This window comes from Nicotiana tabacum, chromosome 12 (genome assembly GCF_000715075.1).
Source record: "Nicotiana tabacum cultivar K326 chromosome 12, ASM71507v2, whole genome shotgun sequence".
Lineage (NCBI taxonomy): Eukaryota > Viridiplantae > Streptophyta > Magnoliopsida > Solanales > Solanaceae > Nicotiana > Nicotiana tabacum.
In genome coordinates, this window is record NC_134091.1 from 98042572 (window position 1) to 98114660 (window position 72089).

Below are 72089 nucleotides of genomic sequence, written 5' to 3' on the forward strand. Positions count from 1 at the left end.
GAACAACCAGCACCAAATCTATGAAAAGAACCTCCGCATTAGAATCGCGGACATAAGCCAAATAAGCTAGACACCCCTTCTCGACCATATGTCGAGCCTTCACATAAGAGATAACCCTTCTAGCAGAATGGCCAAGATTCCCTCTCCACTCTATTCAAGGAAAACCTTGCAAGGCTAAGGTCACCATCTTAGCGCGAGAATCTAATATAGCATGATAAGGTGACAGCCAATCCATACCCAGTATGACATCAAAATCAACCATGTTGAGAAGTAGAAGATCTACACGAGTCTCAAGACTCCCAATGGTGACCACACATAAACGATAAACACGATCTATAACAATAGCATCTCTCACTGGTGTGGATATATACATAGGAGCACTCAAAGAATCACGGGGCACAACCAAATAGGAAGCAAAATAGGATGACACATAGGAGTAAGTAGATCCCGGATCAAATAGAACTGAAACATCTCTACTGCAAACTGAAACAGTACTTGTGATAACAACGTCAGATGACTCAACCTCAGGTCTGGCTGGGAAAGCATAACACCGGGGCTAGGCCCCACCACCCTGAACTACGTCCCCGGGACGGCCTCTAGCTGATTGGTCTCCACCTCTAACTGCCTAACCTCCACCTCTAACTGTCTAGCCCCTACCTCTGGCTGCCTGACCCCTGCCTCTGGCTGGCTGAGCAGGTGGTGCAGCAATTGGTGCCGGAACCATGGTACGAGAACTCTGATGCTGTGAGCTGCCCGTTGCCCGAGGGCAAAATCTAGCAATGTGCCTCGGATCACCACAAGTATAACATAACCTCGGCTGTTGTGACTGCTGACCTTGAAACTGACCCTGTCGACCTGAATAACCACCCTGATAACTCTGGAGTGGAGATGCACTAATAGGAGCTGGTGGTACACTGTAGGCTAGCTAGTCGGAATAATGCATCTGAGGGCCACGACCACCTGAGGCACCGTGGGATGCCTGGAGCGCTGAATGAAATGGCCTGGGAGGATGGCCTCTACCAAAAGTACTCCTGCCTCGAGATGAGGCACCGCTGAACTCACCAGAATGACGAGGCCTCTTGTCAGACCCCTGACATCCTTGAGTAAGAACCGTCTCGACTCGTCTGGCGACATTAGCAGCCACCTGAAAAGAAATCTCACTCCCAGTATCCTTAGCCATCTGCAATCTGATAGGCTGAGCAAGTCCATCAATAAACCTCCTCACCCTCTCTCTCTCTCTCTCTCGGTGGGAAGCAGAAGAATGGCATGACGGGCCAAATCCACGAAACGGGTCTCATACTGAGTAACAGTCATACTGCCCTGCTGGAGACGCTTAAACTGACGGCGACACTCCCCTCTCAATGTGATAGGCAGAAACTTCTCTATGAAGAGCTGAGAGAACTGGTCCCAAGTAAGAGCAGGCGACCCAACTGGTCTGATCAACAAGTAATCTTTCCACCATTTCTTGGCGGAACCAGTCATCTGAAATGCAGCAAAATCGACCCTATTGGTCTCCACTATACCTATGTTCCGTAGAACCTCGTGATAGCTGTCAAGATACTCCTGGGGATCCTCTGAAGGAGCACCACTGAAGTGAACAGGAAAAAACTTGGTAAACTTGTCCAATCTCCATAAAGCCTCAGAAGACATAGCTGGCCCATCTCCGACATGTGCCGCAATAACTGGCTGAACTAATCCGATTGGCTAAGCTGCTGGAGCCTGATACTGGGGAACTATATGCTCCGTAGCGGGAGTGGTAAGAGTCTGGGCTCCTCCTCCAGCCTGAGAGACTGCTGGTGCCATGGGAAATGCGCCAGTCTGGAGCACACTCTCCATAAGGCCCACCAAACAGACCAAAGCGTCCTAAAGTACTGGGTAGCAATGAACCCCTCCGGAACCTGAGCTGGTCCGACAGGAACAGTCTAGGCTAGAACCTCCTCGTCAATCTCTATCTGAGGCTCCACTGCTGGGGCTGCTGCTCGGCCCCTAGGCTGAGCCCTACCCATGCCTCGGCCCCTGCCACGGCCTCGGCCTCAACCTCTTCCCCGCGTAGGAGCTATCACTAGAGGCTCTGGCTGTTGCTCAGCTGAGGAAGCGGTACGTGTTCTCGCCATATGCGAGAGAATAAGAATAGAAGAGTTCAGTCAGTATTGAGGAAGCAAAATCGCACGACAAAGAAGAAAATAAGTGAAACTTGTTCCAAAACTTCATAGCCTCTGAAAGATAAGTACAGACGTCTCTGAACCGATCCTCCAGACTCTACTAAGCTTTCTCGTGAATTGTGAGACCTAGGAAACCTAGTGCTCTGATACCAACTATCACGACCCGAAATTTTCCACCGACGGGACCGTGATGACGCCTAACATTTCACTTGCCAGGCAAGCCAACGTTAGAGAATCATTAAACCAATTCCTTATTTCCATTCAGTAAATAACAATAATTAACTAAAATAAAATATAATAAGTGCAGAATATCATAAAACTGTATTAATTACTTCCACCGGGATCTGGAGTCACAATTCACGAGCATTATAGGATTTACTACAAGTAATAGTCTGAAAGAAATACAACTATCTGAATGAAAGAAAATAGTAGGACATAAAAGATAGACAGGGACTTCAAGGTTTGTGAACGCCGACATATCTACCTTGAGTCTCCGGACAGTGGACCAGTAACAAATCTCGATCAACCTGAGTCGGTATCAAAATCTGCACAGAAAGTGCAGAGTGCAGCATCAGTACAACCGACCCCATGTACTGGTAAGTGTCGAGCCTAACCTCGACGAAGTAGTGACGAGGCTAAGGCAAGGCACCTACAAATTAACCTGTACAATTTAACAGTGTATACGCAATAACAGAAACGAAGAACTAAACAGGAAATGTCGGAAGGGAAAACATACTAAGGGGAATATAAAATAAATAACTATAACAGAATGATCACCGGAGCAGTCAATATACCATGAATCAACAGAAATAGTGAATACAGTAAGAAAAAATGCACGGTATCACCCTTCATGCTTTTACTCTCAATCTCACCATAAAATTAATAGAAACGACACGGCATCACCCTTCGTGCATTAGCTCTCATATCATGGTACCACATCACCCTTCGTGCATTAACACTCACAATATGGCACGGCATTACCCTTCGTGCATTAACACTCACAATATGGCACGGCATCACCCTTCGTGCATTAACACTCACAATATGGCACGACATTACCCTTCGTGCATTAACACTCTCCCTTACCATAATGCAACGCATAAATAACAACATAGAGATAGAATAACAAGTACAAACCTTACTTCAATATTTGGTTCCATAATATCAATCTCAACTTTGAAATAAAAACTCAATTATCACCAGAAAATCCATAAACATGATAAGAACGATAAATTGAATAACACTAGTATAACACATAGCAATTTGGCATAGGAAAAAGACAATATAAGAAAAACAGAGAAACATGAAAAACAAGTAAATTGGCGGCGCATAAGTACTCGTCACCTCACATATATGCCGCTCACATGGATTTCACTTAATAAGTAATCTAAGGTTCATAATTCCCTCAAGTCAGGGTTAGACACAACACTTACCTCACTCCGAAGGCCACTTAATTTTCAATCACAGCTTTTCCTTTGGAATTCACCTCCAAACTACTCGTATCTATTCAAAAATGACTCAATAATATCAAATATTGCTAAAGGAATCAATTATATTACATAAATTAAATTTCTCATATTTTCCTCCAAAAAGTCGAAAATTCGACCCCGGGCCCACTTGGTCAAAACCCGAGGTTCGGACCAAAATTCTTTTACCCATTCACCCCCGAGCCCGAATATGTAATTAGTTTTGGAATCCGACCTCAAATCGAGGTCTAAATCTCCAAAATTCCAAAATTCCTAGTTTCTGCCCTAACCCCTAATTCTACCATGAAAACTCTAGATTTTCGGTTGAAAATTCAAGAAATGTAGTGGGTAATTGAAAGAAAATGGTTTAGAATCACTTACCAACAATTGGGGGAATAAATGGCTCTTGAAAAATCGCCTCTCACCGTTTTGTTTTTGAGAAAAATGAATTTTGGCTAAAATCCCGTTTCTCAAGAAAACTTTAAAATTTTCTATTTTCTCAATTGGACGTCCGAATCACGTCAAATCAACTCTGTTTCTCACCAAATTTTACAGACATGTCTTAAATATCATAACAAACCTGTACCGGGCTCCGAAACTAAAATACGATCCCGGCACTAATAATGCCAAACATCAATCAATTCTTAAAAATAATTAATTTTCAGACTTTTAATTTTCATCAAAAATTCATAACTTGAGCTAGGGACCTCCGAATTCGATTCCAGGCATACGCCCAGGTCCCATAATTCGATACGGACCTACCGGGCCTGTCAAAATACAGATCGGGCTCGTTTACTAAAAATGTTAGCCGAAGTCAACTAAAATCAACTTTTAAGGTAAAAATTCTTATTTTTATTAGTTTTCAACATAAAAACTTTCCGAAAATATGCCCGGACTGCGCACGCAAATTGAAGATGGTAAAAATAAGATTTTCAAGGCTTAAGAGAGCAGATTCGAATTCTAAATTATAAAATGACCTTTTGGGTCATCACACGTTAGCAATGTTGTCTATTCTCTCCTCCCACTACCACCCCCATTCCATCTCAGTTTGCACCACCACTAGACGTACTTCCACCCACTCAATCGGTTCACCATGGGAACTCAGGACCCTAATTCAACTCCCATAGTATTAGGACTTCCAATTCCAACCACCAAGCAGATTGATCCTCCCTCCTCACCAACTGACACTACTCAAGCATCATTCTTTGAAAAGTTAGTCACCAACACACAATTATCCCCAAACATCAGTAATCCAAATCTCCAACTAACTAAAGTAGACCTCACTGATGAAACCCACCCTACCATAGACTCAGACAATTTTATACCATTAACAGCTGAAGATAAATCGCGTCTCTACTCACCATGGCAATTCTCGGTCATCGTCAAGGTTGTGGGGCAAAAAGTTGGCCATCAAATCCTTCGCCAAAAAATCTATGCCCTATGGAAACCTACTGAAGAACTCCCACTAGTTGACCTTGGTTCTGATTTTTTCCTGTTAAAGTTCCAACAGAAAAAAAAATATACTTCATGCACTGTACGATGGGCCTTGGTTCATCCTAAATCACTTCCTCTCCGTTCGACAATGGGAACCCAAATTCCTCGCCTCCAATACCAAACTCACTTATTCTGCGCTTTGGGTTTGCCTCCCTGAGCTAGCCACTGAATTCTATGACCTTGATATTCTCCACAAAATGGGAAGCAAAATAGGCAAACTGTTAAAAATTGATACATATACCTCTGGGACCACACGAGGCCAATATGCCCGAATTTGTGTGGAGGTGCCGCTAGAAAAACCCCTAAGAACACATATCTATATAGGAACCCACAAACAAGTCATACTTTATGAAGGCATACACCTTTGTACTGCCTGTGACAAAATAGGACATTTATTAAGAAACTGCTCCACTACCATCACCTTACCAAACACTCTGTCCACCCTTACTACCAATCAGAATTCCACAGTAGCACCCACAGAATCACAAGAATGAAAAAGGGTCCACTTTCCGAGGAAATCCGCTGCCAAAGTAAAGGGACCCCACCAACATTCTCTGCAGAAGGCATATAACCGCCTCCCTCTACATGTGTTCCCCACGCGCCTCGAGCAGGTAAGTATACCACTCTTCCAAAACAAACTAATAAATCCACTAATCTCTCTCGTACCCCTATTATTAGTGTTAAGAGTGATTATACACACACAAATCAATTTGCAAAACTCCAATTAGAGGAGACCATTACACCACCTGACCACTCCACTCAAGCCCAAAATAACGGCAGCCCAGTAACTATAACAATAGCCCAATCAAAGCCTAGCCCATCCCACCCAAATCCTAACAAGGTTAGTCTCCCAATCACTGACACATTAGGACACCATGCTTTCACTTCTAATGTCTACGTAGACTTTCAGGGATTAAAATCCACTGCTCATACCCCACATAAAGCCACATCATCCAACCTAACTACTGCACCTAGGGCCACAATTACCCACCAAATCTCTGAATATTTTCAAAAATCCCAAGCCCATCATCACTCTGATAATACAATCCCACACGAAATTAACCCCATCAATTATACAAATCTAATTCCTGATACTACCACTTCTGCTTCAATAAAAAACTCCACCTCAAAATCAACTTCACCCCAGCAGCCACACTCTATTTCACCGCCCATATTCACCATCCCTCACTCCACATATAATACTCCCCCCTCACCTCAATCATTAGTGCCTATAACTGCAAATTCACATACTCCTACTCTTCCCAATATTAACCATGCACATGTTTCGTCTATCACTCCCAGAAACACAAACGACTCCATCTCGCCTAAACACTCCTCATCCTCATTACCATCACCTCCAGTTTCAAACCTCAACCATGAATCCCAACACTCACATTTTCACTACCCAAACAATCCATGCAATGGAGGATCCGACGTCCAGGTTGGAAGTGGGTCTCCAGAATCATGCTCTCATTTTCACAATGGTAGTGAACAATCAGGAAGTCACGATCCTTCTCACAAACCCCACAGATTTAGCGCAAATAGTAACGGAGGAGATCCGCCTAGCGACGGACATTTATGGCCGGTACCACTGGTCTATGATACAAGCTCCATTCCTAGCACCATATCAACCACTACCAAACTCAGCCCCTTATTGGGATCCCACCCACCTCTATCCTCATTATCTCTAACTCCCCTTTTATCTAACATCGACACCGTCTCCATCAACCTCATGGATACAACCATACACACTCCCACCACTGAACACCCCACCACCTACACCACCACAATCACCACCCCCTCCCAATCCAGTAGAACCAAACATCGAATTCCAACAGAAAATTGCAAGGGCAATGGAGCACTATAGGAACACACGCCCAGAGCCTCTCTAGCTTGCAGAAATCAAAGTATTTGTGATCCAGGAGCAATACTCAAAAAAGTTTCATCTAAACTGTCCTCCAAATCTCCACACCTGCTCCCTACGAATCCGGCCAGCCACAAATTGAGCTGCGAGAAAATATGCAGTAGTAGTGATTCCCTCACTCCATCCTCAGAGTGAGGATAACACTGGCCCAAGTCAAGCTACACAAAGAACACCCATGACAGCAACAAATACTAGCCAAATGAACTTCATTGTGTGGATTTGTCGGGGTGCCCAATCCCAAAATTTCGTAGGAATTTTCGCTCTCTCCTAGACTATCATAGTCCCGCCTTAGTTACCCTATTGGAAACCCACCTCCATGATCATAACTCTCTTGAGGAAGACTTTTTATTTACTAACATGGCACAGGTACCCGCTGAAGGACAATCTGGTGGTATTGTCCTCCTCTGGCATTGTGAGGCACTAACAGTGGATGTTATTACAACAACCTAGCAAGAAATCCACTGCATGATAAAGGTAATTCTATCCACCCAACAATGGTTATTTTCGGCAATATATGCTAGCACTAGTCATCATGCTAGGAATATTTTATGGCAAAATATTAAATTTTTGAGATCTTTTTACGGGCCCTTGGATATTGGGTGGGGACTTTAATGAAATCATCTCTGTGAGTGATAAATTTGGCGGGAGAGCTATCAACTTAAATAGATCCCAATATTTTCTGATTTCATTAATTACTGCCGATTTTCCGACTTAGGCTTCAAAGGAAACCGATACACGTGGATACATAACCGTAGGCTAGGTAGTAATATTATAGAATGGTTAGACAGATTAATGGCAAATTATGATTGGATCAATTTATTCCCTAACTGTTTAGTCACACATCTCCCTCGCACTCACTCCGACCACTTCCCTTTATTACTCCAACTTAATTGTCATCTATCTCCACAACAGAAGGTCTTTCGGTTTGAAATCATCTGGGCTTCTCACCCTGACTTTCGTCCCCTTATCCAATCCATTTGGACAAACCATTCTCATCTATTACCCGTCATTCAAAATTTCACTGACATTGTTCAAGTGTGGAATAGAACGCACTTTGGCAATATATTTAAAACGAAAAACATTCTCTTAAAAAGACTAACAGGCATACAAGCGTCAGATAAATACCCCACTAATTCCTTTTTACAAAAACTAGAACATGATTTAATATCCGATTACAATGTTGTACTACAACAGGAAGAAAACTTTTGAAAATTAAAATCCCGCATCACCTGGCTTAACCACGGTGATGCTAACACCAAGTTCTTTCACTTGTCCACTATTCAACGACGTCGTCGAAATAAAATAATTGCCCTCCAAGATTCAGGAGGGAATTGGATTTGCAACTCCTCCCAACTCCAACTCTACATAATAGAGTACTATCAACATCTCTTCACCACAAATTCAACTTGTTCCAGTAACACCACCTCCTTAGCCCCACACAACACCCTATCCCAAGATGCCCAAAATCTACTCTTGCTCCCCCTTCAGGACTCTGAAATCCTTGAAGCTCTACACTCCTTTCAACCATTAAAGGCCCCAGGCCCTAATGGACTTCACCCTTATTTTTATCAGCGTTACTGGACTGACATCAAACACTCGGTCATCTCCTTGTGTCACCAAATCTTTAAGGACCACGTCATCCCCCAAGAAATCAATACCACGTATCTTTGCCTAATTCCAAAAAATAAGAATGCAACTTCCATCACTCAATATCGTCCTATTAGCTAATGTAATACTATCTATAAAATTATCATCAAAATTATCGTTAATCGAATGAAGCCACTCTTACATACCATTATCTACCCTACCCAAACTAGTTTTCAAAAAAATAGATGTGCGGCGGATAACACAATTATTGTTCAAGAAATCCTCCTCAAACTCGACTTGCACCCCTCCGGACAAACATTTTGTACTCCACAATTTCTCCATGACAGAAGGTCATCAGTTCGGGCGATACCTGGGTTTTCCCTTATTTTTACGTCGACCTACTAAAACTGATTTTCAATTCCTTCTTGACAACTTCAAAGCACGATTGGCTGGGTGGAAATCTAGTCACCTCACCATGGCTGGACGAACAACTCTCATTCGTTCCACACTCAACGCGCTTCCAAATCACGTCATGCAATATATTTCCATACCTCAGAACATTTGCGCCCAGTTAAATAGGTACCAACGTAATTTCTTATGGGGTACAACCCACCAAAAAAGGAAACTTCATCTCCTAAAATAGGATAAGGTCTCCTAAAATGGGATAAGGTCACTCTCCCAAAATCCGAAGGAGGACTTGGCATTCAGCGATTAAAAACTAAGAATAAGGCTTTCCTTGCAAGCCTGGCATGGAGACTCTTCCATAATCCTAACCAACTTTGGGCCAAACTACTTCTTTTCAAATACAAGTCCCTGAATCAAGCACAAGGATCTCCTATTTGGAGGAACATTCAGACTGGTTGGTCCACCTACCAACTGGGCTACAAGTGGCGAATTGCCAATCGGCGACACATAAAATTTTGGTAAGACCCCTGGATCCGAGCAAATACCACACTTCGCTCCTTAATCTATGGGTCGTTACTACCTCACGAAGAATCCTCCTCGGTAAGCCATTACACATCCAACGCCTCATGGAAACTCAATAACATATCCTTTCAATTACTTGATCATATTATCCAACAAATCAGTACTATCTACTTACCCCGAACGACCCAGCGATTTGATCAAATCGTTTGGACCCTCACAAACAATGTCACCTTTTCAGTGAAATCAAGCTACCACTCTCTCCTTCCCTCTAACACTGCACCACTCTTTAAATGGCTCTGGCGACTACACCTACCACCAAAATTACTACACTTTCTTTGGCTATGCTGCCATGATCGACTATTTAGCCTTCCTTTCTATCACCAGCACTCCCATCTGCCCAAAATGCCACCTCGCCCCTGAAACAGCTCAACACATATTCTTCGAATGCCCAAAAGCAAAACTATTGTGGATCAAATTAAACCTCGCAATACTCATCCATGATTTCAACACTCAGTTTCACACCCACCCCCAATGGGTCTATCACTTCTTACAGCTCCATTTTAGTACATGCCCCAATAATATACCTCTGCATATTTTTGCCTCATTTAGCCTCTAGCAAATTTGGCTAAATCGTAATCAAAGCATTTTTGAACATAATGATCAACACATCAGTCTGCCGCTAATAATCTCTAAGGCCTCGGAATACTGTTTCCTTACCAATGCGTCCCAACGAAAGCATAAAAAAATTACGCTACATATTAAATGGAACTCACCACCCATAGGGGTCTATAAACTGAATATAGACGATTCTTACACAACAAACCACAACGGAGTAAGCGGGATTTTTAGGAATCACTTGGGGCATTGGCAATTGGGTTTCTCCAAACATATACATGCTACTTCTTCCATAGACACTGAATTGCATGCATTACTGGAAGGGTTACAACTAGCACATCAACACCAACTTCTCCCTCTCCAAATCGAGGTGGACGCATCCGAGGTAATTAGTATTCTTAAATATGAACACCCTAGTTATATTAATATAATAGATGATTGCAGGTCAATGATCTCACAAATGGATGATCCAATCATCCGGCACGCATACAGGGAGCAAAACTATGTAGCAGATAGCCTAGCCAAATATGCGGCACAAAAACAGAATGGAAGCAGCTTAGAGCTTTTTGCCACTCCACCATCTTTTGTCACATACCACTACCAAGCTGACTGCCTGGGAATTGACTCTAGAAGACTTGTAAATGCCTCTATTTTTGAAACAACTAACCCTCCCATGTATATCCACCACATGCAGTAGTATCTTTTTATAGTACCACTAGTACTTTTACTCATACTACCCCGACTAGGGGAGTAGAACCTAGTAATATGTCTACTACTTGTAACAACTCTGTATCGGGGGTGCCTAATGAGCCCCCCCACCCCCTGTATGCTTTCTTCCTAAATACAAAAGTTCTACTTTTAACCAAAACAAATATTAGCCGCAAAATAGTGATATGAAAAAAAATTGATTTTACCAAAAAAAGAATATGAAATGATCGATAAGCAAACACAGTAGTTTAAAATCAAGTATTATCAGGCTATGCGATTATACATGGTGCAAATTCAGTATAATATTATTGAATCATGGAAGTATTAGCTTTTTCACAATGATATTAAAGATAAATCCCCTAATAAAATAGAAGGACATTTATATTATGCTAATAAATTTACAAAAATTGAGCAAAAACTTAGAGAAAGTTTTACTAAAGAATTAAGAGGAAAAGAAGGATTTCATTGAGATCTAGAGGGTACTGATGTAGTTATGAAGATTAAAAAAAACAAGCAATAAAATATTGAACTTTATGTCTTAGCTTGTAGAAGAAGATGATTCATTTCAAAAACGGATGCTCAAAGAAATATTGGAAAGTAATATTAAGAATAAAAAATGATGAAATAATACTTAGGTAAGTATCTAAAATTTAAAGAATTTGAACTAAATTATAATATTAATGAAATGAATTATTATCATATTAAAAATATAAAATAAGAATTAGATAGTTTGACCTTCATATCATGTCATTATCGTCCTTTTAAAAACAAAGAGAATAATATTGTCATAGCTTAATTTTATATCTTAATCACTTTGATTATATATTCCATTTTTTTGAAAATAAAAGGGTCTGACACTGCTATGTATAATATCTTTAGGATTCAAATTTAAAATTTAATAAGCGTTCAAACAATATCTGATTGAGGATGAAGAAACAAAATCTGAAGTTGAAATTGAAAAAAAAAGTATTTGCAAGTTAAAGTTAAGTTTGGACATGTGTAGACAATAAATTGCGTCGAAAAAATAATCAAGACGGAAAAATATTGCAACAATCGTAGTATTTGATTTCAAATATTTGAGTGTTACAATCTCTATAGTTCCTCTGATTCTACTTTTCCAATATAAATTCAAGGGCCTTTGAGATTGATCTTGAACTTATATTTGTTGCCACGGACGATGATCTTGGATTCAACTAACACGAACTTTGATTTGAACTCGTACTCCTTGAATCTTGATTTATTCTTCGTTTTTGAGCTTGAGCTTGATTTGAGCTTGAACTTGGTTTGTTCTTCGTTCTTGAGCTTGAACTTGATTTGTTCTTCGTCCTTGAGCTTGAACTTGATTGTTGAACTTGAACTTGATTGCTTGAAGCTTGAAACTTGTGGAGGAATTTGCAGCGTTTGATCCACGAGCTCTTTCTTGCTTCTTGTTATAATTTCTGGTGTCTTTTCTGGGTTATGAAGACCCCTATTTATAGTTGTGGGAGGAAAGAGTTATGATAAGAACAAACTCATTCCGACCAATCAGATTGAAGAGTGATAAGGCCGCATTTGATTGGCCAGAATATGTCACTTGCACATGTGGCATGATTTCATTGGCCTTTTAATGTGACTTGCATGCCTTGTCATTTTGACACGTGGCATGATCCTATTGACTCTTCTGTTTGACTTGGCGCGCCGCGTCATTTGACACGTGGCACCAAACTAGGCCTCTAGGAAGATGGCATCTTGGGTTTAATGAGGTGGGCTCATCACTTTAGCCCAATTAAATGGGCTAGCCCAATGGATTAAGACTTAGTTATTTAATCCATATGTATTGGACTTATAAAATTAATTCAATTATATTAGCCCATAATATTTATTTGGCCTAATATATCTTGTATTTAAATATAGTTCAAATTATTTAATAAATTTAATTATAATAAAATTTATATGCCTACAAATTTCACATACTTCAAGATTTGTTGTGTGAATTTCAAAGACTAGTCTTCGAAGTAAGAAATTCTTCACGTATGTCCCTCAAAGACGCTCCATGAAACGTTGTTGTGCAACCAAGCGCTCAAATATGATCACTATTCAGTTAATGAACTTTGAGCAAAATGTGCATTTAAAAACTTTGCATCTTCTTCAACAGATTGGAATTTAAAGTTTTCTTTCATTGAGGTATTTAGGATAAAGCCACATGGATCCAAAAATTTGAACAAAATGTCATCTTTGTCTCCCTTTGCTTGGACATCCTTTCCTTAGTCCACTAGAAAAGGAATGACATCGTCCCTTTCCCAATTTGTATGTAAGTAGAGACAAACTCTACCGCCTTTCCTTTTTTTCTTTCAATTGAATTAGGATAACGAATTCTAGTTGAACTTTGATAATCACGGCTCCCACATCGCTATTAGTACTTTAGTTAACGACTTTTAGAGCTCTATAAATAGGGACATGCCTTCCCTTCAATTGGCATCAGTCGTAGCTCACAAGCCTGTTCAAGTGAATAACTGACATGTACCTTTTTTTGTCCTGCGTTTTTGTCTCTTTTTTTTTTGTAGGTCAACGAGGTGGATAAATTCATGACGGCATATAGATGATCAAATCCACAACAACATATAAGAGAATAAATCCCTCGCAACATATAGGCGGACAAATTCATATTATCATATAGACGGATAAATCTATACCAATATATAGACAGACAAATTTCCATCACCAAATAGACGGACAAATTCACATCAACATATAGACGGATAAATCCATACCAATATATAAACGGACAAATTCACATCAGCATATAGACGGAAAAATCTATATCACTATATAGATGGCCAAATCCATATCAACATATAGACGGACAAACCCCCATATAGACGGACAAATCCACATCAACATATAGACAAATCACCATATAGACGAATAAAATTCATATCATCATATAGACGGATAAATCCATATCAACATATAAAAAATTAAACCCATGACAACATATAGAAGGAAAAATTCTTAATCGCATATAGAAATTTTCCCAAAGCACAAAGGACTAGAATCTTCTCCTCATTTTGTCAATTATCGTTGACTTAATATTTACTAATCTTTTTTTGTTTTTTTGCAGATTGTAAACGCGTAGAGAAACTTGAACCCCGTAGGCAAAGATGCACTTCAGTCATGATACGCCATACCCGTTCCTTGAGATCGTTGGCGGCAAGCAAAACTCGCGCGCCGAAGTTCTTGCTTTGAAAGTTCATCCTCTGGTGAGAGGTGCCTTCCTTTTACAGTTTGTGACCTAGGCGAGGGACTAGTTGGTATATCCACCTCTCTCGAAGAAGCACGTGATTCATCTCCTTTTTGCGGCTTGAGAAAGCAGTACATGTGTGTCTCCTTCTTGCGGCTTGGTGAGAAAGAGGCTTAGACCAACCATATTCCATCCTTGCGGCAGTGGCGAGGAGTAACTTCTTTTGGAACTTGGTGAAGAAGTCATGGAGTTTCCTAACCTTAAGGCTCTGACTTAGGACTACATCTTCAAGTTATTACGAGTTGGTCCTTCTATATACATCGCAATACATATATGACAAATCCACATCACCATATAGACAGACAAATCCACATCACCATATAGAAGGACAAATTTTCAACAGCGTATAGAAGGATCAACTCATAACAAGACTGGATTAAGGTGCAAAAGAACTTAAATATCCATCTTAAGCTTGGAAAATTACAGATCCTTTTAAGAGCAAACCCACGAAGAGGCCAACTTAAGGTGCAAAGGGACTAAACACCCACCTTAAGATTGGAAAATTATAGTTCCTTTTAAGGACAAACCCGTGAAGAGGCCAACTTAAGGCGCAAAGGGATTTAAACATCCACCTTAAGATTGAAAAATTATAGTTCCTTTTAAGGACAAACCGTAAAGAAGCCAACTTAAGGTGCAAAGGGATTGAAACGCCCACCTTAATATTGGAGAATTAGAAAGCGTCAACTTAAAGACTTGGTGGATTTGTAGAACTCAACTTGAAGACCGACAAACTTGATGATTTGATGAACTTGAAGATTTGGCGGACTTTGACGCGTCAACTTGAGGAGCGATGGACTTTAAACTTCAACTTGAAGAATTAGCAGACTTGAAGACTTCAACTTAAAGAATTAGAGGTCTTAAACAACTAAACTTGAAGACCGATGTACTTGAAGGCTTGGAGGGCTTGAATACTTCAACTTAAAAATGGGTAGACTTGCAGACTTCAACTTGAAGGACGGTGGACTTGAAGACCAATAAACTTGAAGGTTTATCGAACATGAAGACATAGCGAATCCCCGAACTTTAATGCAAATACTTGGCATCCTCCTAAAGTCATCCGATTGAAGATACCAATTTACCATGGAGGGTTGCCCCCTTTAAATCAAATGAGATCCAAAGTTCAACAGAAGAATGTTGTTTCATCTTGATTTTACATTCCTTCATACTTCACTCGGACAATAATGGGGGCAATATGTATCTTTTGAACTTATGCGACTGAACTTAGAATGAAACTCTAAGTTGCCTACGTACCTCGGTGAAGAGGATCAAGTCATACTGTAGTTCAGAATAGGTGATTTTTTTATATGTCCTAAACTTTTGCCTAGGCCGCATCTTTCGACGTTTTCAACCTAGCAAACTCGTTTTTTAGGGCCGTACACAGTTTATACTCTTGCGGTCCAGGAGTAACATACAATTTATGCTCTTACGTTAAGTAGCGTAGTAATTTGAAGATTTAGCTCAAATTTTAAGAGCTTCGTGACTTGAAGATTTAGCTCAAAGTTGAAAGAGCTTTGCAACTTGAAGTTTGGCTCGAATTTGAAAAGATTTGCGACTTGAAGTCTTTGCTCGACTTTGAATAGCTTTCGACTTGAAGACTTTTCTCGGATTTGAATAGCTTTACAACTTGAAGATTTTGCTCGAATTTGAAGAGCTTTACATCTTGAAGTTTTGCTCGAATTTGAAAAACTTTACGATTTGAAGTTCTTGCTCGACTTTGAAGAGCTTTCGACTTGAGTTTTTGCTCATATTTGAGGAGCTTTGTGACTTGAAGACTTTGCTCGAATTTGAAAAGCTTTACGCCTAAAAGATTTAGTTCAAAATTGGGGAGCTTCGTGACATACAATATATTCTCATGTGCCAAGAAGTATTATAATTTGCAGTTTAGGCTCGTGCGTTGATGAGCATTACAACTTGCAGTTTACGCTCGTGCGTTGAGGAGCATTATAACTTTCAGGTTAGGCTCATGCGTTAAGGAGCATTATAACTTGCAGTTTAGGCTCATGCGTTAAGGAGTATAGTGACATACATAGACTCTTCGATTTCATTTTCGAATGAAAACTTGCCCTCATCCTCGCCTTCTTGTTCTTCTTCTTCATCGTAAGGCCCAAAGATAGGTAGCTCTTGGTCTCCACATGGGTCCATACTTAGTTCCATATCATGAGCACGAGTTTCTAGTTCTTCAAATGTTTTCGGCTTTATGCCTTGTAAGATATAGCGAAGACCCCAATGCATGCCTTGAATGCATACTTTGATGCCAGAAGTTTCGCTAAGGCAATATTTGTAGTTAAGGCTTAAGCTCCTCCAGCAATTGATGAAGTTAATAACTGGCTCATCCTTTCGTTGACGAGCGTTTGTAAGTTCGATCATACTTACGATGTGTCTTGTGCTATAGAAACGATTGAGAAACTCATGCTCTAACTGCTCCTAACTATCGATGGAACCATATTCGAGATTTGTGTACCAATTGAATGCACTACCTTTAAGAGATCGAACAAATTGTTTGACAAGATAATCACTGTACGTTCCACCATTGTTGCAAGTTTCAACAAAGTGCGCTACATATTGTTTCGAATTTCCCTGGCCGTCAAATTGTTACAACTTAGGAGGTTGATAACCAACATGCATCTTCAAGTTATCAATTCTTTGCGTATACAGCTTTGCATATGTGAGAGATATTTTGGATGTCAACTCAGGATTATCTTTGATAGCCTCCATGATATAGTCCTTCAATTTCTCAACGGGAATCAGACCTTCAACGGAGACTTGGATCTCCTTAGTTGTTGTTGCTTACTTTTCGGATGAGTCTCCTTTCTCATGTGACCTTTGAAGATTTAAAGGTTCTTGTGTGGATTCTTCTTCTACTATACTATCCAACTTATTTGTTAACTTGGAAAGTTTAGCATCTTGATCTTGCACGCGCTTTGACAAGGCTTCAACGACTTTAGTCAAATTTTCAAGTTGTCCGTCTATCGTAGAAGCTTCAATAACCATTGCTTGCATGATCGCCGTAGAGGATGAATAATGATATGGATCATTATTGGGATAGAGCTTAGATGTCGCGTTAATGTTGACTAGAGTAGATCCAACGCTCAAGTCATCATCATCGGCTTGCATGAAAGGTTTCTTGGACTTAGATGAACTAAGTTGGGCAAGAACCTTTTCTATCCCTTTGGCGACGTCGTTCCCTTTTTGGGTCGTGCTTGTAAAGGATCTTGCTCATTTTGAGGATGAAGATCCAAATATAGGGGTTAATGTGGACGACACTTGGAGTGCTTGTTGTCCTAAAGATCTTGCTTTCCTCCTTGTAATCAGGCCATAGCTTCCAAAGGTAACATCGAAGGTGCTTTCCACATCAGCGTAGAACTTGAAATTAGTAGGCTTAGTGGACGTTGATCTGGAGTTGATTTTCTGCTAAGCCATTTCGATATTCTTGAACTTTGGTGATTGAAAAGTTGAGATGAGAGGTAGAGATTGTCCCACCGGGCGTGCTAGAATTTGGAGACAATACATTGCGTCTAGAAAATAATCGAGACCAAAAAATATTGCAACAATCGTAGAGTGTTACAATCTTTATGGTTCCTCTGATTCTACTTTTTCAATATAAATTTAAGGGCATTTGAGCTTGATCTTGAACCTATATTTATTGCCACAGATGATGATCTTGGATTCAACTAGCACAAACTTTGATTTGAACTCGTACTCCTTGAATCTTGATTTGTTCTTCGTTTTTGAGCTTGAGCTTGAACTTGGTTTGTTCTTCGTTCTTGAGCTTGAACTTGATTTGTTCTTCGTCCTTGAGCTTGAACTTGATTTCTTGAAGCTTGAAACTTGTGGAGAAATTTTCAGCGTTTGATCCACGAGCTCTTTCTTGCTTCTTGTTATAACTTCTGGTGTAGTTTCTGGGTTATGAAGACCCATATTTATAGTTGTGGGAGGGAAGAGTTATGATAAGAACAAACTCTTTCCGACCAATCAGATTGAAGAGTGATAAGGCCGCATTTGATTGGCCAGAACATGTCACTTGCACATTTGGCGCAATTTCATTGGCCTTTTAATGTGACTTGGCATGGCTTGTCATTTTGACACGTAGCATGATCCTATTGACTCTTCTGTTTGACTTGGCGCTCCACGTCATTTGACACGTGGCACCAAACTGGGCCTCTAGGAAGATGACATCTTGGGCTTAATGAAGTGGGCTCATCACTTTAGCCCAATTAAATGGGTTAGCCCAATGGATTAAGACTTATTTATTTAATCCATATGTATTGGACTTATAAAATTAATTCAATTATATTAGCCCATAATATTTATTTGGCCTAATATATCTTGCATTTAAATATAGTCTAAATTATTTAATAAATTTAATTCTAATAAAATTTATATGTCTACCACATGAACTTGACTTAAAAAAAAATTAATGAAAGCATTTGTGACTAAAAGCATTTATTTCGCTTGAGATACTTCTTAAATAATTTTTTCAATATTTCACCAGTATTTTAGACACTAAATTTCAGTAAATAAAACAAGGATTAAATTTCTTAATGAAACTCAAATGTGCGTAATATAAAGTTAAATCATCAATTAACTTGAATTTTGTTAGTTTATCCATTTGAGCTTGTGCTATCTCTCAGTAGTATCTAAGAAAAAGAATGAAAAAGGAAAAATAGACATCCTGATTTTATATATAGAAAAGAAGTAAATTAAAAGAAACAATTTTATGTACTTATTAAGTTTTGAAATATTCAGAATACGCCTGCGTAATAGCGGGAAGCTTGTAACTGAAAAATCAAGAACCCAGCCAACCCCAGCGGCAGTGAAGGATGAAGTATGAAAATTTTCATTCAACTGCAAAAACAACTCTCTCACTTCACTCAATATAGAGCTTTTACTTCAACAAGAATCAGCCAAAATTTCCTGCCGAACACCATAGGCACCGAATCAAGCTTGGCATCAATATCATCAAACCCATGTTTTGCACTTCTGAGTCTTTGCAGAACCCTCTCTTCTCTCAAAAAAATCCATGCCCTTTTCATAGTTCACGGCGAAACGCATGATGTCCTCTTAAAAACAAAGTTAATTAGTTTATATGGACTATTTGGGCACTTAAAGAATGCCCGCAAACTGTTCGATGAAATTCCAAACCCAGATCTTTTTTCTTGTAAAGCAATGATAAGATGGTATTTTATGAACGATAAGTATGATGAGATTATTGGGTTTTATAATTTCATGAGAAAAGGTCTCACTTTGTTTGACAATGTCGTGTTTTCAATCGTTTTAAAGGCTTGTAGTGAGTTGTGTGATATTGATGAAGGTAGGAATTTGCATTGCCATATTGTGAAAGGTGGAAATTCTGATAGTTTTGTGTTGACTGGGCTTGTTGATATGTATGCTAAGTGTGGAAAGGTCGAATCTTCGCGTGATGTGTTTGATGATATTTTGGATAGGAATGTGGTTTGTTGGACTTCAATGATTGTTGGTTATGTAAAGAATGATTGTGCTGAAGAAGGGTTGGTTTTATTCAGTAGGATGAGGGATGGGTTGGTTGAAGGTAATGAATATACTTTGGGGAGTATAGTAACGGCATGTGCTAAATTGAGAGCTTTACATCAAGGGAAATGGGTTCATGGGCATATCATAAAAAGTGGGATTGAACTAAATTCCTACCTGGTTACAGCTCTGGTAGATATGTATATGAAATGTGGAGCTACTGCTGAGGCTCGTGTGATTTTTGATGAGCTTTGTGCAAATGATTTTGTTACGTGGACAGCAATGATTGTTGGATATAGTCAAAGTGGCTATCCAGATGAGGCACTGAAACTCTTTACAGACGAGAAATGGCAAGGAATATTGCCTAGTTCAATCACTCTTTCTAGTGTACTTTCGGCATGTGCACAGTTGAACAATCTGAAGTTGGGAAAATCAGTCCACACTCTCAGGATTAAGCTAGGATTGTATGAGGCTACTGTGACAAATGCTTTAGTGGACATGTATGCGAAGTGTGGTGCAATGGCAGATGCTCGTTGCTTATTTGAGAACTTCGCACACAATGATGTAGTTGCCTGGAATTCACTTATTTCTGCTTATTCGTTGAATGGATCTGCTAAGGAGGGTCTGATATTGTTTCATAGAATGAGATCTAAACATCTTCAGCCGGATGAATTTACAATGGTGTCTGTCCTATCAATTTGTGCTTCACTTGCGAATCTTAGAGTTGGTTCTTCTTTTCATGCTTTTATTATCAAAGAGGGTCTTTTATCGTCTAATTTATATGTAGGTACTGCACTTGTTAATGTGTATGCTAGATCTGGTGATGCAAAATCTGCTCGTGTTTTTGATGAGATGACAGATAGGAATGCAGTGACGTGGAATTCAATGATAGGTGGCTATGCAATGCAAGGGGACTGCAGGAATTCCTTTGCGCTTCTCAGTGATATGATCAGGGAAAGTTTTGAACCTAATGATATAATCTTCACTTCGATACTATCTGCTTGCAGCCATAGAGGGATGATAGAGGAGGGATGGAGATTTTTCTATACAATGTGTGAGGAATATAGGTTTGTTCCTTCCATGAAGCACTATACATGTATGGTTGATTTACTGGCTCGTGCTGGAAGGCTTAAGGAAGCCCTGGATTTCATTGACAAAATGCCAATTCAACCTGATATTCCGGTGTTTGGTGCTTTTCTTCATGGATGTGGTATTCACACCAGATTTGACTTAGGGGAGGTGGCAGTGAGAAAAATGCTGGAGTTGCTTCCTCATGATGCTTGTTATTATGTGCTTATGTCAAATTTATATGCCTCTGATGGGAGATGGAGTCAGGCTTATCAAATGAGAGAGTTGATGAAGAGCAAAGGTTTGAACAAGTCCCCTGGGTGTAGCCAGGTTAACATGGATTGCGAAAACGACTGTCTGAGGGTGTCATCTATTGCTTAATTATTTCCGAGGAACATTTGACATTAGCTGCCTGGAATGATTATCCGCCCTCGGAAGAAGTTAGCATCATACCTTGTTGGGGACTATTAAAATAGCTTTTACAGAAACATTTGCCACAGAAACCTTAATCAAGGGTAAATTACAGCTCTCGTTGACTGCAGGCAGAACTTGAGTGAGTTCAAATTCAAAATTTTATCCACTTCAATCTAGTTGCCAGGTTAACTGAATTGAAGTTTTCCGACATGGACAGTGAGGATTTTATATAGCTAATCCCAACTTGCCTGGAATTGAGGATTTTCTTGAGCCGAGGATCTTCCGGAAACAGCCTTTCTACCTCCTAAGGGTAGGGGTAAGGTCTGTGTACACACTACTCTCCCCGGACCCAAACTTGTGGGATTCCACTGGACTTGTTGACGTTGCCGAGCTTGAAACTTAAGGAGCCACTTAGGATGGTTTTTTGGCTCTCAAAACTTTGTGGAGAGAGAACTTTTAGGGGAAGATTGGATATACATGAATCTGAAGATATTCCTAGTATTGCACGTTAGCCTTTGGAATTTGGGTTGAGAAATGTTGGCTTGTGAACCTGTAAGCCTTTAAACTTGAGGATGGATCTCTCTTGAAGGTGCTATCACTGTATTCTTCTACACTATTTTGCTGATTGAAAAATTAGCTATGGAAATTCTGGACACAAGTGTTGAATGCTATGCTTGGCAGAATTTCTGGCAATTCGAATGTACATCGATCTCCATTGTGTGACTAACATTATACCCTAGACGAGATTGTTCTTAGCTGATGGTTCTCAGACCCTCATGTGGAATGACATTTTTGAGTGAAAAATACAGAATAATCGTGCTACCCTTGCAAGAATTTCTGATTTGGATGATGTTACAGTAGCAGATTTCTTTACCCCGCTTAGATATTACTCAGACCTAAAGGAGATTTTGTAAGTAACTACTCATTGGAGTAAATTCATTGACACTGAGCAAGTTTCCTGGAACAAAGTGGCTAATACTGGTGCATCTCTGGTAGCAACCAGTTAGAACGGCTGTATTTAGTAACATTTTCAGATGTTTGAGTAGAAAGCTACACTACAACAAAGATCGAGTCTCCCCTATCTACATCTTCAATTTTCATTTTCACTCTGGCATGGACAGTACAGACATGTAATGCACTTCATTCTTTTGAGTAATATATCTGGATATACATACATCATGATACATTATCAATACTGGAATGGATCAGTAGTCAAAAGATTAGATTTCCGATCTTTCTTGATTCAGTTTCAGATGGTTTAAAGGTGAACACTACCTTCAAGATCACTGTTTTAGCTTTGAATGAGGAAACTGAAAGGCAAGTTGGAGTACCCAAGTGGTGCATTACTTAATATTTTGCTAATTCTCCATCCACCAAGAAAACTAAGGGGTCGTTTGGCAGAGTGTATAAGAATAATGCTGAATAAGGTGTATTAATAGTGTTGGTATTAGTTATGCGGACATATTTCTTATCCATCGTGTGGTTTGATGTATTAAAGCATTGCACAATTTCTAAAAGAATTGTTTGTTTACAAAAATACCCTCATAAATCAGTCCATCATTTATCTTTTTAAAAGAAACATATATTGAGGAATGTTTTTATATGAAAAAGGTTTAAAAAAATTATTTGATTTGTCTGCTTATATTGTAGTATAGAATCGAATATTTATTTATAAAAAAAGAAAATATGTTAAGTATTTATTTATTTACTAGGGATATAATTTCATTTTCCGCTTTCTTGGATTATTTCAAACTCGCATTAATATAATAGCATATTTCAATCAAGAATAAATTTTGAAGGATAAATTTGTCTTTAGCTAAGCTAATGGATACATTAAAACCCATTTCATTGTTAATATCATGATTTCTTATGCATTAGTTATGCATAGCATAATACCACATACGGTGTATAACTAATGTCACACCTCCTTTTTACGGGAAAAGGGAAGGAGTTTTTCCGATTTAAATGACATTATTGAAATGAGATTATTTTATTTTATTTAAAGAGTCGCCACTTGGAATGATTAATTACGGCGTCCCAAGTCGCCATTTATTTTTAATCCCAAATTAAGGAAAGTTTGACTCCGTATAAGTCTGTGAAACACAGAAGACCGGGTAAGAAATTCTGTTAACCCGAGAGAAGATGTGAAGCACTCCCAAATTCTGTGATTTTAGCACGGTCGCTTTACCATTACACTCGGCTTAATTATCTGATTATTACATGTTTCAAACCTATGTGCATTTGAACCTTTTACCACTTTTAACTATATATTTTGAACCGCTTAAAGTATTTATGGAATTGTTTTAAAACAAGTTACGATGTCGCACATCTGTTGTTTATACATATCGCAAATCGCGCCACGTGAAACGCGCCTGCAATTTACAACATTTTTATTTTATTATTATTTGAAGTTGTAGGTCAAGTCACATAGGCGTGCACTCGAATTTGGGATTAAATGTATCATGACTATGCCACGAAAACTGTACCCATAATCACAATAATTTATTATTAATCGCGTCTAAAGCAAGCTACGATGTTCATATATTGTTTATTTTCCCAAGTTTGAGATTATTGTGACAAGTCCAGAATTATGGAACTTTCTTTGTGGGCAAGTGTGCGTTTCTTTCATTACTGAAAATTAAGAACGAATGAACAAAGGTCAAGATTCTAATGCCCATAAGATAAACGGCATCTGGGTGACTTAATTAACTAAAGTTGAAACTAAAACAGGCATCGGTGCTTTGATTGGTAAACCAAATTGGGCCAAGTTGACGTACTCCGGGCCCATGAATATTTGAAATAAATTACTCTATTATTATAGTAAAAATAGCACGGGCTAGCCAGTTTTCGGATTGGTAATTCAAAAATAATCAACATTTGCAAATTTATTGAAAAATAACTACTATTTTGCTGCAACACGGACCGGTCCAGCATAATATAATAGAGATTGATGCAACTGTATATGAACTTCCAGCATATTATGCTAGAACTCCAACACGCGAAAAGTTCCAGCATAATATACTGGAGATTGGAACACCTGTGTATGAACTCCCAGCATATTATGCTGGACCGGTATATTATACTGGAACTCCAGTATATTATGCTGGAATATTTTCCGGATCTTGAACAATGTTTTCGTTCAGATTTATCTTTACATGAAAAATGACAAAATTTCAATTACTTTTGAAACTGTGGCTATTTTTCAATTACCACTTGTAAATCTAGCTATTTTTGAATTTCTCCCATTATTGTAGAGTCTGATGGACTCTCATGGGTTGCCTTGTATAGGCGATATACTGGGCCTAATTATTTATAGAATAGTAGCCCGTTAACTTGTTAACACTTCAATTGATTTTTCACGTGATAGCAAACTTGATTATTAAAATCAGAAACAATTAACAAGGCTCTAAACATCAATGCATGAGTATACAGATCACACGACTATTTTATTATATCAACAACAACAACAACAACGACCCAGTAAAATCTCACTAATGGGGTCTGGGGAGGGTAGTGTGTACGCAGACCTTACTCCTACCCCGAAGGAGTAGAGAGGCTGTTTCCGAAAGACCCTCGGCTCAAAAAAACAAAAAGACAAAAGGACAAAAAGGAGACAATATTAATATCACAACAACAATCATAGGAAAAATAGGAACACCATGAAATCCAGAAGAAAGATGCAAAGCAAAGGGAGACAATATTAGTAAATATTAGTATCACCAAAAATTAGGAACACCATGAAATCTAGAAGAAAGATGCAAAGCAAAAGCGATAGCTAGTAAATAGGACATGCACTGAAAAGCAAAATAGTAAGACACAACATTGCCACGGGCTATCTTAGACAAAAACCCTACATGACTATTTTATTATATCAAAGCTCTAAAAGGGAAACATTACCCTAATCAATTATTGTTGGGGATTAGTTATTCCAGTTGTTCTTAGCGTGAAATTATAGCAATGTATACGTGCTCGACCAATTTTATAGCATGAACTAACCACCTAGTAGGAAATTCAGATTAAGACTAGATGATTACAAATTTAATGCCATAACAACTGAAATTAAAAATACAGACCACACGTGTGTATACAAACCATAAGCTGTAACTCACTAGTTCTACATTCTAACTTCAATATCAAGCTATCATAAGATGAACTTCAGCAGCCTTAAGATAATCACAGGATTCAAACATCCAACTGATGCATACGACTTAATTGAAGATTATACCTGCGTGGCATGACTTTCAATACAAACAATCACATGAGCTCAAACGAGTTTTAATCAATCTCACAGATTCATAATCATTGACAGAGTTTCAATTTTCTCGCTTCTAATCAATAAACTATCCAACTACTGAAATTCTCAACTGAATCACATTTGCAGCATTAAGTATTGATCAGAAAAGGAATACAAGCAAGTAGAAAAGGAATACAAGCAAGTTTCAGGATTAGGCAAACTGAATCCAGGAAATTAGGTATAAACGCATCATGAACAAATCAATGTGTCATCCATAGATTCAGAGAAGAGAATACAGATGAAGATTTACATACCTAAAAGCAGAAAACAGTAGAGAAATGACCAAATAAAGGTCTGGACTCCAAAGAACCAAGCTCGGCTACAGTGAACAGCAGAAACAGCAATTTCTTCATACACAAACAACTTTCAAAATCGAGAAAGTTTGCAACAAAAGGTAGAAATTGGAAACAACTTTGAATTTTTTTTGTGTTTTTTTTTGTGTTTTTTTTCTGTTTTTTCAGCTTTTGAATTTCCAGATCCAGGATTTTAATTCAAAAATTCAGGATGCTTCTATATGCTAAGAGGCGTGTGTGTGAGAGGAGTGTCTATTGCGTGTGTCCAGAATTCTGTGTGTGAGTCCTTTTTTATAACTGATTTTCAGATTCTCTTTTTGTTAATTCCTTTCTTTTCAGTCCTTTTTTATTTTCTATTTTACCCCCTCAAATACTTGTTTATTATTCCCTCAGACCCCAAATACCTGACCTGCTCACTCTTTTTCTTGCAAATTAGTCCTTTCCCTATCTCCTGGAACCTTCTAGGTTGTTAACAACAAATATTCCCTTAGTTTAATTCCAAAATCACCCTTTAGACTCTTGCTTAACACCTGACAGCACCAAATAAATGCCTGGGCTTCAAACTACAGGCCCAAGATCAAAGCCCAAACCTTCAAACCCTTTATAGACCTAAACTACTTACCCTAATTATGAAACGGATTTCTGAACTAAACAAATAATTTAAACTACATATTTAGACAACCATTAAACTGTTAAAAACGAAATAAAAAACTCTTAAATGACTAATTCATGCCCCAAAAACAGTGTCAAAACTCAAAAACTACCAAACTAACAATCAATTCAAAACTTAATGACTAAGCATAGAAATAATACACTACAACATAAAATGGGAATTACTAATCGATTATGCAACAACTAAGAACATTTAATGTTAATCTGAAAATGAAGACCTGACCTAAACGTGCAGCTGAAACAAAAGAAAACAAAATTAGAGAATACCTTCTTGAAGAAACTCGAATCAAACATTGGCGACTGAATTCTGGCTGGTCAACGGTGTTTGACCGGACTCCGGCGACTTCGAAGTGAGCTAAAACTAACGTCAATCGATTACACTCGTCAAGAGAAATCGATCAACGTAAGTTTCAAGTCAAGACGAATTGAAAAAGGCCTAGAAATCGAAAAGGGGACAGATTAGGCTTTAATACCTTCCTAGATCTACTAATTGGGGAGTTTGGGTGGTTTTCTGGGGAAATTGAAGGTATGGGAGGCATGCGGGAAGAATGGTGATTGTTTGGTGATGTTTTGGTGGTGTTTGGAGGTGGCCCGCCGTTGTGGGCGATTCCCGGCGGGCGGCGGAGGATGAGAGAGGGTGAGAAGGGGTCTGAGAAGAGCGTTTGAGGGTTGGGGTTTGGGGGAGGGTTGATCCGACATCTTTAAGGGGGATGGGGAGTGAGTTCTGAGCCGTAGGATTGGTTTTGAAGGACGGCTAGGATTAATCTACGCCCAACGCGTTTGACGTAGTGGGGGACCGGATCGGATGTTGGACTTGGACTGGGGCGGATTTTGGGGGAGTTTGGGCCATAAAACATAGGGCCAGTCTGGTTTTAAACTCAAACCAGGCCCTCCTTTTTTCTTTTCTTTTTCCATTTTAGCCACTAATTACCTAACATAATATTGAGAACTTGAATTGCACAATTAACCTATTACATGAACTATTTAACAATTAAACTAATTAAATTGTGGATTAACAACTCAATTAACTAATTTGAACCTAAAATGCAAAACAAGGCAAAACAAACTAATCTATTTCTTTTTGTATTTTAATCATGTATTTATGTAATTATGCCCTTAAAACTACAAATAAAAATCTAGAAATGCAAAGATAAATGATAAAATGTTTTTGACGGTTTTAAAATATTCCTAATGATGCAAATGATCTATTAATGCAATAAAATGAGATTAAATACACAAATAAAATTCCTAAAATTCTGCAAAGGAATTAATAATTATTTTGAATATTTTTAGGAGTAATTTCCTATGTAGGGCAAAAAATACGTGCTCACAACTAATGCTTGAATAACTAATGTATAGGTTCAAAATGTGTATCAAACAACGTATTATTAATACACAAAAGTAATGCATACATTATTTTATCTAATAGGTACAACCAAAGAACACTCTTGTTTTAATCCAACAAAAGACCCTCTTCTAGTTCCCCTTGCGCTATTCACGAACGCACCTCACCATAAAACAGTATAATGAAAATAAAACAAGAAAAGAAAAGAAAAGTACGGGTAAATAACCGAAAATAAAATAAAAGGCTGGTTCAGTCTTGAACAAATATTCGTAAGGTCAAGTCTTCTTTAAGGACTCACAAATGACATCTCAATTGTCACAGAAATAGAGAAATTTATTTCCATTTGCATGCACAAGACTGGACATCTGATTGCATAAATGAATCAAATTACAGACATAAACTGACCTAAATAACTGCTAATATTGCACAAGACCAATTACAACCTCTACACTGCACAAAAAATAAAAAATAAAAAATAAAAAGAAGAAGAAAAGACGAGCAAATAAAGTGAATTTTTTTCCACAACGTCTATAATAAATGAAGTTTGAGTTGTGAAGCTCAGTTGACACTTGACACAGCGTCTATGGTCTCTGATAAACATACTTAGTTCTTGGATCCACAATTAGGCCCTTCCCTCCATTTACTTCCAAATCATGCCTGCAACAGGAACACGATAATTAGTTCAACTTAATCTACTCACTTCTTTTACACACAAAGAAATGAGACTGGTACCTTCTGGATGGAGCAACTACTGAGGTGTAATCCTTTTTTTTTTTTTTTTTTTTTTTTTGAAGATTTGAAACTCATAATTATAATCAGAAAAATGAATCGTTAGCAGAATGTTGACTTAACTGGAATACAAAATCTGGGATGGTTAGCTGTTCACGAGGAACATAGCGGAATAGTTGCAGAAGACGATCTACATACACTACTTTTTTCCATACCTGACATCCGTGCAAAAGGTAAAGAGCATTCAGAAATAAGTAAGTTGACTTTATTAGAGAAAAGAAAAGGAGGAAGGTAATAGGACTGTTAAATACCACATTATCCACAAAGAGCTGTAGTGCAACTATTGCACTCTTCAGTCCAAAAGTAGGGTGAAGAACATATATCGCCTGCCCAGAGAAAAAGGAGATTTAGACTACAGCAAGTCAAGTACTTGTATCATGGCAAGTGAACTCCAACACCGGGGAACAAGGGGGGAAGCATAGCATACATGAAGGTTGCGCTGGTGCTTGCGGCCGAGTATTTGTTGTATTCTCTTCATCAATCCTAGATCTGGTTGTCTGTTTTGGTACAATAAAATAATATTTAGTAACATTACAAGACAACGGAATTGTGAAAGTTATCCCCCCCCCCAAAAAAAAAAGTGATAAACAAGAATTGTTAAAAATGTGCACGCCGTGTGACGTCAAAGGTTAAAAACACATTTCCATGTTCCCGTGTTAAATACAACTAACTTCACAAAGCAAATGGGAGAATGAACTCTAGAAAGGATTCCTTTGATATATTAACTATCTCAAAAGCATAGGGATTAGAAATGACGTATTGTATAGAAAGTTTTGATACTTAACAGCAGACCATATGGTCATGAAAGGATCCCAAAAACCAGAATGAAAAAGGAGAAATTTTTTATAGCAATGATATACCACTTTGCTCTGAAATTAATAGAAGATGGTAGAAAAAGAGCAGATATTATATAATACTACCCATTAAAAGAAAGAAAAATACACATTAGAAGTTTAAACTTTTATTGACAAGTCAATAAAGAGAAGCAACTTCACCAAAGACACACGAAGAGGTTTATTCATCGTATCGAGTAAGGAGACAAGGCCAGTGTGAGAAGGATGATACTCACATCTGTAAGGTTGCAGCAGAATGGAAGTACACAATAGAGTAAGGCTTCTGTATTAATGGTTCGAACTCCTGAAAATTGACATATAATAATTACTGAACCACTCAATGGATATAGATAATAGATCCTATCCAACCTATTTTAAAGGGGAAAAAACCCATAGTCGTCAAAACAAAATCTAACTTAAGTCTTAAGCAAGTAATTATCACATACCTTTACAACATGGAGAATAAATCTCTCAAGATCAAGACATCTTAGCAGGAAATGTGCCCCCACAACAACCATTACTGGACGACCTTCACTGTCAACCCCTCCTCGGTAGCTGAAACGAAGTCAAAGGGCAACATGGAAGTTGAAGAATATAACACAAGTTCTAATGGACTAGCTTATAAATATGTCAACGAGACTTTGCTAGTTGTATGGTAAGATGACATATCAATTAAACCACATCATGCTCAAACAAGTTAATATTTGGACAACTGGACACAGATCTTTATGTATTATAGGAACCATGGACAAAAAGAGAATGTCCTCGGAGACATATATATACAGCAAAACTGCTTACACAATTTTCATTTCTGCAATTTCTGAAAGGTTCAGAGTATTTGCTTTTGCAAGATATCTAGAATGAAGCGAGTATTCTTCTGCGGGTGACAAAGGCGGTCCTGCAACATCACCATATCCAAGCATTTTAAAGAAGTTCCAACTAGTTTGTGCCTGGGCAGTTTTTTCCCATTGTTCTCTCCGTCGCTGATCAGGGTCCTTGATCAAGGACATAAAAGCAGGGTCCAGAAAAGCATCCAAATAGGATGAGCTCCTACTTAAAAAATTCATTTCAGTAAAAGCAATGATAAAAAAGGCACATTCTTAACAACTAAGACTTGAATGGTGAAAGCAGATGACAAAATCCATCAGGAATGAACATATTCATCAAAGTAATTATCCACCGTGAAAGTAACAAGACGTTTCTTGTCTAAACTCTTAATGACAATTACTTTATCATTTACCATCAAACTTCAGTTCGATTTCAGTTTTGTAACACTCAGATAAAACACCAAATACGGGGCGCAATTTGATCTGTAAGTATTAGGATAGTAGCTTCAAAGTGCTTCACTTCATTTCTTTTTTTCCCAAGCTGACACAATGAATATTAAGTTATGTGCTTAACAGTGAAAAGGTAATATTATCTTGATGACAACGTGCTCCAAGATTGTAAGAGAAGAATATGGATGGAAGTTGTTATTTGTTTAGGGGTAAGCTTCTATATTCTATCCCAGAACCAGGAGAAAGAACCTTCTATGTCCAAAGCATTTACAAGTTGGAATTCATGCTACTATCCAGTAAAACACTTGTGGAAAAGTTGATCCAATTTGTTTTCATTTTTTACGACTGAACAGTTTAGTTCAAGGTTTGACGTCTATCTCAAAGAGTATAACTGCTACTTATTTTGTTTAAAATGTGACACCTAAAGCTGATAAAGACAAAAAAATTGTACAACAGCCTGGAACCACTACGTGCTATTATTTGTCAAGTAAAGGAGGAGTTTTTTCGTAATCCAGTAAACAAGGACTTTCTCCGTCAATGTCATCCTAGCTCCAAAGAGAAAAAAACTAAAACGGGAGGGTGCTTGTAATGAAGTCAGTTTTGGAACTTTGACCAACTTCAAGACTTCCCTTATATCACCCACGTGACTCTTATATGTATAATATAATGTGGATGCAGAATTCATCACTAACCTGGTCAAACCAACATTACTGACGGAAAGATCAACAGAGGCCTGCGGAACCCTTGGACTGGACTTTTTTGCATTCGGTAACGGTTTTATTCTAATTTTACGTTCATCTATAGTTGTCTCCCCATTCTCATCCCCAACATCTGCAGGAAGTTTTAATAGGGCAACTTCCTCTTCATGCTTATCCCGAGGAAAGTAGAGCGGAAGCAATCTGCAGAACAAAGTTACATATAGCGCTCAAGAGGTGGATGGTCGGACTTCCCAAATAAATAGAAACTGACAGAACTCTTTCCCTCCATATTCTACTAGAAAATCGATTCCCTAAGAATACCTTTTATAAATCTCTGTATCCGATGATGTAGCTGTACAGAAAACAACTGCCTCTATTTTATCTTTCTGTTTCTCAATGAACCGTCGTACAGTTCCTAATCAAAGTGAATGAGAGATGTCATTATAGAAGCGGTACAGCATAAGATTGGCAGCACAAAAACTGGAATAGATTTTTAAAACATAAAAACATATTTTTAATGGAGATACCATAGCATTCAAGTCCACAGAAAGACAGAGTTATCTATATCTACAACTTGAATATCAATTAAGGAACATAAGGGCTTGATAGAGAAGTTACGAAAATAGCAAACAGAGATCTCTCACTTATTGCCACATGAGCAGCTGGTTCTCGTGGGTAATTTTTTGCTTCTGTGTATATACAGCCCATAGCAATGCTGCATCCACATGGTACAACATGGTCAGGTACAACTTCCAAATTGCGAAACCTTAAAGTCAAGATCAGTCTTTTTATAAATTTTGCTGCTTTTTTCTTTTTCTTTAATAATCAATATCAGGGGACTAAAATGTAACAGACTAAATTTATGACAATGAGACAACCTCTTGAGCCCATTTTCTATTAGAAGCTCGAGACAAGAGCGATAGCAATGGCTTAGAGCATTCTCTGCAGCAGTATGATATTTTACAGCATATTTGGGACCAACAGTGTGTATGACCCTCCTGCACAATGCACGAAGCAAGATCAGCATAAGGTCAACAGTTATATAATGCTGCATGTCTTCCACTAATGCTAGTGTTGTGATAAATGATCATGTAAAACAAAGTTCAAAGGAAGTAGAACACTTATTATTTCTTGCTTTTAACTTTAACAGACCAGAATCTACTAGTAGCTTAAATGGTGATACAGAAACGTAGCTCCCGCACCTTGACAACCATGATGCAAATCTCAGAAATTACAATGGGAATTTAAACATTAAGTGAAGTCACACTTTCCTTTTTTTTTTTTGTGTTGGGGTAAGTGTAAATCACCATTTTCTTATCAGCAAAGACATTAAGGTGCCAGAATGCTTCAACTGTTATAAATTGCTCAGGTGTGAAGAACTATAGCAAGATATAGTGGCATGACTATTGCAATAGGTAGTAACTCCTCACTGTTGATTTCAGTGAATTGATAAGCGCTTTGAAAGTACACCTGAAAATAAGATTGATTTTTATTTAACTTCTGATATACTGGATTCTTATTACAGAAAACCCAAACAAAGTATAAGCTGTTTGTAGGTATAGACTCGGGGGGGTCCTTTTGGGGGAGGGGGTGTGGGGGGCAAGGAGGGTAAGAGGATTAAGGGAGCTGCCAGGCTGTGAGTTGGGTCTTGGAATATAGGAACCTTGACGGTAACGTCTATAGAGTTAGCGAAAATTCTCCGGAAGAGGAAAATTAATATAGCTTGTATCCAAGAGATTAGATGGGTGGAGCGAAGGCGCGAATGCAGACGGGTTTAAAACATGGTATTCTGGACGCGCGGGGGACAGGAACGGGGTAGGTATTTTGGTTGATAAGGACCCCAAGGAATTAGTGGTGGAGGTTAGGAGGGTGAACGGCAGGCTAAACTATTAAGCTAGTTGTTGGAGAATTTACTTTGAATATAATCAGTGCGTACGCACCCAAAGCAGGCTTGGATGAGGATGTCAAAAGGCGTTTCTGGGAGGATTTGGACGAGATCGTGCGTTCTATACTGCACAGTGAACAGCTTTTCATAGGAGGAGATTTCAACAGCCACATTGGAGCGACATCTGGGGGTTATGATGATGTGCATGGTGGCTTCGGTTTTGGAGATAGAAACGGAGGATGAACTTTACTGCTGGATTTTGCTAGAGCGTTTGACTTGGTGATAACTAACTCGAGTTTTCCGAAGAAGGTGGAGCACTTGGTCACCTTCTGGAGTTTGGTGGCCAAGATCCAGATGAATTATCTACTCTGCAGGAAGTTCGATAAAGGTCTTTGCACGGATTGCAAGGTCATCCCAAGTAAGAACCTTATGACCCAACATAGGCTCTTGGTCATGGACCTTGAGATCACGAGTAAGAGGAGAAAGAGGGCGGTGCATGGCCAACCTAAGATCAAGTGGGGGGGCCTTGACCGAGGACAAAGCGCACGAGTTAGGGATTAAGCTGTTGAGTATGGGGGCTTGGAAGAGTAGTGGAGGCGCGAGCGTTATGTGGACCACGACTGTGTATTGCATTAGGGAAGCTGCTAGAGAGGTATTAGGGGTCTCGCAGGGCTACTCTGGTGGTCACAAAGGAGATTGGTGGTGGAATGGAGAGGTCCAAGGAAAAGTGAAAGCCAAGAAAACGGTGTATCAGAAGCTAGTGGAAAGCATAGACGAGTAGGAGAAGAGGACGAATAAGGAGTGGTATAAGATGGCTAAGACGGAGGCAAAGTTAGCAGTTACGGGCTTACGGCGGTTAAGAGTGCAGCACAAACGAAGAACTTGAGGGCAGGGGCGGGGATAAGAAGTTGTTCAGGCTAGCCAAGGTGAGAGAAAGGAAGGCCTGTGACCTGGACGAAGTGAAGTGCATCAAGGATAAAAAAGGCAGAGTTTTATTGGATGAGGGGCATATACGTGAGATGGTAAACTTACTTCTATAGACTCTTGAACGAAGAAGGGCGACAGGAACATTGTGGTAGGTGATTAGAAATTATCCGAGAGTCATTTTGACTTTGGGTATTGTAGGCGGATTAGAGTTGAAGGTCGAGGGGGGCTATGTGTAAGATGAACAGGGGAAAAGCGACCGGAAATCCCAGTAGAATTTTGGAAGAGTGCGGACAGGGAGGGTTTGGAATGGCTCACTAGGTTATTTAATGTCATTTTTAGGATGAAAAAGATGCCCGAAGAGTGGAGGTAGAGTATGATGGATCCTTTGTACAAGAACAACGGTGATATCCAAAATTGCAACAACTATTCGGGTATCAAGCAGCTTAGCCCATACTATGAAAGTCTGGAAAGGGTGGTGGAGTTGAGGGTGAGGAAGAGAGTGTCTATTTTCGAGAACCAGTTCGGGTTTATGTCGGGGCGTTCGACTACGGAAGTTATTCACCTTGTTAGGAGACTGACGGAGCAGTATAGGGAGAGGAAGAGCGACTTGCATATGATGTTCATCGAGTTAGAAAAGGCTTACGATAAAGTTCTGAGGGAGGTTCTGTGGAGATGTTTGGACGCTAGAGGTGTACCTGTTGCCTACATTAGGGCGGTTAAGGACATGTATGATGGAGCTAAGACTCGAGTGAGGACAGTGGGAGGATACTCGGACCACTTCTCGGTCATAATGGGGTTGCATCAGGGGTCGACACTCGGCCCTTTTTTGTTTGCATGGCAATTGACATACTGACGTACCACATCCAAGGGGAAGTGTCGTGGTGTATGTTATTTGTAGATGACATTGTATTGATTGACAGATAATGCAAGGTTAGAGGTGTTGAGGCAGACCCTAGACCAAGACAGAATACTTGGAATGTAAGTTCAGTGGTGCGACACAGGGAGCGAAAGGAGAGGTGAGGTTGGATTCCCAAGTCATCCTTAGGAGAGGAAGTTTTAAGTACCTTGGGTCTATTATAAGGGGGTGGGAAGATTGACGAAGATGCCACACTTCGTATCGGAGCAGGATGGATAAAATGGAGACTCGCTTCCGGTATTTCGTGTGATAAGAAGATGCGCAAAAACTTAAAGATAAGTTCTACAGAGAGTGGTAGTCAGACTGACTATGTTGTATGGGGCTGAGTGTTGGCCAGTCAAGAGCTCCCATGTCCAGAAGATGAAGGTAGCAGAGATGAAGATGATGAGATGGATGTGCAGGCACACCAGGTTAGATAGGATTAGGAAATGAAGTTATTCGGGACGAGGTGGGTGTGGTTCCTATTGAGGACAAGATGCTGGAAGCGAGGCTTAGATGGTTTGGACTTGTGAGGAGGAGAAACACGAATGTTCCGGTAAGGAGGTGTGAGAGGTTAGCATTGGATGGCCTAAGGAGAGGTAGAGGGAGGCTGAAGAAGCATTGGGGAGAAGTGATTGGGCAAGACATGACACAGCTCCAGGTGACCGAGGACATGACCCTTGATAGGAAGGTGTGGATACTGATGATTAGGGTAGTAAGCTAGGTAATCTAGTATTTTCATTGTTCATACTGGTAGTATTAGTACGTAGTCTCGTATTTTGTGGGTATTAGGTTTCTATGACTACCTGTCGTTTCTAACATTTCGGTCACCTTACTCTCTTATTTTTATTTATGCTGCTTTTCCATGGTTTCTCGTTGTTGTCCCTTATTGTTTTTATTTTCATTTACAGTGATGCTTATGCTTTCCTAAGCCGAGGGTTTATTGGAAACAAACTCTCTATCTCCACAAGATAGGGGTAAGGTCTGCGTACACAACCCTCCTCAGACTCCACTATGTGGGAAGACTCCACTATGTGGGATTATACTGGGTATGTTATTGTTATTGTTGTTGTAAACAATTCAGTCGAATATTAGATTATGGATCTCTTTACATTTTACATGTGAGAGGTATATTTCTCAGAGTACATGCTCCTTTTATGAAACGCTCTTAGTTCGGTTCATAGTGTTCTCCTTTTGTTCTCTCTTTCTTTTAGTATAATGATGTCTATACAGAAAAAACTAGATATATAAGAAAACGGCTAAATTTCCTTACTTAAAAATTAAAGAGAAATATCTGGCACGTCAACAAATAGAAGAATAAAGTTATTGACTCGAAAGAAAAGGATAATGCTTAGAACGGGTACTTGTTACAAGTGAGACATTGTTATACGTTTCTTCACTTTTAGTGCATGCAGAACAATGGAGATAATGGAAAAAGCATGTCGCACAAGGCTGACAAAATGACCCCGTACACTCACCTAGCAGGAAGATCATAAGCATTTGTAACTTTTGCCATTCCTGTTCGGCAGCCTCCCTATGAAGGAAATGTAAACCATATTTTAGTCTTTCCAGCATCATCAGTTGAATTGAAGAGTAGAAAATTTAGAAAGGTGGGAGATAACTTCCTTAAGCTAGAAGAAGGAATGTACAAAGTGGAACTTCAACAGTTTGCCACAAGTCATACTCCAACTTCTATTTGCAAACCAGCTCAGAAAATATGCAATCAAAATTAAATTACCAATTGCGTATTCATGCATTAGAGAACCTACCAGTGTGGCACATTCTTCTGCAAGACCAGGTCCGGCTGCAGCATGCAATCCAGGGCTGCTGTGTGCTTCATCTAAGTTCTTTTGACCATAAAATAGAGGTGTAAATCTCAAATTGAAGCATCTATAAAGATTGAACATACACCACATAATAGACAATACAAGCATACAAGTATAAGAACTGGTGAAACCATATCTTAAATAGACATGATGTTTGGACAACTGAATCACATTGTCCAGCCATATAATTTAAAGGGAAGTGTCCAAGTAAGAGATGTATGGGGACGAAAAAAAATGTTCAGTTTCTAGGAAGTTCCAAATTGCAAGCCTGGAAAGACGCAAAACGAATACAATTCCTCATTTCTTTGCTAACAAAATAAAGACGTTCTCAACTATCAGCTTTGATGCTAACCCGCTCATACTCCCCCCCTCATGTTATGAAACTTAGTCTGATTCAAGAACAAGCATCCAATTACAGAGTTCACTTAAGTCAGACACAGGGGCGGATCTATTCAGTCCCGAGGGGGTGGTACGCCACCCGCAAGCTTCGGGCGAAACTTTATATATGTATGTATATATACTTAAGAAATAATATAAATGATTAAGTTGCCACCCGCAGTAACAGAGGTATCCAAGGTGCCAGTGGCAAAATGTTGCCTTTTCCTCCTACAAGATGAAAGTTCGAACCCCGCTGCTTTCATTCAGTACAAAATGAGTTAACTCTCTTTTTTTTAATTCATCATTGACTTTTCTTTTATTTAAAATAGAATAAAATACCTCTTAATTCCTCTCTCTCAGTAAAACAAAACCCCTCCCCAACAGAAGTAACCCATCACCTCGTCTCTCTCGTCGACTGTCGCCTCTGCTTTCACATCCCAGGGCCGCTTCTCTACACTCTACTTCCATTCTTTCACCGGAGTTCAGACCATCGTCTCTATCTTCCAACACCCAACCATTGTAAGGCACTACAGGTTGATTCTTGTTTATTTCCTAGCCCTATTTTGCATTTTTTCCCATCAAATATCTGTTCAATTTTTGTTTTCTTCTGTTTTATTTAGTTAATCAAATATCTGTTCCATCTTGTTCTATTTGGTTGTGTATCACAATATTGTTCAATTTTAGACTTTGAATCTGTGATATCTAATTGAAGAAAAGCAACGGTTTAGACTTTAGAGTACACAAGGTTTGATGGAACTTAAAGCAACAAAAGTTAATTAATCAAATATTTGTTTCGTCTTATTCAAATCCTATGTTGTTGCCTGTCGTAAGTTTATTTTGTTTTGCTTGGCAGTAATCAGTAGATGAGTAGAAGTGTAGAAGTGTAGAACCCAAACTTCTAAGGATTCTTTAAGATAAAGAAGGATGCTCTTCTAGCTTAAATCCAATCAATTCTTTTGCTAATTATGATAAAGGTAGAATAATGACTTTAGCAAAGTGTTATCCAAATGAGTTTGATGAAGTACAGATTCGGGATTTGAGTTATCAACTCGATACTTTCATAATTCATATGCGAGGTGGTAATGCCAAGTTCTCCAACTTGCAAGGAATTAGTGATTTGGCAAAAGCATTGGTTGAGGCAAATCTTGTGGAGACTTATTCATATATTTACTTACTTTTGAAGTTGACTCTGATTTTACCGGTTGCTACCGCAACTGTGGAGAGAGCATTTTCATCCATGAAGCAAATAAAGAATGATGAGCGGAATAGCATGGGTGATCAATATTTAAATGATTGTTTAGTTTGTTACATAGAGCGGGATGTATTTACAAATGTAAGTAATGATGTTATTATTGACCGTTTCCAGAATATGAAAATTCGTCGAGGACAATTGTGAAGGGATGATGTATATTTATGATATTAGTAGTATTTTTGGAAATTTTATGCTTTGCGCCAAGTTGGAAATTTTGGACCAACTTGGCACCCAAAAACTTCGATGGATCCGCCTCTGGTCAGACATAGAGATAAGCTACCTGGAACTCAACACTTTCAAGAAAAATGTAAAGTGTAGTTGGAGGCCGTTTGGACATAAGAAATTTTTCCTTTTTTTCAAAACAATGTTTGGTTATGAAAATTTTACAATTTTTCAAATCCAACTTGAAAATGCATTTTCGAATTCAGCAGGTTTTCAATGGAAAATTGGAACGTTGGTATTTTTAAGTTTTACAAATTTACCCTATATATTCGAAATTCATAAAAGGACCCCAATCAGTTATTAAACTTAGGTAACACCTACAACTACCGACCATCTGATTGAGTGGCCTTGGACTATATTTTGACATCCACCGTTGAGATCTACAATTTATACTCTTACCTGAAAGAGCCACTGCAACTTCTATTAGAGATTGTTCGTACAGTTAAACAATCAACATGTTTGATTGTTTGTTTCAAGTAGGATAATCAAGTCGGGGTGATTTTGATATTTTTTACAAATTGTGGGGTATAAATCATGCTTCATGATTTTGAAAAAAATACATCTAAATATGTTGCAAAAATTATAACCAAACACAACTTCATCTTCAAATCAAATTTTAGTGAAATTCCAAATTTGAAAAAAAATCTCGGAATTTGTGTCCTAATGCCTACTTAATTTGTTCGGCTACAAGTTCACCTTTATGTTGCCATCTCACATGAAACAATGTACGCAAACAAGTTGCTCCGACACGGCAGTTTAGGTGTTGCACCCGTGTCGACACGACACTAGTATGGGTGTGGGTATGAGATCCGTACTGATTTGGTCAAACAATTTTGGGTACTTTAACCACGACGGATGGAAAAATTCAAGATGAGATACAATTTGATTCCCAAAATCAGAACCAAAACTAGGGTAAATTTGGAGGAAATAGCATACCTTATCTAGGAAATCAATCATTTACTTATCTACACCTTGAGAATAAAAAAGAAATCCACACTTTACAAGCTATACGTAAGTATTCCACAAAATTTCTCATAATTTAGAGATATTTATATTTTTTTTGAATTCTTTTTAGCCGGATCCCCGCACTCGTATCTGTACTAGGATCCGCATCCCCGAATCTTAAGATTTATATCTCGAAGGATCCGACATCTAGATCCGCACCCGTGTCGAACACTAGCACCTGTGTTTGAGCAACTTAGGTTCAAATTTCAATCTCCAAAGTTTAAACAACAAAAGATGCTCACATTTATGATGGACATGCAAAACAAAACCGCTTTATGACAGTCACCTCTTACCTCATTAGTAGAGTTAACGACAGCATCTACCTCGAGATTCCAGGGGTCTCCTCTCCACAGGTATATCTTGGAGTTAATCTCATGATTCAGGGGAAACTTGGAAACCATGCTACTTGCATTGCCCTCAGACCCAGAGGCAGATGCCAAAGGATCCGGGAAGTATGAATTAGAAGGATCTTCATTCTCATATGAGTATCTAAATTCAGCATTACTCCAACATGGAACTTGGTCCAGTGTAACCACAGGATCTCCACTATCTGTAGGTACCCCACCTCGAGTAGTAGTAGGCACAGGCCGATACATATTCTGCTACTCTTTATCAAATTTGTCTTCCTAGTCGTTCAGAAAAGAGCTGATATTTTCCTTTATTTGAATATTGCTAAAGTCAAACTCATAACCCACAAGGATTGTACCAAAACAACTCAAATTCCCTGAAAAAAAGAAAACAAAAGACTTGGTATTAGAATATAAGGATGCAATACCATAAGCATGTATCCCTGAGAGCAGTAGTATTTCAGAGAAAAATAGAATTATTGCGTCCAAATATAGCTCCTCAAACTCCGTTTTTTAAAAGCAAGAAGCGGCATAGAAGCAACAATATCCATGGAGCTTGATGTGGAACATGAGAAGTGAACACACGTTTCTTAGAAGTGAAGCACACAACTTATGGACAATAAAAGAATACTAGGCATATATGAATTCAATACTATAATATTCAAATTTCAATTAAAATATATAATTTCAGCATCTAATACACTAAAGCTGATATTACTCCAACTTCACAAAGTTGAGATTCAAAGAATCGATTGCTTCTAGTTGAGATCACTTTGCACGTCATTATTTGAAGCGCATGGCTCAGCTCATGAAACGATAACCCCTCGCTTCGCATCGCTTGATTGCTTTGAGCTATGGCTTTTAATAACACTGATTTAGCTGATGCTCAATCACGAAATACTCACTATGTCACATTGTACATCTGTGTATTCCGTACTTACATGAAAAAACTTGACTAGACAGAGTTCAAGTTGCTAATTTTTATATATTTATTTACAAGTGTTAATTTGACTTAAATATCATAATAGAAGAAAATATTAAAGTAATAGTCGACAATAGAGGTGGAGATGGGTTCAACGTTTATGTTCTTAGCATTGAACCCATTATATTTTAAAGTTATGGGTTCATATCAACCATTTATTGCAATTATAGTGAAAGTTTACATATAATTTGTACTTCGCATCCAAAGTACTGGGTTCAGATGAACCCGGTATTCCTAAGCTACATCTGGCCACGGTCAACTAGGTAGTGTAGTGGAGAAAACATCCTACCGAAGTATAAATTTGATACTTTAATAAATTTGAATTCTTGAAAGTTGCCAAAATTGCACAAAATGGATAGTACTAAACATTTTCGAATGTCCCAAAATAGTGTTATATAAATTGGGAAACTCAACAACCCCATGATTGTAACTCTATCTAAAAACCTTAACAGGCATCAATCTAAATTAACTCCATGCTAGTTTCCATCAAGAAGTCTAAAATTGATCAATTTAGGACCAATATAGAAGTATGTATTTAAAGACCCCAATTCCAAAACTCTTCCGGTGGTTCAAAATCACAGGTTAATCCCAAAAGGAAAAAAAAAGACCCAATGATACAGACACAACAGGGTTGAGAGAGACACATAGATATGCATATACATTGAAAATTATGAAAAATTACCTGCAAATCGATGTGGGGTTTCGACAATATAGAAATAAGCGAGGCTAAGACAGAAAGTTTGAGAGGAATTTTGGTGGACGTGATGAGCTCGCCGAAACAAAGACTCCCTTCTCCCCGACGGGAGTGTATTGGTATTTTGTGGAATATTTTTCTTTAACTTATCATTTTGGGCTTGTTTTGTCATTTTCCGTGTCAGTACTCGCTGTTAAGACTTAAACCTCATAATCGGCCGGACTGGCCCGTTCACGGCCCGATTCGATCCGAATCGGCCCGGTACTGCAGGGATGGGGATGGGGATGGGTTGGGCGGGGGCCGGGCTAGAAAGAACACATTTTGTTAATCCGTGAACCGGAACCCGGTTACCCATTATCGGGTTTTTACCGATAATGGGGAATGTATAAGATTAAGGTTTTTCTTTACTTAAATTGCTTTAATAATTGTTATTGGAATTGGATAGTTGATAATTGGCTTACCTAGCGGGTTGGGTTAGGTGCCATCACGACTAGTTGAATTTTGGGTCGTGATAGTTTACCTTTTAGTTTTGATGCTTTACCTTATCTTGTTACTTATATTCAAAGAATTTATAACCCTTTGTTTAAAAGTATTTTTAGAAGTACTTGTAGAGCTGATATCTTTAGGCTTTTTGGATAATATCAGACATATATCTATTATTTGTTCGCTAGTCTTTCTTGTAGAGTTTCTCTTACTTCTGATATTGGTTGTGCTGGTAATGGAAATGATTATTTGAATATTACATGTCATTGGATAGATGATAATTTTTGTATGCAAAAACGTATTATTGTTTTTAAATATGATGAAGATCAAAGTCATACTGGTGCATTTATAAGTAATACTATCCATGAAGTTGCTATATTTTACAATCTTTCAGAAACAAATTTGTGTATGTCATTGGATAATGCTTCTAACAACAATACTACTATTACACTATTAAAATTGCACCTACACCCACCACTTTTTGAAATATTTCATGTGAGGTGTGCATGTTATATTTATAATTTAATTGTGAAGAGTGACCTTGAATTATTTAGAGATGAGATCACTTTAGTTAAAAGAGTTGTTGGTGTAATTCAAGGAAATAATAGAAGTGCTAGATTAAATGCATTTAAGGAAAAATGTGTACAATATGGACTAAAACCAAGACTCATGCCTAAAGAAATAGTTACCAGGTGGAATTATACTTATTTATTCTTAAGATATTGTTATAAATATAAAATGCCTATAACTGAAGTTGCTAATTCTCATTGTACCGATCCTAGCCATTTGTTGATATCTAGAACTTGGGATGTCATTGAAGATGTTGTAAAAATTTTACAAAAATTTTATGTGGCTACACTTGAGTTTTGTGGAGCTTATTATCATACTATTGCAAATGGTTTAGTTCATATTGCTGAAATTTCTTTTTTACTCCATAATTTGAAGAAGAAAGAAGGATATAGTTCTGTTGTTGAATCTATGCTAGATAAATTTAAAAAAATATTTCTACCTAATTTCCCATATTTATCTAATTGGTGCTATTTTTAACCCTTCTATCAAAATGGCTACTTGTCACCAATTAATCATTGTTTTATATGTTTATATGGATATTGGACCAACTGAAACTCCTGATATTGATACTTGTATTTCTGATCTACACAAACATTTACAAATCTTATATAATTATTATGCTAACATTGTTGATGCTTCTGCTGCTGTAGATGCAAATATTCCTTCAAGTTTAGTTTCAACAGTCGCATCAGAGAGCGCATTTAACCAAGCAAGGCAGCAACTAGGAGATACCCGTCATTCATTGGGCAGCAACGCTTTGAAAATTCTAGTGTGCTTCAGAGATTGGATAAGATCAGAACGGCGAAATCAAGGGCGTGAAGAGGTAGATGAAGCAGAGGATCAAGAAATTAGAGATATAATGGTTTATGGTTCCGATTCAAGTAATGCCGGAAACCAAGAACCTCATGTTGATATATGGTTGAACTTACAAAAATGATGCAAAGCATGTGATGTACTCTTTCTTATTTTTTATAATTGTTGTAAACTTTTAATTTGCAAGTTCAAAAATAAAAAAACCAGAATAGAACTTGCAAATTAATTTGAAGTATTATTTATTATTCGATGAAAATATAAAACGAAAGCATTCAGAGTTTGATCCTTACATATTGCCTATTAGTCTTACTAAATAATTTTTTGTAGCCACTTACTTTCAAATTTTAATTTTAAAATTTTAAATTTCAAATTTCAAATTTAAAACTTTAAACTTCAAAGTTTAAAGTTTAATTCTAGGCCTTAATTCTAAGCTTTAAAAGTTTGTAAACACTTAAGTATCCATAACATTGAATAAGAAAAATAAAATATACTTAAAAAATAATTAGCCCAGCCCGGTCTGGACCTGTTAAGCCCGAACCCGGACGGGCCTACCAAAACTCGAAAAATCCCAGCCCGCTAATAGCCCGGAACCCTAGGCCACTAACCAGCCCGGAACAATAATCGGACAGGCTATTTTTTTCCGTGTCTAGCCCGGAACAGCCCGCATGATTAACACATATATTAAAGTACTCATGATTTCCAAAAAATATTAAAATTATTATGAAGCTGACTTGAGAGTAATTGTTAAACGGGCCGGGCCAGCCCACTGACAACCCAGTTTGACCTGGGTTGGTTAGGGTTAGGGGTTTAGCCAGACGGGGGCGAGCCATTTTTGCTAACCGGTGCCCCAGGACCCGATTATCCCAGTAACCCACTAACGGGTTTTAATGGGTTATAGTCCGGTGTAGCCCAGTTACCGTTATGTATTTTTTTTTTTATCGTTGCCAGCGGTCAAATTCAAAAATGACTGTTGAGCAACTGCCATTTTTTGCATTTTTTGCTATTTCGTCCTACCCCCTTTAGTAGGAATGGCAATGGGGCAAGGCAAATGCAGGGCAAAGGTTAAACGGGGCAGGGTAGGGTAATGGTTAAACAGGGCAGGGCAGGGCGGGTCAAAACTGAAATTTTGAAATATTAAAGAGGGCAGGGCAAGTAGTAGGACAAGTTTTCCGTATAATCTAGTTTAATGCTTGATGAGTAACACTAATGAAATTTTGCGTCTTTTTTGTTACAAAACCCATGCGTACATCTTATTCATATTGGGTTAATTTGACCATGATAGATTTTATTTTACGGACTAAGTACTCTAAAGCTTCAATGATTGAGAAAATATAATACTATAAGCCTACAAGTCTATTGAGGTTGAAGGTACTTTGTTTTATTTCAATTTCTATAATTTTTCTTTAGGCCTAATAGTTAATTACAGGTAAAGGCTTCAGCTTTGGTTAGAAAAATATTAGATGGCTATTACAAAAGCTGAAAGGACAATCTCAATTTTTCTTTTCAATTTGTGTAGTTTATTGACTTGCTGCAGTAATTATCAAATGTCATGCGAATGGATATGGTTAATTTCTCATTATGTTACTGTTAACTGAATTAAATATTGCAACACTCCAGTGTTAGAAATGCAATGGTACCGTAAAAATTAATTTTTTTGGTTCTGAAGAAAAGAAACTGTTTCGAAAATGTCTTTAAGTAGTTTACCCATTTACTTGAGTTGAAACATTAATATAAGGGAATTTACTCTTTAATAAACTACTATATAACATTGATAAAAATCACATTTTATTCAATTGATATACATAAACAACTTTCATTGACGTGTCAACTGCAATGTCTCAATAGAGTCGAAATAGTTTTTTTTAGAACAAAAAAAATAGCATATTGCAAAATGAATAACAAAATAAAGAATTAAAAAAATACATAAACGGGGCGGGGCGGGGCAGGGTAGGGCAAAATTTTGAAAAAATGCTAAACGGGGCAGGGCAGGGCGGGTTAAAATTTTAGCGGGTCAAGGCTTGCCCTGCCCCCTGCCCTGCCCCGCCCTATTTGACATCCCTACCCTTAAGAAAATAGCCCTCTCACCCCTAATAATTGATAAGTTACATTTTTAACCTTTTATAAACTATAAATAACCCCTCATCTTCTTCATTTTTCTCACAAATTGCTCTCTTACTACTCTAATTTTCTCTCAATTCTCTCTTGATTATTGAATTGCTTATTGCTCTCCAGTTCTCAATTACTTATTATTTCAAGTTTTATCACATATTTACTTTAGCCACTACAAAATTATAATTATCAAGTGAAGTATGGTATCAACTATCAATATCATCAAATATCAGTTGAAGTGTGATATCAAATTTAGTGCGGTATCCGAACTCTCGGTACACTCGTTCCATCTCTTTCTCTTCTTTGGTGTTTATTTTTATTTTATTATTTAGAATTATTAATTTAGTTTTTTAATTTAGTTTACATAATAGATATATTTAGAGCAGCCAAAAAAGCGTGTACCAGTAGGGGTGGTACTAGGAAGAGTAAAAATCCTAAAAGATCAAGAGGTGGTACTGGTTCTTTTAGTAGCTTTACACATATTTATGAAAGTTCACGTGAAAATTTAAATATAAATTATGAGCAACTTCAAGAAGATTATGGTATAGATGATAATTCAGATGATATTCAATCACCTAATAATCTTGAAATACCACCTCCTACACCTGGTACTGCTAGTCAAAATACTAGGGGTGGCGGTCGTGGTAATACACTAGGACTCCCCTCCCTATTAAGAAGAATCAAAGATTAAGAAGTAAGTATTGGCAATTTTTTGAAAGACTAGAAGAAGATAAAAATTATGTAAGATGTACTATTTGTAAGGTAGTTTTTAAACATGAGACCGGATGTAAGCAAGGGGGAACGGGTCAACTTCGTAGGTACATGGTAGATAATCACCCTATTGCATGGGGTGTTGATGAAGAATCTGGCCAACAAAAACTTATTCTGGGTATTGGCGGTTTAATGGGTAAATGCGATATAGTGAAAGATCAGGAAGAATTAGTTAAAATGATTATTTTAGGTTATTTATGTAACGACCCGGCCGATCGTTTTGAGCGTTACAGTACCGTTCCCCTAGTTACTGCTCAATTTATGCTTTTCAATTGTTGTATGACTTGTCGGGGTAATTGGTTCGGGTCTGGAAGGATTTCAGAATAAATTGAGACACTTAGTCTCATAATTAAAAACTTAAGTTGGAAAAAGTTGACCGAATATTGGCTTATGTGTAAAGGACCTCGGATTTAAATTCTGATAATTCCAATAGCTTCGTATGATGATTTTGGACTTAGGGGCGTGTCCGAAAAATTATTTGGAGGTCCGTAGTGGAATTAGGCTTGAAATGGTGAAAGTTGAATTTTTAGAGAGTTTGACCGAGGGGTTGACTTTTTGATATCGGGGTCAGAATCTGATTTTGAAAATTGGAATAGGTTTGTTATGTCATTTATGACTTGTGTCCAAAATTTGAAGTCATTTCGGATTGATTTAATGTGTTTCGGTACAAGATATAGAATTTGAAAGTTCAAAGTTCATAGATTTTGAATTGGGGTATGATTCGTTGTTTTGATGTTGTTTGATGTGATTTTAGGCCTCGAGTAGGTCCGTGGTATGTTGTAGGACTTGTTGGTGTATTTGGTTGAGGTCCCGGGGGCCTCGGGCGAGTTCCAGATGATTAACATATCAAAAATTGGAGTTATGAGGTTGCTGAAGCTGTAGCCCTTCTGGTGTGATCGCACTTGTGGGGGTCTTGGACGCAGGTGCGACGCCGCATGTGCGGCATCTCGAGCGTAGGTGCGGAGTTGGAGGGTGTCAGCAGAGGTCGCAGGTGCGATAGGATTTCCGCACCTGCGATTTCGCAGATGTGGGCAGGGATTCGCAGAAGTTGAAAATGGTGAGGAAGCTGGGCAGCGCAAGTGCGATATTTTTTCGCAGAAGCGGGTGCGCAGGTGCGAGCCCAGGCTCCGCATGTGCGGAAAGCCTGGACAAAACCCTTTAAGTTCGAGGGTTCGATATTTTTACCCATTTTCGGATTTTGGAGCTTGGTTTGGGCGATTTTGGAGAGGAATTTTCCATACAACTTGGGGTAAGTGTTTGACTCCCTTGTGACTATATTTCATGAATTAATCTTCATTTTTGGTGTAAGATTATCGAATCTTCAAGAGAAATCGAAGGAAATTCCTATAATTTCATAAAACGAATTTTTGAGTTTTGAACATCGATTTGGAGTTAGAATTGAGTGAAATTATGGTGGTGCTCATGAGCGGTACGTTCCCCTTGTATATACTTTTACCGAACCTACCTTTATAGCACCCGTCACGGTCAGGGTGCCATATGAGATCGATCAGTACACCGAGATATAAAGTTTGTAAATGTTCGTGTAGATCAGAAATATAAGTTTCAACATCAGGGGTTTCAGTTGGTCCAATATCCATATAAAGTAATAAAGCAGTGATTAATTGGCGACAAGTAGCCATTTTGATAGAAAGGTTTAAAATAGCGCCAATTAGGTAAATAGGTGGAATATGATAGAAATATTTCTTAAATTTATCTAGAATAGATTCAACAACAGAACTATATCCTTCTTTCTTCTTCAAATTATGGAGTAAAAGAGAAATTTCAGCAATATGAACTAAACCATTTGCAATAGTATAATAATAAACTCCAGAAAACTCAAGTGTAACCACATTAAATTTTTGTAAAATTTTTACAACATCTTCAATGACATCCCAAGTTCTAGATGTTAAAAACGGCTAGGATCGGTACAATGAGAATTAACAATTTCAGTTATAGGCATTTTATATTTATAACAACATCTTAAGAATAAATAAGTATAATTTTACCTAGTAACTATTTCTTCAGGCATGAGTCTTGGTTTTAGTCCATATTGTACACATTTTTCCTTAAATGCATTTAATCTAGCACTTCTATTATTTCCTTGAATTATACCAACAGCTCTTTTAACTAAAGTGATCTCATCTCTAAATAATTCAAGGTCACTCTTCACAATTAAATTATAAATATGACATGCACACCTCACATGAAATATTTCAAAAAGTGGTGGGTGTAGGTGCAATTTTAATAGTATAATAGTAGCATTGTTGTTAGAAGCATTATCCAATGACATACACAAATTTCTTTCTGAAAGATGGTAAAATATAGCAACTTCATGGATAGTATTACTAATAAATGCACCAGTGTGACTTTGATCTTCATCATATTTAAAAGCAATAATACATTTTTGCATACAAAAATTATCATCTATCCAATGGCATGTAACATTCAAATAATCATTTCCATTAACAGCACAACCAATATCAGAAGTAAGAAAAACTCTACAAGAAAGACTAGCGAACAAATAACGGATATATGTCAGATATTATCCAAAAAGCCTAAAGATATCAACTCTACAAGTATTTCTAGAAATACCTTTAAACAAAGGGTTATGAATTCTTTGAATATAAGTAACAAGATATGGTGAAGCAGCAAAACTAAAAGGTAAACTGTCACGATCCAAAATCCATCTAGTCGTGATGGCACTCAACCCGCTAGGTAAGCCAATTATCAACTATCCAATTCCAATAATAATTATTAAATCAATTTAAGTAAAGAAAAATCTTAATTTTATACATTCCCCAAGAATTGATATTACAAATTATGAGCTTTTAAGAATAGAGTATACAAAGCCGGTATGAAGTAAATACACCATCCTTTCGAATAGTACATAAACAAAGTTTTATGAATCTAAGGCTACCATAAACAAGAGGCAGCTACAACCGGAACGCAGGTACATCTTCAGATCGAGCTCCCAACGAACACAGCAACATCAACAGCCAACATCTGCACGCAAGGTGCAGAAGTGTAGTATGAGTACAACCGACCACATGTATCCAATAAGTAACAAACCTAACCTTAGGTTGAAAGTAGTGATGAGCTTGTACCAAGGTCGGGTCCAACTTCAATAATCAACAATAGTTCATAACAACATAAAACAAGTAATACCAAAGTAACTCAACGATCAAATGCTCAACAAAAACATGATTTATGAAAATAGTTATGCCTTCCAAGTACATCAATAAAAAACCCAAATCGTTTACTGAAGATGAATAAGTTTGAAAACAATAATTTTTTCAAAATCCTTTCAATAATAAATAAGATGTTTTATTTTCTTTCCAGATAATCAGTGTAAAACAAATGCATCACTATGCCCATCTGTCAACATGTGTGAGAAATCATGAATGATGTGATACCGTACAGCATGAGAAAAATACATCTCTATGCATGTATGTTATGTGTGCATGTTAATGCAATGTATCTCAGAGATGAACTCATGTACTCACACTCTTAGAGTACTCAATCTCACTTTTTCACACATTCCACTCATCATGCCCAATCACTCGGTATTGTATATGGCCAATCCGGCCCAGGGAAGATCTATTCCGGAATATACACATTAACTGATCATCAGTCACTCAGTACCGAGTAGGGCCAATCTAGCACATGGAGAAGATCCATCTCCAGGTATATAATACTTTGGACAAGATTCATGTCCAGGGAAGATTCATCCCTTAATAATATCAATCGCGCTCACTGGGGGTGTGTGCAGACTCCGGAGGGGCTCCTTCAGCCCAAGTGCTATAAACTGCATGGACAACTCACGTGCTATATAAAGCCTATAAGGCCTGCTGTAGGCAGGCAACCCCGATCCACATAATAATAATACTATATATAAAGCCAACATGGCATGTTGCGGCGTGCAACCCGATCCCAAAAATATCCTCACAGTCAGGCCCTCGGCCTCCCTCAGTCATCAATCTCTCCAGTCTCTCTCTCATGAGCTCACAATGTCATGAAAATAGCCCAAAATGATGATATGATGTATCAATAAATAACAACAGAGAATGAGATATGATATGGAATGAAATGAATATGACTCAGTATAAATTTTCAATTTAAAACAAATAATTCACAACAATATGACCTTTGTGGGTCCCAATAATACTGGCGCATAGCCTCAACATGATTTTTAATATGATTCTCAGTTAAATTTCTTCAACATATAAAACTGCATAGAAAATGCCAAGATTATTTTACTATAAAATTATACGGAAATAATTACATCATAATTTCTATGGTGCACGCCCACACGCCCGTCACCTAGCATGTGCATCACCTTCAAACAATTCACATAATACGTATACTCAGGGTTCATACCCTCAGCTCCAAGATTAGAAGAGTTACTTACCTCGAACAAGACAAATCTAATGCCGAGCAAACTAAACAATACTCCAAAAATTTCATTATGCGCGTATCAACTCCTGAATGGCTCAAATCTAGCCACAATAAATTTGATTCAGTTCACACAATTTATAAAAATTAATTTCATATCAAAATACTAATATTTTCCCACAAAATCCGAAATGACACTCCAGAAATTGTCTGTGGGGTCCACGTCTCGAAATCCGACGAAACTCACAAAATCTGACAACTCATCCAATTACAAGTTCAACCATACTAAAGTGACTCAGTCACGAGTAGGGGTAGTTGCATTAGTGGTAATAGGCGGGTTTTGTGATGTCTGAGGATATTTTGGTACGTAGGGGGTGTGAATAGTAGGGTTCAGTGGGTTAGCGGGAATTACTGGAGGTATAACTTGAGTAGTGGGGGTTGAGGTTGGAGTGTTGTTGTTTTGGCACGAGGTTGAAGGAAAATGATCTGGAAGTGAATCTAAAGAAGAGAATTTGAGTGGCTGAGGAAGTGTTGTCACGACTAGGTGCACCAATTCTCTAATATGTTGTACCTCTTCTCTTAAGGATTCCATTTCTTGGGCCATCCTGGACACACGCTCATCATTCTTAGTACTGTCTTTTTCCTCGATCACCCCGGGCTATCGGCTACGACCAGAGCATATTCAGTTGGGTCTTCTACAGCTGACATCTTTTCCTTAGACCTTAGATTGTATGGTGGCTATGCCAGTTTTAGTCGACGCAAACCAACTTTCTTTTCTTTTTGGGGGTAATAATAAAGCAAAAGAAAAAATAAGAAGAAAGAAAAGAAAATGAGTAAGAGTCAGTTTCTTTATTTATGCGAGCAAGAAATCACATAGAGCAGATAATTTGTGCATTACAGCTAGCGCGTTCCTAGAATTCGCAGGGACCTCTCATTACCGGAGGTAGGCCTAATTCGCGGATGTTTGACAGACATTTAGACTAGACATATTCAGATCCGAAGCGATTTGTTTTCATTGATAATTTGGGCTGATACAAGCGGGAACATGGATTACATCACAAAGTTGTATGGGCTTAGACAATTGCCCTTTTGGAAAGTAAAAGAGAGAAGTAGGGATAAAGGTATAAAGTAGGGAAAGGAGGGGAAATCAACCAATTCTAATAACCATCCCCTGAGTCGCTTCCTGGGCCTTTCTCTTCTTCTGCCTCCTCTTCCGGATCCTCCTCCGGGTCTTCCACAAACTCTTTTTCATCATCATTGAATTTAGACTCCTCTTCTAGATCTTCAACTGGTTCTGTGCTTGACTCTATCTGGATGTATTCTATTACTCGATCATCCTCTTCAGCCGGTGGCAACATATGGTCAATGGTTCCCGGGACCACCTGACGATGCATTGATGTGGTCACAAGATAATGTGGTAGGATCTCAAGGTAAATCTGCAAAGCAACCACTACATCCTCCAACCAAGCTATTCCCTCTCTGCTCGGGCGGGCTAGTTCTTCTTCTTCATTAATCTAGACGTAGTACTCGGGGGTGCACCATGAATTTTGACCCATAGGCATTGTTAACCAGGTCATTCCACTCTTCTTGCAGTTTCCTTATCCTGGGAATTAGGATCTGGCCATTGTACTCATCCTCGTACAACGTTGTTCTTATCTACAGCGGCACATCTTGGATCATACCAAATTGTCTGAGGACCCACAGAGGCGAGTACTGCTGAATGCCTTCTAATCCAATCAACTCAATGAAGTACCTTTGGGGAGTCCTCAAGATTGCTCTTCCACCTAACCAAGAGAGTTTCTAGTTGATCCATTCTCCTATTAGATTGGTTAGCGTTTTCCTCCATTCTTCTTGCCCATATGGGGAAATCCAGTGCCTCATTCTTTCATTGTGGTTGCGGATTATATTGTTGACACCTACAAAGTAGTTGATAGTAGCCTCCAATTGGAAAACGTGTTCAGTAGCCCAAATCTGTAGCAGCAAGTTACATCCTTTGAAGTAGTCGTATCTCCATGCACATGTGGATAAGGCTCTCAGTATTTCGGCTAACATCATTGGCACTAAAGTAGCTTGAAGATTGCCGCGGAAGGTTTCCAGGACCACTGGTAACATGTTGATATTGATGCGGCCCCTTCACTATGGGAAGACCAATAGTCCTAATAGTGTCATTGCAAAAGTGATTGGCCTGAGGTTCTCCCATGTCGCCTGGTCATATTGGAATTCCCCTGAATACCATTCGTTGCTTTCTCGGGGCCCAAACCTGTCGAACATCTGGTTGAGGCTCACCCACCCGTCCTCGATACTTCCGAGATTTCTGCTATTGGTAAGACCTAGAGCATCCAAGAACCGATAGTCGGGCATAGTAACTAGCAGCACTAGCTTTCTTCCGTTGAATGGCAGCTCCGTAAAATATATGACTTCCTCCAATGTCGGTACCAACTCACAGTCAGCAAATTTGAACACCACTTTGGCTGGGTCCCAAAATTCTATCTATAGGCGAGTGAGCACTTTGTCTGCTTGGTTTTTCATCAATGCTGTTAATGCCCCTAGGTGCGTCCGAACTTCGTCTTCATGTTCCCAAAGAATATTCTTCCAACACTGTTTCAGCTTATGTGGTGCTCCCATTACCATGCTAGTTTCAGGGATGTTCTAGTTGATTTCCATTTTCTGAGATGGGTAGAAGAAAAATATTTGGGTAAGTGTTTGATTCAGATCCACTTTGGGTGCATGACCCGTTGACACCAGGGTGGCTCCCCTAATTGTGTATTGGTGCCAGGGACCAACTCACCTAAAGTTTATGCAGTATGACCTATTTTACTAGAGTAGAGTATTTCCTACTTTTGAATTGGACTGAGAACTATGAGAAGTTATGTCAGTTGAACTGACAAGGGCATTCTCTAAAACTAGAGAGTTTTGAAAAGAAGGTTTGGAGGGGTGTAAAAGACAACCCTCGCGTGCCATTGTATGTGATAGTGTACAACCAAGACTCGATTGGAAGAGATGTGATGACAGTATATATAAAGCAATAACAAAAAAGGGTGTAGCAACAATAAGCAAGGTGATCATATAGATGAGATAATTGTAAAGAGCAAATAAGACACGTAAGCATGTAATTTCAATTTCAATCAAAACAGAGTACAAGTAAATCTAGAAGCCAAATTAGTCTAAATCTGCTAAGGTCAGAAGCTAAGTGTGATTTCCCCAGCAGAGTCGCCATATTGTTGCACCCTATTTTGCACTAGTCAAGACAGGATTTAACTTGTGGTTTCTCTGTTGTTGATGAAAGAGAGACACCACTTAATATTTAAAGGTATACTCGGGTACCTATTTCATTACTAAGTTATGTTCTTTATTGGTCTTCTAACCGGTGAGATTATGGGTAAGGGTTCTTGTTTTTCTAAGGGGAAGGTGTTAGGCAGCCCTTAAAATCTACCTGAGGTAGTTCCATAGGATTTAGACTATATTTGGGATCAATTATTTGTAAAATGCTTTGATTAATAATAAGGAAGGTTGCTTACTGTACACCTAAGGATGATATTGATATAAAGAATGTGGAGTCTTAAAGGGATATGAATTTATGAAAGGGTTCATAAGAGATGTTAAGATATTTTTGAAATTGGCACATAAATGGTCAAAATTTTATAAGTTTATAAAAGAGATTGAGTTATGAAAATACTTTGATTTGGGGGATGATTATCTACATAATGCTAAAAGGATGTTTGTGATAAAGCATATATAGAATTTATCTTAGATTCGAAGGATTTTCAAAGAAACGGTCATTTGCTGGAAATCCCTTAAAGGCGACGATTTTCTGAAGTTCTGATTTCTTTTGAGAAAAACGAAGGTTGAAATCTGATTTTTTTTCTTTAGAAATAGAGTTGCTTTTCACTAAGTTCTGGATTTCAAACTCTTTTAAAGAAGAGAAGGGTGAGTGAAAAAATATAATATTAGCCAGCAGATTACAACTAGTGAACTGAGGAACTACTATTAGCTAATTTCCCTTTTTAAAATCCTATATTGTTTAAGGCTTGCCTAAGTTCATATGATACTAAAGCATAAAGAAAAAAAAGGGAATGCATGGGTTCTGATAAATGAGTGTTATATGCATGAGAGTTAAAACAATAATAAATACATAACAAATACAACTAACATTAAACTAGTAGGGGCAGTAAACTAAATTAACGAAGCAGTAATAGTGATAAAAGGAGTTGAGAGAAAGAGGACTGGACTCTGGGGATTGGGCCTCAAGAAGATAAGCCCAGCAGTAAAGAAGAGTGAGCATATCTGACTTTGGACCCCTGGACGCAGTGCAATAAAGCTGAAATTGGGCTTGAGTTCATCAAGAACTCAGAGGCCCAAACAGATGTATATGTGAAAAATAAAAAGGTCATTAGATATATATCCAATTCATCTAACATATTCCAACTACAAAACATTTTTGATGTACATGACAAATACATAAACAGTTAATTAAAGAAATAACAATATTAATATGGTAGAGAAAACTATATATTAACGTGGTGGTTTTACTTAGCAAACAACTCACATTGAAAACCTTTCATTGTCATTAAACACTAAACCCTTAAAGAACTGGATGTGTCAATGAATTAAGAGCTAAAGAGGGAACCCCACTCAAAGTCAATACTTCCTTTGGATCCCTCGACACTTCCAAAGTTCCCAAGGGACTTAAGGCCCAGGGCAATACTTGTGCCGGGAAGGGCAGCCCAACATAGAGTCGAACTTCGCTCCCAAATATCCTTAATCACTAACAACATGTTTTTCTTATGGGTTTAATTGCCAATGAGGCCCTTCCAATGTGAACTAAATACTAAAGTATTACATACCACACCATATATATTTTCCTCTTACTGAAAATAACACGAGCGAATACATATGGTTATTATACTAACTAGAGGAATTCATATTAGGGAAACCTAAGGGGAGAGGGGCTAAGTTCAGAATATACATAGATACAAAGAGGTTTTATAATCACATCATTGCAGGGATGCACCACTAAGGCATGACATATTCAAACAGGTATTAACAATCATCACTTGGCGACTTAAAGACATCAAGGCAGATTAAAACCAACAGTCATAGTCAACACTTGTTACATAGAGAGTACCAATATGATGGGACTGAACTCTCATCATGAGTACCAAAACATGGCACCCCTAAGATCTAAAAAGGTCATGCTTCTAACAATATTAACGAGTCAATGTATTCAGATAATATCAACAAATGAACCTCAATAGGGTTTGAGAGCCAAGTCCAGCTTCAGGTTAACAATAAAAGAGGAGGGCTAGGCATAACTCAAGGTAGAACATGGTATTGCAGAGTTAAAGAAGGGACACTAGTAACATTCAATCAACTATACATGGGCAAGATGAATGAAACAATGATCTCACGTAAGCTGAGGGACTTTACACATTACAGAACCATACCAACATGTTGATAAAGAGAAGATATGGAAGACATTGTATCAAAGCAAGTTCAAAATCAAACATAGATCTAGTTCAGCATATAGGTATTAAGTGATCATGTTTCAGTTAATACTGACCCAATTTCCCCTCCGTATGACGCCGTGATGGCACATAGTCTCTACGACTAGGTAAGCCTAACATTTGCAGAATAACAAAATAAAAACATAAATTCAACAACTAACTGTAGCAATAACAACATAACTGGATACCATGCCACTTGGCATGTACAATAACTAATTCCTCAATATACTACACAACATTCCCAAAATCCGGAACATCGTGAATCACAAACTACAGGAGGAAAATCAAGTGTCTCTATACATCAGAGTCTATCAAAAGAAAATACATAATATAATGGATATGAGGAAGAGTAGAAGGGGACTCCGAGGTCTGCGGACGCGACAAATATACCTTGAAGTCTCCATAGCTATCCCGACTCACTGATAGTGCGGCTGATAAGGAGTACCTGGATCTCCACACGAAAAATATGTGCAGAAGAGTAGCATGAGTACACCACAATCGGTACCCAATAAGTGTCAAGCCTAACCTCGGTCGAGTAGTGACGAGGTCAGGTCAGGGCCCTACTGGTATATATATAATAACACAAGATAAAATGAAATACCGCAGTAAAATAAAGACTGAAATTTAACAAGAATGAAATCATAGAAGACAACAACTCAGTACACATAGATAACAACAGGGGATTTCCCGAGATACCGTCTCGTAGTCCCAACGTAAATGTGCAGAACAAGGGGATCTCCCGGAATACTGTTCCGTAGTCCCAAAGTAAATATGAAGTACATAGGGATCTCTCGGAATATCGTTCCGTAGTCCTAAAGTAAATATGATGTACAGGGGGATCTCCCGAAATACCGTTCCGTAATCCCAAAGTAAATATGCAGCCAAACAATAGAATTCAATAGTTACGGCATGAAATTCTACAGTTCAACCTAAGTACCAGTTAAGAAAAGACAGGTAAATTCACTAAACATGCTGCACGTAGTTCAAGTAAACAGTTAAGGCAAGTAGGCATGCTATTCTAGTCTAGCCGGATACCACACATGCTGATGGAACTCAAATAAGAAGGAAATTAGGTTACTATTTAGTAGAAAAATTGGGTTTTTACATAATTAGCCAGTGTACGTACTCATCACCTCACGTACACGACGCTCATATATAAAAAACAGTACAAATCCTACGGGGAGTTCCCCCACAAAGTTAGGCAACTCACTTACCTCGAACCAAGCTCAATCAATCGGTAAGAATGCCTTTTCCACGAATATCCGACTCTGAATGGCTCGAATCTAGCCAAAATAATTCGATACAGTCAACAAAAATTATACGAATCAATTTTATAAAAAAATACTACATTTTTCAATAAAAATCCGAAATTAACTCAAACATCGCCCATGGGGCCCACATCTCGGAATCCGACAAAACTCACAAAATCCGATAACCCATTCAATTATGAGTCCAACCATACCAGTTTCACCCAAATCCGACTCTGTATCGACACCGAAATCTCAAATATTTGTTTTTATGAATTTTCTAAAATTTTCCCAAATTTCAATCTCAAAACACTAATTAAATGATGAAAACAAATGATGGATTGGGGTAATCTAACCATAATTTAGTTAAGAACACTTATCCCGATATTTTCTCTGAAAATCACCCAAAAACCGCCTCTCTCCAAGCTCTAATTCGTCAAAAATGGCACAGGGGATGAAGTCCCCTGTTTTATAATTCTGTCTAGGCAACCCTCGGTCCTGCTTCGTTCCTGGCCCTCGATCAAGGATTCGATCATGGCCCTCGATCATGGCTTCGATCATGGCCCTCGACCCTGGGCCTCGATCCTGACCTTCGATCCCGAGCATCGATCCTGGCCCTCGAACCTGGCCTTCGATCATGGCCCTCGATTCTGGCCTTCGATCATGGCCCTCAATCCTGAGCCTTCGATCATGTCCCTCGATCCTGAGCCTCGATCATGGCCCTCAATCCTGAGCCTCGACCCTGGCTTCCATCCTGGCCCTCGACCCTGGCCTTCGACTCTGGGCTCGATTTCTAGGCTTCGATCCTGGGCTCGATTTCTGCATTTCCAGCAGAAGAAAATTGCATCAGCTGTTTAAGTCCAACTTTTGATCTGTTAACCATCCGAAACTCACCCGAGACCCTTGATACCTCAACCAAATACACTAACAAGTCCTAAAACATCATACAAACTTATTTGAAACCTCAAATCACATCAAACAATGCTAAAATCACAATTCACACCCCAATTCAAGCTTAATGAAACTTTTCAGAAGTCCGATTGACCTCAAATTTTTCACACAAGTCATAAATGACATAACAGGGCTATGAAAATTTTCAGAACTGGATTCTGACCCCGATATCTAAAAGTCAACTCCCCGGTCAAACTTCCAAACTTAAATTCCTATTTTAGTCATTTCAAGCCTATTTTAACTACAAACTTTCAAATAAAATTTTGAATACGCCCCTAAGTCCAAAATCACCATGCGGAGCTATTGGAATCATCAAAATTCTATTCCGGGGTTGTTTGTACATAAGTCGACATCCGGTCACTATTTTAACTTAAGCTTTAAATCTTGGAACTAAGTGTTCCAATTCATTTCAAAGCCTCACCGGACCCGAACCGACTACCCCGACAAGTTACATAACAGTTATAAAGCAGAGAATGAGTAGTAAATAAGGGAATGGGGCTATAATTTTCTAAAATAACTGGCCGGGTCGTTATAAGTTAAAACTATTAGTTGACTCTAACAGTATGTCTAAATCCTTCTTTCATAGAAGATAGGCTAATGATGGATGCATGCAGACTTTACAGAAATTCAACAGGGGTTCAGAGAGATCAATGACAGGGATGTATTGCACATATGTATGAAGATCTCAAACAGATTGGGGAACAAACAAACTTAGTTGTGCAGCAGTTATTAGTTGACCTTATCCAAACAAAGTCATGACTCACACTAAGAAGAGGAAAATAGTTTGATCTTACAGAATATATATGCAGTAAAGATTCATGAGAAGAAAATAGTTTGATGCAAATAAGACAGTTTTCCTATGCATATAACAGTTGAGCATGATCATGGGAAAGTCCTAATGACAGCTCAGATATCACTCTTAGAGTTAACAGGTACATATACAAAGAAGAAAACATCTGGACACTCAGATTCCTTTCAACTTAGTTAAATGGCATGAACATGTGGAATATCAGTTAAGATTACCAGATAATGAACCCGATCATGAACATGTAGAATGCAAGGAAATAATATGCAGAGGTGGGAATTATGACAATATCACTGGTTAAAGGGAAACATGAATATGATTGGTGTATCAATGATAGTAATCAAATAGAATAAGGACCATAGTGATAATTCAGAGGCAGTTTAACAAACACAGATAGACAAGAAAATACTTGAACATTGTACGTTCAAACTTAAGGTTAAGGGATGGGGATACAAGTCTTGAACAAATTCAGGTTTCAATAACTACCAAGTAGCACACTTAGCTTCTAAACTCATAAAATTTTAGATGTGTGATAAAACAAGAATGAGTTCATTGTAAGTCATTGAGAACTATGAAGTTTACATTGAACATAAACATATAGAATTTAGGCATGGAGACTGTAAGAAAGCCCAGGCCAAACATCAATAATTATCATTCAACTAATCAATTATCACTTAAGGAATCATAACAGAACATGCTAATCATAAAGGATTATTATACTAACAAAACATAATTATCAAATATGTCCAACACATATAGCATAATTATAATCTACAGAACTTAACATTGACATATCTAAATCATTTAGAGAGACAAACAAAAGAAAAGGGGAAAAAAGGTACTGACCTTCTTAAGGGCAACAGACCAAACGAATTCCTTTTGTTTCTCAAAGATCCCAGAACTTTCAAACTCGAACCAGTAAAAACAAACTCGGCAAAAGAGAGAAAACATGTCACGACCCAAACCGATAGGCCGCGATGGGCACCCGGTACCTTACTCAACCGAGTACCAACGTAACGTATCTTTCTTATTACATCATCATATACACGTGACATACGGGCCTAATAGGCCAACATGATCATTTATAAACTCAAAACATAGGCCGACAAGGCCGTACAATCTTTCACATATACGACATATGTCTACAAGCCTCTAAGAGTACATAAATTTCATAAAGTTTGGGTCACAGTCCCTCCATACCAAGAAATACACGTCTAAATCATACTAACCAAACAATCAACTCCGAAGCAAATGGAGCGTACTAACATCTTCCGCTGAGCTGATAGTCAACTTGGAGGGCTCTCGACCTGTCTATCGGGATCTGCAGGCATGAAACGCAGTGTCCCCAGGCAAAAGGGATGTCAGTACAAATAATGTACCGAGTATGTAAGGAATGAACATTAGTAAAAAATAGATATGAGAGAAACATGGAGTAAAAGACTCGACATGTACGTTTGCATAGCTCTGCGAATCATTTCATTTTTACAATGTCATGCATATGCGTATAAATGGCATACCATGCATAGGTATATGCGTTCATAACATCATCAAGCTTCTGAGGGCATCCCATCATATCATTTCGGCCACTTTGGGCAAATCATCAACGTTACCAACTGATCAGATGGTGGTGCGTATATAACGCCATAACCTTTCCCATATACCATATACATATATATACATATATATATATATATATATATATATATATATATATATATATATATATATATATATATATATATATATATATATATAACGTCATCTGTTCATGAGTCAATGCGCATGTGTAAATGCATGAAATTTACATGAAATACGTTAATAAAATCTCTCAGTACGTCATAAGACCATTATGCCTTTGATTAATATCATAAAATAAACTTTACTAACTTACGTACTTTTTTGAGACCCATGAACAGATGATAAAATAATATGACACGTGGGGAATCAAGAACATAAGCATCTCTAATATTTCTATGAATAGAGTCATGTATGGATATTGTGCATTTTCTCGTTTCGTTTGTGTCGTATGGATCATGCCAAAAGAAATAAGGGATAGCCTTAACATACTTGAGTCGATTCTCTTGAAAATCCCTCTAACACACGTTAATTGCGATGAAACACGTAACTGCGAGATCGAAATAGGGAACAATCCGTATGAAATGCTTAAAGCAATAACGTTGCTATTGCAAAATCATCTTTGTCAAAACCCTTTCTCAAGAGATTTAGAATCAATGTTGTGTAACAGAAAGCTTGCTGAAACTCTTCTTAAGAGTTTAGGAATAATGTTACATGAAAATGGAAAGCTTGGTTGAGCTCTCTTAGAAAGAACGTTACTGTGTTCTTTTCTTAAGAGATTTGAAGATAAATGTTGAATTTAGAAAGTTATCCTTAATTATTGGGTGAACCCCACATGTCTAGCTTAGTGTCACTTAATTTCTTCAAGTGTGACACCTTTCATTCCTAATATAGGAGTCACAACTCTTGGAATGGGGGCTGCCACATTTTTGGCTTGGTCTTTATCCAAAGACTTTAGTTAATCAACCACCAATTAATAATTAACTAGTTAATTCTCCCATTAACCAATAATTAACTAATTATTCACATAATTAAGAATTATCTCAAATTACATAAAATACTACTCACTTTTAATACACTTTATACACCTTACTATCATAGCCATATGGTACCTTGTATGGTACGAGTCCATAAATATCAGTTATTATCGCTCGACCCGTATTTTATCCCAAATCGACAACCTTTAATGAAACTCATTTTATTCTAGTTGCTTACCTTCTCTCCTTCACAAATTTACTCACCATATGTTTGAAATAGAATAATGCTTATAATCTCAAGAAAATCTCATCCCCGAACTTACGTCGATTAACTTACGACGAAGCTTTTACGTACAAAAATGCGGGATGTAATATCTTATTTCCGAGCTTTCATCAATTTACTTATGGCATATTTGTACGTACGAAAATATGGGGTGTAACATCATTCCCCCCTTTGGAACATTCGTCCTCGAATGTTAACTGATGCACTTATCATTCTCATAACCCATAGCTTTTGAGAATATTTTAATATTCTTCTAGCCATGTAGGCAGCTGTTCTTTGAATAAATCCAAAGTCTAGGGTATTCCCCCCTTTAGTCCTCTTTCTCATATCACGACTTGTGGTCGAGTTCTTTCCAATCTCGTAACTGTTGCTACCTTCTATCATGCAGCCTGTACGATTCTGACCTTGTAAATGTGCCTTTGCGACTCTTCTCTCCTTTTTCCTCTAGATTTTAGCCAATCTCTAGCCTCACTTTGTAAACATATATAAATCTTGATAAGATGTCTCTCCGGACATCTATAGGTATACTGAAGTTCTTTGCTCGATACTTTTTTGAATTTACGAATATTGCTATATCTTATTTCATAGACCCGGTTATCCATTCGTATGACTTTACTGTATCTAGGTAGGTCATACTATACCATAACTCTTACTTCGATTTATCGTTGCTGAGGTCTGCTACCAAATTCCAGCTTACTTCTGTTGCTTATCCCATATGTATAAATCTAAGTCCTTTAATGCTTCCTAATTACTGTTCATCTTAAGAATGACGACCTAATCTCATCTTATACTTTGTGACTTTTGTCCATCTATTATTGATTCACCTCAATATTGATCTACAATATACCACTGATAACTTGAAACTTCTTACGTAATACCTTGCCACTAGGGCTTACGTTGCATCAAGGAATATTTGAAGTGACTTTCCTGATCCACCCGGGGGCGATACGATACTATACTTCCATAATCGTATTTCATAGCATCCTAATGTGATTCTCCTTACGTGGGTATTTTAATCCTGTACAATTCATCAAATCATTACTCAATCGAAGGTCCAAACGTCATCCTTTATTTATCGCGATTATACCCTCATTCTACTACCAGGGCAACATTCTATCTCTCCTAAATTCTATTAGTCTTAGACTCCTTTGAGTTCGTTCAGACTATATTGAGCTTTCTTAACTTAGAGAAACCACTAGCTCTCTTGTTTTCATGGGCTTAATCCTGAGGAATCATCCATTTCCGGTCACCTTCTCACTTACCTTTTTCTTATCCTTATTCCTGTCATAAAACCTTGTCGCTTTACTATACTTTAGCTTGCGACCTATACATATCTATTTATATTGCTCGCAACCTTCCTTCAACTTGATTGCACGATAGATTTCCTTATGTTATTCTGGAACATCAAGCAATACATCACATTGTTTCTAACTCTTCTTTGCTCTCTTAATCAGGATTCTCGATAACTAGAAACCATAGGCTGGAACACATGCCATTGACGATGCTGCTATCATTCCTGGATATTGAACCCCCATGCTTCTAGCTTTCTACCTGTAGTATGGATTATTCGCAACCTTCTGCATTTGAATATCTCATACATTGTTCACCTTTACCTTACTTACCTTAAAATCTCGCATCAAGTCTTCTATCTCTTTCATGACTTTGCTTTAACACATGTATAATTCATATCCACAACTTGAAGCTCTATTATAATACTTGTACCTCTGGTGCATACACAATCCGGTGAGAGCTTCATGCTGACTTCTTATGAGGTTGGTAATCTTCTTACTGGCTTTATCGTAGAGCCGTTATAGAATATGGTTAATGTACTATCTCTCTTGTATTTAAGAGTGATCCTGCAATGTTCTCAATCACAAGGTCTAAAATTTTCTTGGTCCAATAATCAGACTCCTGATTTACTAAGTTGATGTAACTCTTTAGTTTCCTCTTCCTTCTGATCAGCCTTCATGTAGGCTTAAACTATCTTCCGATATGCGGCTCCTGGGATTAGTTATTACTTTATCCTTTCATGGGCGCTATGGACTATCCATGACACAATCTTCTAACAATTCCATCCTTTGTCTATGCACTGGGCTAAATTCTTTTTTTTAACTCAAATCAGAGTCTTTTACGGCTGATCATTAATCGAATAATTCCTTTTGTTCTATTTGAACTTTCTTCAAATGTAAGCAATTGCTTTTCATGGTCTTTTTTTTGCCCCCTTGTTGCGTGCATACTTAGCTTATCTGAGTTCTCACGCGTGCCGAAAGTTTTTTGTGCAACTCATATGGTCTCGAATATTACTTTTGGTTTTACTTCCCGCTCATTAGTCATGGTAGGTGCCACTTTCTTTTGGAGTGCATACAATTTTATAGTGAGACTATTGTTACACAACCATTTCCTCCTTAGGTTAGTGAGCTTAGGTTGAAGCCTTCTTCCTTACTTCCTCAACTAGTCTTTCATGGTAGTATTTAGGGAGGATCCTCTGACTCTTGTAAAGCTGTGAGCTTATTACAGACCTTTTGATGTCCTTCCTTGCCTATAATTATTCGTAGTTACTTATCTCCACGCCCTTATGCTTGTAGGGTTGCCTCTGAACTAGTATTTTCACTGTCTTCCCAAGGGCACTCTCTTTTATTCCCGTAACATTCATACGGTACCTTTAACTACCCCGACTCCTATCTGAATATATCTCAAGTATTACAATGACATTACTGCGAGGCTGAATTCACTGTATTGGGTTTTACTAAGCTTATCTTGCATGATCTATTGATTCATCTGTAACCTCCTGTCTAGCCATAACTAGGCTGTTCCTGATAAATTACTAACTACTCGTTGGCCCATTCTCATATCAATATTTCGCGTAATCTTTCTTGAGTTATTTCCTTTGCCTTAACTTACGTCTCGTACTGGCTCCTTATTTATTAATAACAGCTCGGGCAGGAACCCTTACTTCCTCTCATTGACGTCGTGCTTGCACAATATTCTGGAATCGTAGCATATCTATAGGATTTGGATAAGTGACATCTCATTCCTCTTTTATTTTTATCGCATTCTTCCTTTACCATTCCATAGTCACCAGAACCACTTAATTCCGATTTAATGCCACATCACACCATATTCCCCCCTTTTGGGGAGCACTAAGATTTAGTGCTATGATAATCTACGTATAGATGTTTTACCCTCTCATCTTTGGCATCTTTTCACAATATCAATGACCCTTACTCGCCTTGCGGAAATCCTCTGTACCAAGGATAACAAATTCCCTTACTCGCAATGGTGGCACTTAGTGCAACTGGCACATACAATCCCTTAAGCTTAACTTTGCTCATATTGCTTGCTTTAGGGAAGCGTCTTCCTGAGTGACCATTTTCTGAATTTCTCATGAATCCTCTTTTGTTGTCCATTCTATTATCGTCGGAACGCAAATATGAAATTCTCATGATGCCGACCATTATCGAATCATTTAGTCCCTAATTCATGTTTAGCTTATCTTTTTCACCAATCCATACTGATTTCTTATTACTCCGGGGTCAAATTTTTCCTTTTGGTAATCGCGTTGGAGTCACGAACTTATTTCTCGAAATGAGGATATGCCTTTATGGCCTATACTCTTTTATTGTCTCAAGGCCTGTCACCTCTCATCCTTTCCTTCACCTGACTATAGACTTTGTAATACTGTCATCTTTTTGATCTACCATTGTCATCCATGTGTCACATCTTACTCATAATGCTTCATTAACTCTCTTCTTATTTCCTGCAAATATTTATGTCTATCACTTTATTTTGAAAACTCGAACAAGACATTCTTTTGCTTTTAGCTCCCCTTGCTCTATCTACTGGCTCCTCGAATTGCCTAACATTCTCTTTCTACCAGGGATGGGAGCCACACTAAGGTAATATTTATCCCTTCTAGGCTTCCAGTGATTATCTTTGTAGTACTCATATCTAGCTGTACTATTTTAGAGTACACCATCAAGGTGTCTCACAAGGAGATCCATTACCACGTTTGCTCTATCCTTCGAAAACGTCAACTAACTCTACCACTCCATCCACTATTTTGGGTTACTCTATCCCCAACCGGATCCTGATAACTCGTCTTTCTCTTAAACTATGTCTGTTAGCTCCCATAGGGCATCAGTGAGATCGGTGTGGCCGATTGTACATACATCTGTCACTATTGAAGGTAACTCAAAATGCTTATATCTCCCTTCCTGAATGGTAAATAATGATAATCTTTATTAACTGGATACCTCGTACCCTTTTTCATCTTGCTTCTTTTACTTCTTAAAAATTATATTTATCTTCTGAATCTCTCATTGTCTTTCACCATAAAGGTGGATAAATATTCTTGCCTTAAGGTTCCTTATCAAGAGGCTTACACGTCTTAGTGTACACATGATATGCTGAATACCTCATATTTATCCATCATAATCATGATGCAAAAATTGAGTTCCTCTGACTCAACTCTTTCACAGCTATATCTCTTACCAACCGTCTTTCTGGATGTAGGTATCGTCGTATTATGAATAAGATAGAGTTTAGGAAATTGAGTTCTTACAACTAAGCTCTACCACACGATCTAGAGTAAGAAGAAAGAGTGACAATCCTAAATGCCCTGTAGCCTCCTGCTTATAAGTGTGGTGCACGACACACCTATAAACAAGACCCTACTAGACACGGCTTGTAGACTCCCTAGGACAGAACTGCTATGATACCACTTTTGTCACGACCCAAACCGATGGGTCGCGACGGACACCCGGTACCTTACTCAACCGAGTACCAACGTAACATATCTTTCTTATTACATCATCATATACACGTGACATACGGGCCTAATAGGCCAACATGATCATTTATAAACTCAAAATATAGGCCGACAAGGCCGTACAATCTTTCACGTACATGACATATGTCTACAAGCCTATAAGAGTATATAAATTTCATAAAGGTTGGGACAGAGTCCCGCCATACCAAGCAATACACGTCTAAATCATACTAACCAAACAAGAAACTCCGAAGCAAATGGAGCGCACCAACATCTTCCGTTGAGCTGATAGACTACTTGGAGGGCTCTCGACCTATCGATCGGGACCTGCGGGCATGAAACGCAGCGTCCCCAGGCAAAAGGGACGTTATTACAAATAATGTACCGAGTATTTAAGGAATGAAAATCAGTAAATAATAGACATGAGAGAAACATGGAGTAAAAGACTCGACATGTACGTTTGCATAACTCTGTGAATCATTTTATTTTTATAATGTCATGAATATGCGTATAAATGTCATACCATGCATAGGTATATGCGTTCATAACATCATCAAGCCTCTGAGGGCATCCCATCATATCATTTCGGCCACTGTGGGCAAATCATCAGCGTATACCAACTGATCAGGTGGTGGTGCGTATATAACGCCATAACCTTTCCCATATCCCATATACATATATATACGCGTATATAACGCCATCTGGTCATGGGTCAATGTGCATGTATAAATGCATGAAATATATGAAATACGTTAATAAAATCTCTCAGTACGTCATAAGACCATTATGCCTCTGATTAATATCATGAAATAAACTTTACCAACTTACGTATTTTTTGAGACCCATGAACAGATGATAAAATAATATGACACGTGGGGAATCAAGGACATAAGCATCTCTAATATTTCTATGAATAGAGTCATGTATGGAAATTGTGCATTTTCTCGTTTCGTTTGTGTCGTATGGATCATGCCAAAAGAAATAAGGGATAGCCTTAACATACTTGAGTCGATTCTCTTGACAATCCCTCTAACATACGTTAATTGCGATGAAACATGTAGCGACGAGAGCAAAATAGGGAACAATCCGTATGAAATGCTCAAAGCAATAACGTTGCTATTGCAAAATCATCTTTGTCAAAACCCTTTCTCAAGAGATTTAGAATCAATGTTGTGTAACAGAAACCTTGCTGAAACTCTTCTTAAGAGTTTAGGAATAATGTTACATGAAAATGGAAAGCTTGTTTGAGCTTTCTTAGAAAGAACGTTACTGTGTTCTTTTCTTAAGAGATTTGAAGATAAATGTTGAATTTGGAAAGTTATCCTTAATTATTAGGTGGACCCCACATGTCTACCTTATTGTCACGTAAGTTCTTCAAGTGTGATACCTTTCATTCCTAATATAGGAGTCACAACTCTTGGAATGGGGGCTGCCACGTTTTTGGCTTGGTCTTTATCCAAAGACTTTAGTTAATCAACCACCAATTAATAATTAACTAGTTAATTCTCTCATTAACCAATAATTAACCAATTATTCATATAATTAAGAATTATCTCAAATTACATAAAATACTACTCACTTTTAATACACTTTATACACCTTACTATCATAGCCATATGGTACCTTGTATGGTACTAGTCCATAAATATCGGGTATTATCGCTCGACCCGTATTTTATCCCAAATCGACAACCTTTAATGAAATTCATTTTCTTCTATTTTCTTACCTTCTCTCCTTCACGAATTTACTCACCATATGTTTGAAATAGAATAATGCTTATAATCTCAAGAAAATCTCATCCCAGAACTTACGTTGATTAACTTACGACGAAGATTTTACGTACGAAAATGTGGGATGTTATATCTCATTTTCGAGCTTTCATCAATTTACTTATGGCATATTTTTACGTACGAAAACATGGTGTGTAACAAAACAGTAAGAGACCTAATATCAGGAACCCTAATTTTTAGTGTTTGTGACTGTTCAATGTTTAGATCGCTCTCATTTGTGTATTAGATTGTGTGGTTGTAAGAACATTAAAGATCCCTTTTTATAGTGGCATTCAATGCTCTAGGGCTTCACAAATTCAAAATCGGTAGTGGAGAGTGACGCATGGTAGATGATGATAGCTAATCGAGTGAAAATCAGAAGACATAAGGAGGAATCCAGTAATGAGTTTACCTGTGTACTGGAGTGGAGTGAGTCATTGAACGTTGAAGCACAAGAAACCATCGGTTAGAACCCTAATACCCAGAGGTCATTGCATTTGACCTCTGGGTGTCGAATATTGATGATGAAGCCAGCTAACACCTCCTGCTCGCTTTGATTTGCAAGAATGAAGGAAGAAACATGCGAGTTTGAAGTTTCACTTTTGGGGTCTGATTTCTTCGACTAGGGTTTTGAAATTGAAAGGCGAAAATGGAAAGAACGACATGACTGAGAGTGCAAGAACAAAAGAAACAACCATGCATGCCATGGATTTGAAAGGTTAGTAACGATTTGAGGTTTCATCTTTGAGATTAAGGTTCAGATTTTGGGAGATGTGATTTTGGTGATGAAATAGGCAATAGTTCAGCGAGAATCCTGGATATGGGAGACAAATGAGATGATTTTAGGTCGATTTCATGACCTTGCACCAATTTGTGCAAGGTCTGTTGATTGGTGGGGTTTAGGGTAGATGAGAGAAAGAGAGAAGAAGAGGAAAGAAAGGCGAGTGTGCGGGTAGGAAATGAATTAGGGTTTGGGAAATGAGACTAGTTGGTCTCTGAATTAAAATGGGAGGGGGGGGGAAGATATGGGCCATTGGATCATTTGATCAACGACCTTGATAAATCGGGGCATTACTTATTTAAGAAAAATAATTTTGGGAAAATATGGGGACCGTTGGATCTATGTGATCCAAAGATTGAGATAATTTCTGATAGTGGGTCGAGAATAAACATAAAATAGGGATAATTATTCGTGATCGTTGATGATTTGAATCAACGATTCAGATCGCTTGTGTTTGTTTTGTGAGTGGGATTAGCGGGTAATGTGTCAAACGCTGATTGGTGCGAATAGAGTTACTTGGATTTCCAAGTTGGAAGGGGATATGGTGTTTGGACCGGGTTGTTTTCCGGATTGGGTTGTACATTTGGGCTAAAGTAATTTAATAAATAGCCATTTTGTACTTGATTAAGGAATTGCAATTGTAGCCTTTTAGTTTTAAAATCAATTTTAATAAACTTAACAATTTCAAAAATATGATAAAATTATAATTACTATATGGTACTAATTATTTTAATTAATTATCTATAAATGACACATATTTCAAATTGTAGCACTAATTTCAAAATAATAATAAAGTAACCTAATTTACTGGATATTCAAGAGTAATTTTGTCAAATTATAAAACCTATGTAATGTATATACAAAAGTTATTTTATAATAGTAAATATATTTATAATTAGAAAATATTAGTACTATGTAATTAATTTTGAAACTAATATTAATTAATTTATAAAAAATAGATATTAATTAATAAAAAAAATACTTTTAAAGCATTTATTGTAAATTGTTAAGCGTAAATAAATTAATTTTTAAAAGGGAGGGTCAAAATTGGCCGTCAACACACGCTATTCTGGATTATCACGCTAAGACCGTGACATTGTCTATGCCAGGTTTACCGAGGTTGGAGTGGAGAGGTACATTGAAACATGTTCATAGTAGGCTGGTGTCCTTTCTGAAGGCACATCGGATGGTTGAGAAGGGGTGCTTGGCATATTTATCCTTTGTGAGGGATGTCAGTGCAATACTCATACCATTTAGTCAGTTTCGGTAGTGAGAGATTTGCCAGATGTGTTTCTAGCAGACCTACCAGGCATGCTGCTCGATAGGGATATTGATTTTGGTATTGACCTGGTGCCGGGCACTCAGCCCATCTCTATTCCACTATATCACATGGCACCAGTGGAGTTGAAGAAATTAAAGGAACAACTTCAGGAGTTGCTTGATAAGGTTTCATCCGACCGAGTATCTCGCCTTGGGGTGCTCTAGTTCTATTTGTGAATAAGAAAGATGGCCATTTGAGGATGTGTATTGACTACAAGAAGCTGAATAAGGTTATAGTCAAGAACAAGTACCCACTATTGTGTATTGATGATTTGTTTGATCAGCTTCAGGGTGCTCGGGTATTCTCAAAGATTGACTTGAGATCGAGGTACCATCAGTTGAAAATCCAAAATTCAGATATTTCGAAGACAACTTTCAGGACCCACTATGGTCACTATGAGTTTTTGGTGATGTCTTTTGGGTTGACCAATGCCCCAGCATCCTTTATGCACTTGATGAACAGTGTATTCCAGTCGTATCTTGATTCCTTCGTCATTGAGTTCATTGACAATATATTAGTGTATTCTCAAAACCGAGAGGATCATTAACAATACTTGAGGATCGTGCTCCAGACTTTAAGGGAGAAGAATCTATGTTCTAAATTTTCCAAGTGCGAGTTTTGGCTTGATTTGATGGCATTCTTGGGCCACGTGATGTCCAATGAGGGAATTAAGGTGGATCCAAAGAAGGTGGAGGCAGTTTAGAGTTGTCCTAGACCATCTTCCGCTTCTAAGATCTGGAGTTTTCTAGGCAGTTTAGGGTGCCCCATTCAGGTGGTTTGACGAGTGTAAGGAGAGCTTTTAGAAGCTCAAGACTGCCTTGACGACAGCTCCAGTCCTGGTTTTGCCTTTAGCATCAGGTTCTTATATAGTTTATTGTGATGATTCACATATTGGCATTAGGTGTGTATTTTTGTAGGAGGGTAGAGTGATTGCTTATGCTTCACATCAATCGAAGCCCCATGAGATGAACTACCTAGTGCATGATTTAGAGTTGGCAGCCATTGTTTAAGCACTGGAGATTTGAAGGAACTATCTTTACGGTGTGTCATGCACGGTGTTAACTAATCACATGAGTCTACAACACTTATTCAAGCAAAAGGATCTAAATTTGAGGCAATGAAGGTGGTTAGAGCTACTAAAGAACTATAATATCAATATTCTTTATTAACCCGGGAAGGCCAATATGGTGGCCGATACTTTGAGTAGGAACGCTGATAGCATGG

General features: G+C 38.0%; 2 protein-coding genes across 2 annotated transcripts; one reads left to right on the plus strand and one right to left on the minus strand.

The window, feature by feature from the left end:
- Nucleotides 1–18789: 18789 nt before the first annotated feature.
- Nucleotides 18790–25548, plus strand: LOC107785917 (pentatricopeptide repeat-containing protein At2g03380, mitochondrial-like). Its single transcript, XM_016607332.2, has one exon. It carries the CDS (start codon nucleotides 18991–18993, stop codon nucleotides 21097–21099), a length of 2109 nt encoding a protein of 702 aa, XP_016462818.1. The 5' UTR covers nucleotides 18790–18990; the 3' UTR covers nucleotides 21100–25548.
- Nucleotides 25549–28000: 2452 nt separating this feature from the next.
- Nucleotides 28001–41913, minus strand: LOC107785915 (uncharacterized). Its single transcript, XM_075226724.1, has 15 exons — nucleotides 41735–41913; nucleotides 40017–40447; nucleotides 36810–36887; nucleotides 36519–36574; nucleotides 32212–32331; nucleotides 31978–32048; nucleotides 31655–31748; nucleotides 31328–31534; nucleotides 30157–30408; nucleotides 29805–29913; nucleotides 29595–29662; nucleotides 28953–29022; nucleotides 28777–28851; nucleotides 28589–28680; nucleotides 28001–28393 (listed from the first exon to the last, which is right to left on the minus strand). Exons 2-15 carry the CDS (start codon nucleotides 40317–40319, stop codon nucleotides 28318–28320), a joined length of 1671 nt encoding a protein of 556 aa, XP_075082825.1. The 5' UTR covers nucleotides 40320–40447; nucleotides 41735–41913; the 3' UTR covers nucleotides 28001–28317.
- Nucleotides 41914–72089: the final 30176 nt, after the last annotated feature.

Bases quoted from the DNA above. Each gene is read 5' to 3' on its own strand.
- LOC107785917 (XM_016607332.2), top strand. From the start codon at position 18,991: ATGAAAATTTTCATTCAACTGCAAAAACAACTCTCTCACTTCACTCAA.
- LOC107785915 (XM_075226724.1), bottom strand. From the start codon at position 40,319: ATGTATCGGCCTGTGCCTACTACTACTCGAGGTGGGGTACCTACAGAT. The intron at 29,663-29,804 runs GTATGTGATAAT...GTCAATTTTCAG, and splicing joins TTATTCTCCATGTTGTAAAG to GAGTTCGAACCATTAATACA. The intron at 29,023-29,594 runs GTGAGTATCATC...GTACCAAAACAG, and splicing joins TCTGCTGCAACCTTACAGAT to ACAACCAGATCTAGGATTGA.